The 71,338-nt window shown below is 50.6% G+C and overlaps 1 protein-coding gene across 1 annotated transcript; it reads right to left on the bottom strand.

Moving 5' to 3' along the window:
- Positions 1-16,524: 16,524 nt before the first annotated feature.
- Positions 16,525-58,403, bottom strand: CBLC (Cbl proto-oncogene C). Its single transcript, XM_060257740.1, is given in 11 exon segments — positions 16,525-16,671; positions 20,320-20,436; positions 21,630-21,812; positions 31,847-31,918; positions 31,920-31,979; positions 35,108-35,195; positions 36,394-36,531; positions 40,598-40,719; positions 44,103-44,259; positions 49,300-49,446; positions 58,057-58,403. Coding segments are annotated over 11 exon segments (1,578 nt in total).
- Positions 58,404-71,338: the final 12,935 nt, after the last annotated feature.

Below are 71,338 nucleotides of genomic sequence, written 5' to 3'. Positions count from 1 at the left end.
CAAAAGGTACTTTTCATTCCTTTCTTGTATCTCCCCAATCTAGGTATGGCCTTGCATTAAAGCCACGAAAATATTTCTGGTAACATTGGATCTTTGTATTTATTTGTAGCTACTTTCATGGTGGAGAACATAAGGAAGCCATGTTGGTCAGTGGCCCATCCAATCCAACACTCTGTGTCACACAGTGGCCAAAAATCCAGGTGCCATCAGGAGGTCCGCCAGTGGGGCCAGGACACTAGAAGCCCTCCCACTGTTGCCCCACCCCCGCAAGCACCAAGAATACAGAGCATCACTGTCCCAGACAGAAAGTTCCATCTATACCCTGTGACTAATAGCCACTGGTGGACTTCTGCTCCATATGTTTATCCAATCCTCCCTTGAAGCTGTTTATGCTTGCAGCTGCCACCACCCTCCTGTGGCAGCGAATTCCACGTGGTAATCGGACTTCCTCGTATCTGTTCTAACGTGACTGCTCAGCAATTTCATGGAATGCCCACGAGTTCTCGTATTGTGAGAAAGGGAGAAAAGTACTTCTTTCTCTACTTTCTCCATCCCATGCATAATCTTGTAAACCTCTATCGTGTCACCCCTCAGTCGACCGTTTCTCCAAGCTAAAGAGCCCCAAGCGTTTTAACCTTTCTTTGTTCTCTAGGAGCGTTTTCGCACTCACCTTCAGCCGGCGCGACGCCCCTCTTCACCGCGCAGTATCTGCGGGGATTTTGCACTTAAAGCCTCGGAGCAGCTGAAAGAGCCGGAAACTCCTGGCGCAAAAGCCGCGCAAACGGAAACTGCTTTTTGGCGGTTTACGTTTGCGCCGCAAAAGCGCCGGGAGTTTCCGGCTCTTCCGGCTGCTCCGCGGCTTTACGTGCGAAATCCGTGCAGATCCTGCACGGTGAAGAGGGGGGTCGCGCCGGCTGAAGGTGAGTGCGAAAACACCCTAGGCTCCTCCTGGAGGTTGGCAAGTAGGGTTACTAGGTCCTCCCTGCCCCCCCCCCCAGTGGGGGATGGGGGCTAGGGTTGTCAGAGGACAGATCTGGAGGATTCTAGGGATGGAGCCTGGGGAGGACAGGGCCTTCACTGCGATGCGGTGACACAGAGTCCGCCCTCCAAAACATCCATTTTTCTCCAGTAGGGTTGCCAAGTCCAATTCAAGAAATCTCTGGGGACTTTGGGGGCGGAGCCAGGAGACTTTGGGGGTGGAGCCAGAAGCAAGGTCATGACAAACATAATTGAATTCCAAAGGGAGTTCTGGCCATCACATTTAGAGGGACTGCGTACTTTTAAAATGCCTTCTTTCCATCTGAAATAATGAAGGATAGGGGCACCTTCTTTTGGGGCTAACAGAATTGGACCCCCCTGGTTCAATCCTTTTGAAACTTGGAGGGTATTTTGGGAAGAGGCACTGGAAGCTATGCAGCAAATTTGGTGCCTCTACTTCAAAAAACAGCCACCCCAGAGCCCCAGATACTCGCAGATCAAATCTCCATTATATCCTATGGCAGGGTTTCCCAAACTTCCCCCCCCCCCACAGCCCAGTTATTTTTACACCTCCTTTGTAACCCACTAAAATTTGGGGGTGGAGCCAGGAGACTTTGGGGCTGGAGCCGGGAGACAGGAAAGCCTGTCTCTTTTTTCTACAGAGGTCTCCAAGGAAAATGGGGCCCAGGCTTTGCAGCCTGTGTCAGTCTTCAAGCCTAGCTTTTATCTGCACAACACAGAGACATTCGGGGATGGGTGGAAGGAAAACGGAGCCCAGGCTTTGCAGCCTGTGTCAGTCTTCAAGCCCAGCTTTTATCTATATAACACAGAGATTGGGGAAGGAAGGAAAACGGAGCTCAGGCTTTGCAGTCTGTGTCAGTCTTCAAGCCTAGCTTTTATCTGCACAACACAGAGACATTCGGGGATGGAAGGAAGGAAAACGGAGCTCAGGCTTTGCAGCCTGTGTCAGTCTTCAAGCCCAGCTTTTATCTGCATAACATAGAGATTGGGGAGGGAAGGAAGGAAAACGGAGCTCAGGCTTTGCAGCCTGTGTCAGTCTTCAAGTCTAGCTTTTCTCTGCACAACAGAGAGATGGGGAAAGGGAAGGAAGCAGAGCAGAGCTTTGCTGGGGGCGGGGCTAGCTTTGGCTTTTCTTGTGACCCGGTATTGAGGCTTCCATGACCCGGTACCGGGTCCGACCCTGCAAATGGGAAACGCTGCCCTATGGGAATCAGTTTCCATAGGGAACAATGGAGTGCCCAGCAGACATTTCCCTCCCCGCCTCCCACTCTGTGTGTTGTGAGAAAGGGAGAAAGCGGGGGGGGGGGAAGGGCCTCCAAACCGGGGGATCCCCTGCCCCCACCTGGGGATTGGCAACCCTATTCTCCAGGGAAACTGATCTCTGTAGTCTGCAGAAGAGGTGTGATTCTGGGCGATCCCCAGGTTCTGCCTGGAGGCTGGCATCCATGGAACGGAGCACTCCAGCTGGGCAGAACGAGTAAGCCAAGTGGCATTCTGCAGCCGAAGGCCCACTTGCTTGCTGGGCACATCTCTCCAGCCTAGAACTGGGAAGAGGAAAACAGGGGAGAGACTGGACACACAACACACACACACACACAGCCAGGGGAAGGGGGGAGCGGGTGGATCTGCTCGGGCTGCTGGAACGGCAAGTGGAAAAGCCAGGAGTGAGAGGCGGCTAATGAGCCGCTTCAGTTTAATGGGCTCTGAAAGAAAATGAGCCTTCGCTCAGCAGAGCCAAAACCCTGATTAAGACCTCATAAACCACAGCGAGCATCCGGCCACCCCAAATCACATGCGGGGCTGCTGGTGTGTGACTGCAAGGGAGGGGGGGGGACACTGGCAGGGAGCTGGTGTCACAAGGGGCTGAGTTGTCCCCTCCACTAGACACACACACAAAATCTAGGCACAAAATCTTCCGGAAGGTCATAAAGGCATTGAGAGGCACCCGCGGAGAACGTGTACTGGACCAAATATCTATTGCACTAGGGAGAGGCAGCGTTTCGCAGTGGCTAGAGCTGCTGGATTGGAAATTCTGCTTTTTTTGCTTCCTTTGCCCTCTTTTGAAGCCCCCGTGGCGCAGAGTGGTAAAGCTGCAGTACTGCAGTCCAAGGTCTCTGCTCAGAACCTGAGTTTGATCCTGGCAGAAGCTGGGTTTGGGTAGTCAGCTCACGGTTGACTCAGCCTTCCATCCTTCTGAGATCGGTAAAACGAGTCCCCAGCTTGCTGGCGGGGAAGCGTAGACGACTGGGAAAGGCAATGGCAAACTACCCCGTAAAAAGTCTGCTGTTTAAAAAGTCGTGATGCGACGTCACCCCAGAATCGGAAATGACTGGTGCTTGCACAGGGGACTACCTTTACCTTTTTATGTCCTCTTTGGCAGGATTGCTGTCTCCAGGGCTTCTTTTGTAGCAAGGACTCCTTTGCATATTAGGCCGCACCCCCATGATGTAGCCAATCCTCCAAGAGCTTACAAGGCTCTTCTTACCTGGGCCTACTGTAAAATCGTGGAGGACTGGCTACACCAGAGGGGGTGTGGCCTAATATGCAAAGGAGTTCCTGCTACAAAAAAACCCCTGGCTGTGTCTCTGAGTGTGGTTGCCACCTCCAGGCTGGGAAGATCCTGGGAATTTGGGGACTGGAGCTTGGGAAAGGTGGAATTTAGCCACGTGTGTGTGTGTGGCTTCAGCTATAGAGTCCACCTTCCAAAGCGGCTGTTTTCTCCAGGAGATCTGATCTCTGTCACCTGGAGATCCGTTGTAATCCCTGGAGATCTCCAGCCATCACCTGGAGGTTATACAGAAAGATGGCTATACAAAAAAGTGGTATTGTAACAACAGGGGAAAAAACGGTATAAAAGTAACAACTGTTGATACAAGTCTTGGCTCGCGGCTCTATACTTTGAAACAAACAATTTATTATCAATATTATTGACAAAAAAACACGCCACACTAGATGCCAGATTTGAACAATATTGGCAAAATTACAATAGAGGGTTGATGTTACAGCAACAGCAGCAGTAATGGACTGCCTCGGGAGCTATCCATTTCGTTCGCCTTCTTCAGGCTGCAGTACACTAGGAAAAGCCTTGAATTCAGCAACGGAATACCCAGCATGTCCTTCGAATTTATATTTAGACCCTCTCCAGCTTTTACAATTGTTGCACGGACAATTGCAGTTGGCGCCTCAGAGATCAACAGGCTCCCCTTTGTCAGATTCAAAATGTCTCTGTGCTAAGGGGTTTTTTTTAGCAGACTAATAGAATCAGAAGTTGGGGGTCTGGCGTTTTTAGTTTATGTTAACTGGGCTGAAACAACAATGAAAATAGATTGATGTCCATGTACTAAACCCATTAAGAGTGTGAAGTGCAATAAATGAGAGTCTGTTGCAATGAGCCCCATGGCACAGAGCTGCAGTCCTAAGCTCTGCTCACGACCTGAGTTCGATCCCCGGCGGAATCTGGGTTTTCAGGTAGCCGGCTCGAGGTTGACTCAGCCTTCCATCCTTCCGAGGTCGGTAAAATGAGTACCCAGCTTGCTGGGGGGGAAGTGTAGATGATTGGGGAAGGCAATGGCAAACCACCCCATAAAAAGTCTGCCGCAACGTCACCCCAGAGTTGGAAATGACTGGTGCTTGCACAGGGGACCTTTCCTTTTTCCGTTGTAATGTTAGCTCTGGGTGAAAATGAGCATAGGTTTCTCAAAGGTTTGATTTAAACATGTAACACACATATAAACATAATTCTAATTTGCCTTTAGAAAAAAGAATACATTAAAATATAGTGGAAGATGGGTTAGTATATGTAACATCAGGGGGTGTGGCCTAGCATGCAAATGAGTTCCTGCTGGGCTTTTTCTACAAAAAAGCCCTGCTGTTATGTATATTTTGCTGCAAATTGCATCCTGCTAATGTAATTTTGCATCGTTTTACATGTCACATTAACGCTTAGCTCTTGGCTTCAGTTCTGTTTTTTTTTAGACTTCTGGGTGGTTCTACGACCCGAACCGTGTTTTGCTATTTATTGAACGTCCCATCCTGTCATTTGTACTGACTCACTCTGTGTCATCTTCCGTGATTCCCAGCGAGAAAGGCAGACTATAAATAACACAAACTCTATGGTATACCATAGAGTCTAGGAGAAACTGAAGTCCCTCCCCCCGCCCGGGCCAGAGCTGCTAAGCCTGATACTTGTTGATATGAACATGGAACATTTGCAGAGGACACTTAAGGCGGATATCTGGGTTTCCAGATCAGAAGCATCCGTTGGGGGCACCCCATAGCAGGAATAAACAGCTGTTAAAACTAAGAGCCTTCCCCCCAGCACTTCCCATGGGAGAGTAACCAGGGGGTCTTGTGAGAAGTACAGTCAAGGGTCATCTGGAAACTAGGGCCCATTTGGCAGAGAGCCCCCAGGGCTGTGCCCTATATCTGAAGGGCGCTCCCATCCTCCTGCCCCGTTCTGTCAATCTCCATCTCTTCCCCTCACTGACTCTCCTCTGTGCTACTTTCCCCCTGGCAAAGTTACCCCCCCCCTCTCTCTCACCCCCCTCCTCAACTTCGAAATCAGCTGGCTGAGCAAAGCACTTCATCTGTCGCCCGGGAAACCACATCCTCCTCTCTGTCTGCCAGCTGGACCGAATCCTATGGATGTGGGGAAAGTGTGTGTGTGTGGGGCGGAATATAGGGAGAGCGGGATGCTCGCAGGTGGGGAGACGCTGCTTTCAGCAGGGGGTGGGGAGTGGCTCCCCCCCCCAAAAAAAACGAGCGCTTCTGCAATTCTCCACGCTTGATTTTTGCAAGCTGTTACCTCAAATTATCTAAGATCCACTTCAAATCATAGAGTTGGAAGGGACCTCCAGGGTCATCTAGTCTAAGCCCCTGCACAATGCAAAAAAAATTAACACTCGCTCTCCCCTCCTCTCAGCCCCACACACCTCACAGGGTGTCTGTTGTGGGGGGAGAAGATAAAGGAGACTGTGAGCCGCTCTGAGACTCTGATTCAGAGAGAAGGGCGGGGTATAAATCTGCAGTCTTCTTCTTCAAATTCTCTAAGATCCACTTCAAATCAGAGTTAGAAGGGACCTCCAGGGTCTTCTAGTCTAACCCCCTGCACAATGCAAAGAAAAAAAAAATCATAAATAGCTCTCCCCACACACCTCCCAGTACCCCAGCTCCATGCCCTGAAGATTGCAAAAACCTCCAGGATCCCTGGCCAAACTGGCCTGGAAGAAAATTGCTTCCTGACTCCAATTTGGCAATTGGCATTTCCCTGGGCGTGTAAAGAAGGGCCAAGAGAACTAAGCACTGATGCAGCCCTTCCTGCCCTCCTTCTCAAGATCCGCCAAAGTTCACAGACCCAGCGTTGCTGTCAGATGGCCATCTAGCCTCCGCTTAAAAACCTCCAAAGGAGAGGGAGGACAGTAGCAACACATTTCTGCTAGGCATGGGGTGTTTCTGTAGCAGGAACTCATTTGCATATTAGGCCACACCCCTCTCATGTAGCCAATCCTCCAAGAGCATACAGGGTTCTTCTGACAGGTCCTACTTTAAGCTTCAGGAGGACTGGCTACATCAGTGTGTGTGTGTGGGGGTGGCTTAATATGCAAAGGAGTTCCTGCTACAAGAAAAAAGCCTGCTTCTGAGGATGTCAGCCTCCAAGTGGAACCAGGGGATCCCCCAGAATTCCAGCTCATCTCCAATCTACAGAGATGAAGAAGAAGACTGCTGATTTATACCCCTCCCTTCTCTCTGAATCAGAGACTCAGAGCAGCTCACAATCTCCTTTACCTTCCTCCCCCACAACAGACACCCTGTGAGGTGGGTGGGGCTGAGAGAGCTCTCACAGAACCTTTCTAGGACAACTCCTACAAGAGCTATGGCTGACCCAAGGCCATTCCAGCAGCTGCAAGTGGAGGAGTGGGGAATCAAACCCAGTTCTCCCAGTTAAGAGTCTGCACCCTTAACCACTACTAACTTAAACTAGCTTAACCACCACACCAAACTGGCTCTCTGGTGATCAGTTCCCCTGGATCAAAATGGCTGCTGTGGAGCGTGGGCTCTGTGGCATCACACCCCACTGAAGTAGCTGTCCTCTCCAGGTTCCACCCCCAAATCTCCAGGAATTTCCCAGCCAGGTTCTGGCAACCCTACATCTTACTCCATCATTTCAGAGTGTGTCTGTGCTGCTCTGTAGTAGAAGAGCTGGATTTGAGTCCAGTAACCCCATGGGGACCAACACGATTTTGGGAGGATAAGCTTTCATAAAGTCAAATCTCCCTTTGTTCCTTCAATCTGGCAAAGGCAGCGTTGACTCTCAAAAGAAGGAGAAGAAAAAGAAGAGGAAGAGGAAGAAGAAGAAGAAGAAAAAGCAGAGGAAAACTGTAGATTTATACCCCGCCCTTCTCTCTGAATCAGAGTCTCTGAGCAGCTAACAATCTCCTATATCTTCTCCCCCCACAACAGACACCCTGTGAGGTGGGTGGGGCTGAGAGAGCTCTGACAGAAGCTGCCCTTTCAAGGACAACTCCTGCGAGAGCTATGGCTGACCCAAGGCCATTCCAGCAACTGCCAGGGGAGGAGTGGGGAATCAAACCCGGTTCTCCCAGATAAGAGTCCGCACACTTAACCACTACACCAAACTGGCTCTCTCCCCCCCCCTCCAATTTTTTTTCTCAGTTTCTAAGCAGCTCCCGGACTTGAATTCTAGCTATCTCACCCCCACAGTGTGGGGGACTGCTGTGAGGGCAATTTCTAATCCAGTTTCCCAAGAGTGCATTGACAGGTTTCGCTTCACACCCCTTCGAAAACCCTTCAGATATGAAAAGGAAGCCCATTTGGTTGTCTCCTCCCTTGACTGAGCCCCTCCCCCACCTTCAGCTCTCCCTATGGGGAGAAATCGGCTGGGAAATGGAGCGTGCCCGCAGCTGGCACCGGGTGATCTTGCGGGGGAGACGGCTGCCCTGGGGACAAATACAAGACGCCGGCACAGGGAAGAGATTGGAGCCTCGTACCCACCCTCCAAATCGCTCACACATGCCGCTTGGGCTACAGATGGGAGGCTGAGATGAGCTAATGGGGGACGAAGCCAGCCTGGCGTGGCCCGAGGGAATGCGTGCCCACGCAAAGAACTGTATCACTGGAGTATGCAGAAACACAACATCTGCTTTGGGACAGGGGCGAGAAACAGGCAAAGCCTGCGCTGTAGTGAACAGTTACTAAATGCAAAAATCCAGATCACTCGGAGGCCTAGTGTGGGCAGCAGGCCGGAAAGAGTAGCAGCCTTGCGGCTCCTCATTGGCTGCATATGGCAGCCTATCATTAGGAAAATGACAGTGCGGAATTGTTTTCTGTGGTCCCAGAAGGTAGGACCAGAACCAACGTGTTGAAATTAAATCCGAAGGGTTTCCTGCTCAACGTTAGGAAGAACTTCCTGACAGAGTGATTCCTGGGAGCCAGGTTGGTGTAGCGGTTAAGTGCACGGACTCTTATCTGGGAGAACCGGGTTTGATTGCCCACTCCTCCACTTACAGCTGCTGGGATGGCCTTGGGTCAGCCGTAGCTCTGGCAGAGGTTGTCCTTGAAAGGGCAGACTCTTATCTGGGAGAACTGGGTTTGATTCCCCACTCCTCCACTTGCAGCTGCTGGGATGGCCTTGGGTCAGCCGTAGCTCTGGCAGAGGTTGTCCTTGAAAGGGCAGACTCTTATCTGGGAGAACTGGGTTTCATTCCCCACTCCTCCACTTGCACCTGCTGGATTGGCCTTGGGTCAGCCGTAGCTCTGGCAGAGGTTGTCCTTGAAAGGGCAGACTCTTATCTGGGAGAACCGGGTTTGATTCCCCACTCCTCCACTTGCAGCTGCTGGGATGGTCTTGGGTCAGCCGTAGCTCTGGCAGAGGTTGTCCTTGAAAGGGCAGACTCTTATCTGGGAGAACCGGGTTTCATTCCCCACTCCTCCACTTGCAGCTGCTGGGATGGCCTTGGGTCAGCCGTAGCTCTGGCAGAGGTTGTCCTTGAAAGGGCAGACTCTTATCTGGGAGAACTGGGTTTCATTCCCCACTCCTCCACTTGCACCTGCTGGATTGGCCTTGGGTCAGCCGTAGCTCTGGCAGAGGTTGTCCTTGAAAGGGCAGACTCTTATCTGGGAGAACCGGGTTTGATTCCCCACTCCTCCACTTGCAGCTGCTGGGATGGTCTTGGGTCAGCCGTAGCTCTGGCAGAGGTTGTCCTTGAAAGGGCAGACTCTTATCTGGGAGAACCGGGTTTCATTCCCCACTCCTCCACTTGCAGCTGCTGGGATGGCCTTGGGTCAGCCATAGCTCTGGCAGAGGTTGTCCTCGAAAGGGCAGACTCTTATCTGGGAGAACCGGGTTTGATTGCCCACTCCTCCACTTGCAGCTGCTGGGATGGCCTTGGGTCAGCCGTAGCTCTGGCAGAGGTTGTCCTTGAAAGGGCAGACTCTTATCTGGGAGAACCGGGTTTCATTCCCCACTCCTCCACTTGCAGCTGCTGGGATGGCCTTGGGTCAGCCGTAGCTCTGGCAGAGGTTGTCCTTGAAAGGGCAGACTCTTATCTGGGAGAACCGGGTTTCATTCCCCACTCCTCCACTTCCAGCTGCTGGAATGGCCTTGGGTCAGCCGTAGCTCTCGCAGAGGTTATTCTTGAAAGAGCAGACTCTTATCTGGGAGAACCGGGTTTGATTCCCCACTCCTCCACTTGCACCTGCTGGAATGGCCTTGGGTCAGCCAGAGCTCTGGCAGAGGTTGTCCTTGAAAGGGCAGACTCTTATCTGGGAGAACCGGGTTTCATTCCCCACTCCTCCACTTCCAGCTGCTGGAATGGCCTTGGGTCAGCCGTAGCTCTGGCAGAGGTTATTCTTGAAAGAGCAGACTCTTATCTGGGAGAACCGGGTTTGATTCCCCACTCCTCCACTTGCAGCTGCTGGAATGGCCTTGGGTCAGCCATAGCTCTGGCAGAGGTTGTCCTTGAAAGGACAGCTGCTGTGATAGCCCTCTCAGCCCCACCCACCTCACAGGGTGTCTGTTGTGGGGGAGGAAGGGAAAGGAGATTGTGAGCCACTCTGAGATTCGGAGTGGAGGGCAGGATATAAATCCAATATCTTCTTCTTCAGTGGAACAGGCTTCCTGGGGAGGTGGTGGGCTCTCCTTCCTTGGAGGTTTTTAAACAGAGGCTAGATGCCCATCTGAGAGCAATGCTGTTCCTCTGATTTTAGGGGGAGGAATTTGTGAGTTTCCTGCCTTGTGCAGGGGGTTGGCCTAGATGACCCTGGAGGTCCCTTCCAACTCTATGATTCTATATTTGACTGCTGAACAGAGCTGGAGGGAGCAGGGGAGGAACTCAGAGGCCATAAGAGACTGGGAGGCAATCTTCCATTTTCTTCGGAGGTGTTTTCTGAACAGGAGCAAACTGATGCAAACACTGAGGCTGGATGGCCCATAACCATGCTTGATGTGCCTTGTCTTGGAGAGGCGGCTATTGCACAGGGCAGGAGAGGAATTCTAGCAGGAGCTCCTTTGCATATTAGGCCACACACCCCGATGTAGCCAATCCTCCAAGAGCTTGCAAAAAAGAGCCTTGTAAGCTCTTGGAGGACTGGCTACATCAGGGGTTGTGTGGCCTAATATGCAAAGGAGCTCCTGCTAGAATTCCACTCCTGCCCAGGGCTTTTGTGGTAGCAGGAACTCCTTTGCATATTAGGCCACAGACCCTTGATGTAGCCAACCCTCCAAGAGCCCCATATCTCTGGAACCAACTCCCAGAGGAGGTGCGGGCCCTGCGGAACCTTGATCAGTTCCGCAGGGCCTGCAAGACCACCGTTTTTAAATTAGCTTTTATGAACAGCTGAATTATAATTTTACAATGAAGAAAATCCGCCATCAGCACTAACTAGAATAGCGTCAATGATAGTGTTATAGTTTGTTTTAGTTAATTGTTCTAACTGGTTTTTAAGGTTAATTAATGCTTAACTTTAATGTTCTTAATGTAATTGTTTTATTAATGTACCATTGGTCACTATGTGGTTTATTACTGTTTTAATTAATGTACCATTGGTCATCATATTGTTAGCCGCCCTGAGCCTGCTTCGGCGGGGGAGGGCGGGGTACAAATAAAATTTATTATCATCATCATCATCATCATCATCATCATCATCATCATCATCATCATCATCATCATCATCATCATCATCATCATCATCATCAGGGGGTGTGGCCTAATAGGCAAAGCAGCTCCTGCTAGAATTCCACGCCTGGCACAGGGCATTCTATTGCACAGGGCCTATTCGTATCCCTGAGAACAAAGCAGAACTTCCTCGCGGATTGCACCCCCCACGCGTCAGGCCTGCCTGTCTCCCCACATCCGCCACCTGACCTTGCTTGGACCTCTGGCAACTGCGGGGGGGGGGGGGAGGACTGCTGGACCCCCTTTGTTTCCCCTCAACCCAGCGAGAGTTCTCATCCCCAGGACCCCTGATGCTCATCGCGGTGGCTCGTGCCTCATTCCACCAAGGCGCATCGATCCGAGAGCTCTCGCCGGTTCCCGGAATAGGAGCTGAGCTCAACGGCCTCCGGAGCCAGCAGCTACCTCCGCCCTGGGGAGACAGATCAATACTCGCTCAGGGGAGGAGGGGAGGCCAATCTGGTAAAGCAAGGGAGGGCGGAGATGCGGTGCCACAAGACTGACAGGGCGTCCTGCTGCACAGTTTCGACAGGGTGGGCTGCCATAGTCTAGGCAGGCCTCGCACCTGGAGTTTAGGCCTTTCTACTGCAGTCCTAAGCTCTGCTCACGACCTGAGTTCGATCCCCGGTGGAAGCTGGGTTTTCAGATAGCCGGGTCGAGGTTGACTCAGCCTTCCATCCTTCTGAGGTCCGTCAAACAAGTCCCCAGCTTGCTGGGGGGAAAGTGTAGAGGACTGGGGAAGGCCAGGGCAAACCACCCTGTAAAAACGTCTGCTGTGAAAACATTGTGAAAGCAACGTCACCCCAGAGTCGGAAATGACTGGTGCTTGCACAGGGGACCTTGCCTTTCCTTGGCAGGGAGTAGAAGGAAAAGCTTTCCCACCAGTTTATTTATCTAGGTCATCGGTCAGCCACCTTTCAGCCCTACCTGGGGGCCCCTGAGCTGGCTCCGAGAGATGGGTTTTTTTTTTAAAAAAAAGATTCAAACAACATGCAAACATAGGGTTGCCAATCCCCAGGTGGGGGCAGGGGATCCCCCAGTTTGGAGGCCCTCCCCCCAACTTCAGGGTCATCAGAAAGCGGGGGCAGGGGAGGGAAATGTCTGCTGGGTGACCCCCATTATTCCCTATGGAGACTGATTCCCAAAGGGCAGGGGTGGCCAAACTGTGGCTCGGGAGCCACATATGGCCTTTCACATATATTGTGTGGCTCTCAAAGACCCCACCGCCCCAAAGGCCAGCTTGGAGAAGGCATTTCTATCTTTACATCCCTTCTCCAAGCCAAGCCAGCTAGCAGTTCGGAGAATGCATTTAAAGTTAAAGTTGCTTTCTTTCCATATCTTTCTTCCTTCCTTCCTGCAACTCTCAAGCATCTGAAATTCAGGTCTTGTGGCTCTCAAACATCTGGCATTTATTCTATGTGGCTCTTATTTAAGCAAATTTGGCCACCCCTGCCGTAGGGCATAATAGAGAATTGATCTGCAAATATCTGGGGCTCTGTGGAGAGGGCTGGTTTTTTAGGTAGAAGCACCAGATTTTCAGAATAGCACCCAGTTCCTCTCCCCAAAATACCCTCCAAGTTTCAAAAGGATTGGACTAGCGAGTCCAATTCTATGAGCCCCAAAAGAAGGTGTCCCTATCCTTCATTATTTCCAAGGGAGGGAAGGCATTTAAAAGGTGTGTGGTCCCTTTAGATGTGATGGCTAGAACTCCCTTTGGAGTTCAATTATGCTTGTCACACCCTTGTTCCTGGCTCCACCCCCAATGTCTCCTGGCCCCACCCCAATGTCTTCTGGCTCCACCCCCAAAGTCTCCAGATATTTCTTGAATTGGACTTGGCAACCCTATGCAAACATAATGTCCCACACAGGCAATAGATTTGCAACGTATGGAACGATTCACAAAGTTACTCGGATACGTTATTAGGGAGTGTAGTCTGTGTGCTGTGTTCAGTTTGTTGAAACTGGGATCCTACTTGGAATTTTGCCTCATTTAATGTGTCAAGTCAAGGCTTATGGCACTTTCCCATCTCACCTGTGGAACTGAAGAACACATCAAAAAGGCTGAAAATGTTCTCGCAACTTTGTACGGCAAGAAGAAAAAGAAGAACTGCAGATTTATACCTTGCCCTTCTCTCGAAATCAGAGACTCAGAGCGGTTTGCAATCTCCTATATCTTCTCCCCCCACAACAGACACCCTGTGAGGTGGGTGGGGCTGAGAGAGCTCTCACAGAAGCTGCCCTTTCAAGGACAACTCCTACAAGAGCTATGGCGGACCCAAGGCCATTCCAGCAGCTGCAAGTGGAGGAGTGGGGAATCAAGCCCAGTTCTCCCATATAAGAGTCTGCCCTTTCAAGGACAACCTCTGCCAGAGCTATGGCTGACTCAAGGCCATTTCAGCAGCTGGAAGTGGAGGAGTGGGGAATCAAACCCGGTTCTCCCAGATAAGAGTCCGTGCACTTAACCACGACACCAAACCAGTTGTCCTAGCAAACTAGCAAGAGGGAAAGCACTGCTGTGCTTCGGTTAATACTTCTTACATACCTTGCATTTTCTCTGCCTACAATTTTTACACTGGTCAGCATCCATAATATATGAGACTGTTGGGGGGTGTTTCTGTTTTTAAAATCCAGAAGGTCCTAAATGCATTTTACAAGCAAAGAAACTAGAAATCTCAGCGTTCGGTCTTGGTCACTAGAGCACTGGTGCCTCCTGCTGGCCAGAATGAGCACAACACCACTTCCATTGATAACACCATGCTTTGAAGGAGGAGGAGGAGGAGGAGGAGATGATGATATTGGATTTATATCCCGCCCTATACTCTGAATCTCAGAGTCTCAGAGCGGTCACAATCTCCTCTACCTTCTGCCCCCACAGCAGACACCCTGTGAGGTGGGTGGGGCTGAGAGAGCTCACTCAGCAGCTGCCCTTTCAAGGACAACTCCCACAGGAGCTAGGGCTGACCCAAGGCCCTTCCAGCAGCTGCAAGTGGAGGAGCGGGGAATCAAACCTGGTTCTCCCAAATAAGAGTCCACGCACTTAACTACTACACCAAAGTGAGATTGTGGCGCTGGAGGAAAGAACTGTCAAGTTGTGGCTGGCTTATGGTGACCCACCCCCATGAAGTTTTCCAGGCAGGGGATGGACAGAGGTGGCTAGCCATTGTTTGCTAACTTTGCTTCTTTGTATCACCCTTGGAATGCTTGAGTGGCCCCCCCCCTCCAAATACAAATCAGGACTGACGCTGCTGGTTTCTGTTATCTGATGTGACTGGACTAGCCTGGGCCATTTAGGGCAGGGAAAAGACAAACAGAGGTGGTTTGCTGTTGTCTGCCTCTGTGTAGCAACCCTGGACTTCCTTGGTGGTCTCCCACCCAAGCCCTAACATAAGAACATAAGAGAAGCCATGTTGGGTCAGGCCAATGGCCCATCCAGTCCAACACTCTGTGCCACACAATGGCCAAAAAAGCCAGGTGCCATCAGGAGGTCCATCAGTGGGGCCAGGACACCAGAAGCCCTCCCACTGTGTCCCCCCAAGCACCAAGAATACAGAGGATCACTGCCCCAGACAGAGTTCCAACAATACGCTGTGGCTAAGAGCCACTGATGGACCTCTGCTCCAAATGTCGATCCAATCCCCTCTTGAATCTGTCTATGCTTGTAGCCACCACCACCTCCTGTGTCAGTGAATTCCATGTGTTAATCACCCTTTGGGTGAAGAAGGACTTCCTTTTATTCGTTCTAACCCAACTGCTCAGCAATTTCATTGAATGTCCACGAATTCTCGTATTATGAGAAAGGGAGAAAAGGACTTCTTTCTCTACTTTCTCCATCCCATGCATAATCTTGTAAAACTCTATAGTGTCACCCTGCAGTCGACCGTTTCTCCAAGTTAAAGAGCCCCAAGTGTTTTAACCTTTCTTCATAGGGAAAGTGTTCCAACCCTTGAATCATTCCAGCTGCCCTTTTCTCCACTTTTTCCAATGCTATAATATCCTTTTCGAGGTGCGGTGACCAGAATTGTACACAGTACTCCAAAGGAGGCTGCACCATCGATTTATGCAGGGGCATTATGATACTGTCAGATTTGTTTTCAAATTCCCTTCCTATTAACTCCCAGCATGGCATTGGCCTTTTTTATTACCATGCCAGAGTCCACCCTCCACAGCAGTGGCTTTCTCCAAGGGAAACTGATCTCTGCAGTCTGAAGATGAGCTGTAATTCCAGGCGATCCCCTGGCCCCACCTGGAGTCTGGCATCCCTACTTTGACACAATCTCCCCACTGTGCACTTTGGGAGCAAACCCAGGCAGGTCTACTCAGATGTTGTCCCATTTTAGTCCCTGGAGCCTACTCCTGGGAAAAGCGCCTTTTAGGCCTTCAGCCCCAAAAGCTCCAGCTAATGGATCTGCTAACTCAGGGGTGGCCAAACTGTGGCTTGGGAGCCGCATGTGGCTCTTTCTTTCATATTCTGTGGCTCTCAAAGCCCCCACCACCCCAAAGGCCAGTTTGGAGAAAGCATTTCTATCTTTACATCCCTTCTCCAAGCCAAGCCCGCTAGCGGTTTGGAGAATGCATTTAAAGTTGAAGTTGCTTCCTTTCCACCTTTCCTTCCTTCCTCTCTCAGACATCTGAAATTCAGGTGTTGTGGCTCTCAGACATCTGACGTTTATTCAATGTGGCTCTTATTGAAGCAAATTTGGCCACCCCTGCCATAGGGCATAATGGAGAATCGATCTGCAGGTATCTGGGGCTCAGGGTGTGTGTGTGTGTGCTGGTTTTTGAGGTTGAGGCACCAGATTTTTCAGAATAACAACCAGTGCCTCTCCCCAAAAATACTCTCCAAGCTTCACAAGGATTGGACCAGCGGGTCCAATTCTACGAGCCCCAAAAGAAGGTGTCCCTATCCTTCATTATAACCAAGGGAGGGAAGGCATTTAAAAGGCGTGCGGTCCCTTTCAATGTGATGGCCAGAACTCCCTTTGGAGTTCAATTGTGCTTGTCACAACTTTGCTCCAGGCTCCACCCGCAATGTCTTCTGGCTCCACCCCCAAAGTCCCCAAATATTTCTTGAATTGGACTTGGCAACCCTATGCGAACATAATGTCCCACACAGGCAATAGAGTTGCACCGTACGGAACAATTCACAAAGTTACTTGGATTCCTTCCTTCCTCCCTCCCTCCGCCCTGCAATTCTCAAACATCTGACGTTCATGGCTTGTGGCTCTCAAACACCTGACAGTGACTCTATGTGGCTCTTACGTTAAGCACCCCTGAGCTCTCAATAACAGGCCGACTTCCTTTTGACTCACCCGTCTATTTGCCGACTTGGTCCTCATCAGTTTGGCTGCTCGGGCCCTGGTGGCCCTTCAGGGAGCCGAGAGGCAGTGGTAGCGGCATCCCAGGCGACTGAAGTATGGGAGCTGTCCCAGGGGATATTTGGCAGGGCGCGCTGCAGCAGCCGGGGGTGGGCGGAGGAGGGGGCCTGCAGAGGAGAGAGAATAAACGTCGCAGGTCTGTAGCTTTACGCACATCATCTCTTATTGGGGTCTTTACGACATTCTTGCAAGCAGGGCCTTTTTTTGTAGAAAAAGCCCAGTAGGAACTCTTTTTTCATATTAGGCCACACACACCCCTGACATCACCATTGTTTAGCCTTAGGCTTTTTTGTAGGAAAAGCCCAGCAGAAGCTCATTTGCATATTAGGCCACACCCCCAGGACTGTGTCCCTGCACCTTCCTGCTCAAAAAAAGCCCTGCTTGCGAGGCAATTTGGTGCATTGACAAAGAGGGAGAGGGTGGAATGAGGGGCTTTCCTGATCGAAGAAGATCTCCACCATTGTGGATCCTTCTCACTCAGCTTTTGGAAAAATCTATGATACATCTCTTTCTACTTAGCTCAGGAAAGATGGCCCCAGAGCCAGGAGTGGCCCAAGGGCGTATAGCGCCCTAGGCAAACTCACGGTCTGCCCCCCCCCCCACACCGTCTCTCTCTGCCTTCTCCCTGGCCCCGTGCTGCCTCCATAAGAACATAAGAGAAGCCACATTGGATCAGGCCAATGGCCCATCCAGTCCAACACTCTGTGTCACATAAGAACATAAGAGAAGCCATGTTGGATCAGGCCAATGGCCCATCCAGTCCAACACTCTGTGTCTCATAAGAACATAAGAGAAGCCATGTTGGATCAGGCCAATGGCCCCTGCAGTCCAACACTCTGTGTCACATAAGAACATAAGAGAAGCCATGTTGGATCAGGCCAATGGCCCCTGCAGTCCAACACTCTGTGTCACATAAGAACATAAGAGAAGCCATGTTGGATCAGGCCATTGGCCCCTGCAGTCCAACACTCTGTGTCACATAAGAACATAAGAGAAGCCATGTTGGATCAGGCCAATGGCCCATCCAGTCCAACACTCCGTGTCACACAGTGGCCCAAAAATTATATACACACACACTGTGGCTAATAGCCACTGATGGACCTCTGCTCCATATTTTTATCCAATCCCCTCTTGAAGCTGGCTGTGCTTGTAGCCGCCACCACCTCCTGTGGCAGTGAATTCTACATGTTAATCATCCTTTGGGTGAAGAAATACTTCCTTCTATCCGTTTTAACCTGTCTGCTCAGCAATTTCATTGAATGCCCATGAGTTCCTGTATTGTGAGAAAGGGAGAAAAGTACTTCTTTCTCTACTTTCTCCATCCCATGCATAATCTTGTAAACCTCTATCATGTCACCCCGCAGTCGATGTTTCTCCCTCCCTCCCATGTTAATTTAAACGTAGGGGAACCCACGGTCAAACGCTGCTCTCTTCGGCTATCTAAAGCAGGGGTGTCAAACCCATTTGTTGTGAGGGCCAGATTTGACATAAATGAGACTTTGTTGGGCCTGGTCATGTCGGGTTGGGCCGAGCCATGTGTGTACCTATTTAAGATTAGGTAGCAGAGATATAAATTTTATAAAGAAAACAGACAAACACATGTATATATATTTAAAAACTTAAAACGTTAGCCCTCGTTGGTCTTAAAGATGCTTTCTTTGTATCCCTCCCATGGGATCCAGGGAACCGGGCAAAGGAAGTTCTGGCTCTTTCCTTCCTTCCCCAGGGGACTGGGAAGGGGAGCCTCAGCCAATAGAAGGAAGAGAGGGTCGGCTCAGTAGCTTTGCCGCGCGATCAAGAGCCTGGCAAAGCAAGCTCTCCCTCCTCGCCTTCCCCCCGAGGGAGGAGCCTCAGCCAATGGAGAAAATAGAGGTTTTGCTCTGTAGCTCTTGTGTGATTGAGCAAGCCTTGCAAAGCAAGCTGTGATGCAGAAGGAAACAAGCGATAGGGAGAAGGAAGCAGGTGACAGCCAGTTGCTGGGGGGCCCTCCGGGGGCCTGATTCGGACCCTGAACTGCAAGTTTGGCACCCCTGATGTAAAGGCTCCAGTGGGAAGGAGGCAGCGGCGGTGGCGCGCTTTCAGACTTCGCCCTTCCTGCTCCTGCTGGCCTGCTTTGGGCATGGGCAGTGAACATGCTGCAGTTTTACCCACCAATCAGCTGGGGGGGTGCGCCTTTAGATCGCTGGGGAGAGCAGCGTTCGGCCGTGGGTTCCCCGACGTTGAAATTGACATGGTGGGGGAGGGAGGAGGAGGCTGAGGAGCAGGCAAACTAGGCGTTTGCCTGGGAGGGTAGGGGAGACGTCTGAATTCTGCGCCCCTGCCGGCGCCCTAGGCAACCACCTAATTTGCCTAGTGGGCGAGCCGGCTCTGCCCAGAGCAAACTAATTTATGAGGACGTCATAAACTTTAATGTCAGCAGACCCCAGTAGGCAGCTGTGTTGGTCTGAAGCAACAGAGCAAAGCAGTAGAAGACAAGTGTCACCTTTAAGACCAACTGAGTTTTATTCGGAATGTAAGCTTTCGTATGCTCTTAAGCAGACTTCATCAGACCAAATGGGAACGGAAGCAGCAATTCTTAATATAAGTGGGCGGGGTGTGGAATCATGGGAATGTTTTTAGCAGATTAAAAGAATCACAAATAGGGATCTGCGTCAGGACAAACTAGGGCTGAAAAAAACACTGTTGCAGGTGTGAAGTGCCATAAATCTAGGTAACCTTTTGGCTTTGTTAGTTTAAACAGAGGGCATGGTTTCTCAAGAGATTATAACAACCATTACAGTTTGCCATTAGAAAAAAAGGAAGACATTAAAATAAAGTGGAGGATGGGTTGGTATATGCCAGGGGTGGCTAACAGTAGCTCTCCAGATTTTTTTTTTGCCTACAACTCCCATCAGCCCCAGCCAGCATGGCCAATGACTGGGGCTGATGGGAGTTGTAGGCAAAAACCATCTGGAGAGCTACCACTGGCCACCCCTGGTATATGCAATAAGACAAACAGCCAACATCCCCTATCTGAGTATGTCAATACAAAAAAACAAAAACAAAACCCCCAAATATTCTGATGCGCTGTTCCAAAAGCGAAATAATATAAGTTAGCCATTAGAAAAACAGGGTGCATTAAAGTATAGTGGCAAGCGGGATAGTATACGTCAGGGGCGGCCAACGGTCGCTCTCCAGATGTTTTTTGCCTACAACTCCCATCAGCCCCAGCCAGCATGGGCAATGGCTGGGGCTGATGGGAGTTGTAGGCAAAAAACATCTGGAGATCCAACGTTCCCTACCCCTGCTCTAGAACAATGGGCAGCAGGATCCAAATCCCTGCTGCCCTGGTCCAATCACAGGCCTCCAGCTGCTTCAGACATTTCAATGGCGTTCTTGCACATATAGTTGCCCCCGTTGAGCAGTCTTCTTTCGCTACCAGTTACCAGGCTGTAACTCAATAAAGAGCAACGATCGCTGCAACCGCGTCTCCTCTATGCGTTGAACCCACCATATCAGGAGTGGCCAAGGGTAGCTCTCCAGATGTTTTTTTTTTGCCTACAACTCCCATCAGCCCCAGCCAGCATGGCCAATGGCCGGGGATGATGGGAGTTGTAGGCAAAGGACATCTGGAGAGCTACCGTTGGCCACCCCTGGGATATGTCACGAGACAAACAGCCCACATCCCTCAGCAGACTCACAAGGCTCCACAGCTCAGAGGGAGCGCTGCTTGCAAGGCCCGCTTGCAAGGTCCTCAGGCTGCACGTGGAACTCACCTGATAGTCGGGGTCGGCCAGGGTGGCTTTGTTTGGCTGAGGACGGTTCCCCCGAGGAGGCAGAGGAGGAATCTGGAGCTCAGGGTCCGGGCAGGGGGAGGAAATGGGATTCTGGAGCTGGGAGGCAAGGACAGGGTCAGCCCACACACGGGTCAGTTTGTGAAGGAAACGAATCAAAGGGAGAGCGAAAGGTTCGTTTACTGCCTGAATCCAAACCGCCACCCCGAAAAAGGGAATGTTTCGTATTACAAACTTGAATTGCCCTGGGAATATAATGCCCCCACGAACCACGATATGTCTGCTCTGTCCACTCATGGCCACTACCCCTCTCCCTGTTCATCATTCAGGTTGCCAGCTCTAGGCTGGGAAATCCCAGGAGATTTTGGGGGTGGAGCCTGTGGAGGGCGGGGTTTGGGGAGGGGCCTCAACACGGTGCAGTGCCACAGAGTCCACCCTCCAAAGCAGCCATTTTCTCCAAGGGAACTGATCTCGGTTGTCTGGAGATCAACTGTAATAGATTTCCAGGTGCCACCTGGAGGATGACAACCCTAGCGGGGGGGGAACATTTTAGGGTGGACGACTCTAGGTTTGGAAATATCTGGAGACTTTGGGGGTGGATCCGGGAGAGGGCAGCGTTTACGGAGGGTAAGGGCCTCACCATGGTACAATGCCAGAGTCCACCCTTCAAAGCATCCTAGGGTTGCCAAGTCCTTCCATATCATAGGATTCATGGTAAAACTCTATGGTATCATAGAATTTTATTGTGAATCCCAGAGTGTCCCTGCTGCAAGATACACAGTAAAAACTCTATGGTACCATGGAGTTTTACCACAAATCCTGAAGATTCCCCGGCACGACATGCCAATACGATGATGTCACTTCCGGATTCACGGTAAAACTCTATGCTATCATAGAGTTTTATTGTGAATCCTAGAGTGTCCCTGCCACAGCACTCTAGGATTCACAGTAAAAACTCTATGGTACCATAGAATTTTACCACAAATCCTAAGAGCTTCCCTGGCATGACATGCTTGATAAAATGATGTCACTTCTGAGGATGTCATCGCACAAGGCATGTTGCGCAACGATAGGGCTCTTTGGAGTGGGGATCACCCCGGCGACCTGCTCCGTGTTGGTGGGTTGGGACCCATCCAAACCCTGGGATCCCCTTCCCCCGGCAGGAGCTTGGCAGCCCTAAAGCAGCCATTTTCTCCGGGGATGCTGATCTCTGCCGACTGGAGATCCATTGTCATCGCGAGAGATCTCCTGGAAGCTGCCAACCCCGTGACCCCGCCACACCAGCTACTGACCCCGATCCCCTTGCGCATGAGCGCCAGCTGCTGCAGCACGTCCTCCACGTCCTCCATATCTCCCTCGTCGTCGTCTTCTTCTAGGCTGGGCTTCTCCTCCTTGTAGGTGAAGGGGTCGATGCGGATGTCTTCGTGGCTCCAGATCTCGCCCCGGCAAAACGGGCAGGTGTGAGCTTCGGAAAGCTGGGGGGGGGGGCAGAATGCAGACGGCACTGTTAGGATTCGGCCTGGGGGCAAGGGGAAGATGACGCAGGCCCTTCCCAAGCTTCTGAGCTCAGATTCCTTTCTAGACTCTCTCTCCCTTCGGAGCCCCGCGACCCTCATTTCACGCACAGAAACGTTGGGCGCGGTTGCAAAGGCACCGTTTCGTGTGGACCACGCGAGGGTCTTCAGCAGGAATATTATAAGGAAACAGTCGAGGTGCTGCGCTTGCCGATATCCCGTTTTTGTTTCATTAGATCCAGAAGAGGAAAATGGCACAAACGTTAAGGGAACATCTGGAATCAGCTGATATTTAAAAAGGAACCCTGACCTGGGTAGCCCAGGCTGGCCCAATCTCATCAGCTCTCAGAAGCTAAAGCAGAGTCAGCCCCGGTTAGGACTTGGATGGGAGACCACCAAGGAAGTCCAGAGGCAGGCAATGGCAAGCCACCTTGTAATGTATTGGCTGAAATACGCGCCCACGCGCAGAGGCGGCTGGGTTATCCCAGGCATCTCTAGCGCGGGGCGCGGAATCCCCGCCTACCACATCCGCGGCGGGAAGTTTAACAGGCCAGGATTGGCCTGACCTGTACAGGAGGCTGAACCGGGTAAATGTACATAAGCGGGGCCCGGCCTGCGTGTTCCCTCTCTTGCAACGTGCTCCCATTAAAGAATGTTGCCCTACTCTCATCTCCGCGTCGAGTACGTTACAGTGGCGACGAGGATGGGATTCTAGCCTCATCGGCTACAACGGAGATCTAGGGCAACCACCGGCCACTACCGCGGACGCCGCCATGGCAAGCCAGAGCGGAACCACCGGGTCCATCGAGACCTTCGACCCAGCGAATCCAGAGGGCTGGGAGTCCTACTCGGAAAGGGTCGAGTTCTACCTCAGGGCCAACAAGATCACCGACGCCGGCACAAAGAGGGACGTTCTCCTGAGCGTTTGCGGGGCAGCCACGTTCGAGATCGCCAAGGGTCTCTCGGCGCCCGCCCGCCTCACGGAGAAGTCCTACGAGGAGATCATCAGGCTCCTCACCGGCCACTTCTCGCCTCAGCCGTCACGGGTGGCCCGCCGGTTCCTGTTCCACAGGAGGGACCAGGCTGTAGGAGAATCGGCCGCCGACTATCTGGCAGCCCTCCGCAAAATCGCCAGGAGCTGCAACTTTCCCCAACTGGAAGAAACCCTGGCCGACCGATTCACGTGGGGCCTCCGCGACGAGAGGCTCCAACAGAAGCTCTTCGCCAAGGAAGAGCTCACCCTCCAGAGCGCCTTCAGCGAAGCGGTGGCGTTCGAGCGGATGGCCCGGACCTTCCCCAAAAGCCGGACGGACGCCGTCCACCACGAGGAGCTGGACTACGACCGCCAGGAGGAGGGGGAGGCCCACCAGCTGCGCCGCCCAGCGGGGCCACCTAGCAGAGCGGCACCACGGCAGCGAGAGCCCGAGCGACCCCCAGCGGCAGAGAGAGCCCCGGCAACCAAGTGCGCCAGCTGTGGCGACCCCCACGACAGAAGAAACTGCCAGTATTGGACCTGGGACTGCCGGAGCTGCGGGAAGACCGGCCACATTGCTCGGGCTTGCCGAGCTAAGGACAACCGCCGGAGGCCGACCACGCACCAAGAGTCGGCGGACTTCCACACGGCGGACTCAACAACCCCCCAGGTACTGAACTTGCCCCTCAACAGCCCCGGCAAAATCAAACTGGCGGTCCTCATAATAATAATAATAATAATAAATTTTATTTGTACCCCGCCCTCCCCCGCCGAAGCAGGCTCAGGGCGGCTAACAATACGGTGACCAATGGTGCACCAACAATAAAACAGTTACACTAGAAACATTAAATTAACATTAAACTAACCTTAAAAGCCTGAATTAAAACAATTAGCTAAAACATTTTATGACGCTATCCTTGACACTCTTCTAGTTGATGCTGATGGCGGATTTTCAGTTATTCATAAGCTAATTTAAAAAGGGTGGTCTTGCAGGCCCTGCGGAACTGATCAAGGTTCCGCAGGGCCCGCACCTCCTCTGGGAGTTGGTTCCAGAGATGTGGGGCTGCGGCCGAAAAGGCCCGAGAGCGAGTATTCTGTAGTTTAATTTGTCTTGGCCCAGGGGTAGTCAGTCTGTTCTTTCCTACTGACCTCAGTGCTCTCTGGGGTTCATACGGGGAGAGACGGTCCTTCAGGTAGGCTGGTCCTCGGCCATATAGGGCTTTAAAGGTGATAACCAGCACTTTGTACTGGACCCGGTATACAATCGGTAACCAGTGCAGTTCGCGTAGCCCCGGCCGTACATGTTCCCATCTTGGGAGACCAAGTAACAGCCTGGCCGCCGCGTTCTGCACTAGCTGTAACTTCCGGGTCCGGCACAGAGGCAGCCCCATGTAGAGGGCGTTACAGTAGTCCAATCGTGAGGTGACCGTCGCATGGATCACCGTTGCTAGGTCCCGACGCTCCAGGAAAGGGGCCAACTGCTTTGCCCGCCTCAGATGGAAGAAAGCTGACTTGGCAGTGGCTGTTATCTGGGCCTCCATTGATAATGAAGGCTCCAGTAAAACACCCAGACTCTTCACCTGCTGCGCCGCCTTTAGCTGCACACCATCGAAGGTCGGGAGGGATATTTCCCTCCCTGGAGCGCCGCGACCCACACAGAGAACCTCTGTCTTTGCCGGATTCAGCTTCAGCCCACTCAGTCTAAGCCACGTTGCGATAGCCTGTAACGCCCGATCCAGGTCTTCCGGGGGGGGAGGCGGGCCGGCCGTCCATTAGCAGATAGAGCTGGGTGTCATCCGCATATTGGTGGCAGCCCAGCCCAAACCTCCTGGCAATCTGGGCAAGGGGGCGCATATAGATGTTAAATAACATCGGGGAGAGGACTGCTCCCTGAGGCACCCCACAATCTAGTGTGCGCCTCTGGGATCGTTCACCCCCGATCGCCACCCTTTGTCCCCGACCCATGAGGAAAGAGGAGAGCCATTGTAAAGCAGACCCCTTAACCCCAATGTCGGCGAGGCGGTGGATCAGTAGCCGATGGTCGACCGTATCAAATGCAGCCGACAGATCTAATAACATCAGCACTGCTACACCGCCTCGATCCAGTTGCCGTTGGAGGTCATCTGCCAAGGCGACCAAGACCGTCTCGGTCCCGTGGCCCGGTCGGAAGCCAGACTGGCACGGGTCTAGGACAGAAGCGTCATCTAGAAATCTCTGTAGCTGCAACGCCACTGCCCTCTCGATGATTTTACCTAAAAATGGTAAGTTAGACACCGGTCGATAGTTCGCCAATTCGGCCGGGTCTGCTGTTGATTTTTTCAAGAGGGGGCGGACCAAGGCCTCTTTCAGAGGCGTTGGAAAACGCCCCTCTAAGAGGGATCTATTTATGATGTCCCGTAGAGGACATCTAAGCTCCCTCTGGCAAGATTTAATCAGCCAGGAGGGGCAAGGGTCCAGATCACATGTTGTTGGGCGAGCAGCGGAGAGAATTCCATCAACTTCTTCCAGGCTGAGTGGGTCGAAGTGGTCCAGCAGTAAATCCGAAGACAGGCGCGGAGCCTCAGTCTGACTTACTGTATCTAATGTGATAGGTAGGTCTTGGCGGAGTGATGAGATTTTATCTGCAAAATATTTCGCAAATGCCTCACAGCCTATCTCCAATTCTCTAACGTTTGGTTTGCCTTGTGGCAGTGTTATAAGATCGCCAATTACCCTAAACAATTGTGCTGGGCGCGAATTTGCGGATGCAATCTTGGCTGCAAAGTATTGTTTCTTTGCAGCCTTGACTGCCATCTCATATGACTTCATAAACGTTCTATAGGATGTTCTCGTCACTTCGTCCCGAGTATGCCTCCACCGCCTCTCTAGTCGTCTGAGCCCTTGCTTCAGCTGGCGTAGCTCCAAGGTATACCATGGAGCCAGCTTCATACGAGGGCGCAGAGGGCGCCGGGGTGCGATTTCGTCGATGACCCTGGATAGCTGATCTTGCCAGACTTCCACCAGGTCATCGAGGGAATCGCCAGTGGGCCAAGGGTCCCTCAGGGCCGTTTGGAACCGTTCCGGGTCCATCAGGCCCCGAGGGCGAGCCAAAATAGGCTCTCCGCCCATACAGGGTTGGGGCGGCATCTCCATACGGGCCTTAAGGGCTAGGTGATCCGACCATGGGACCGCTTCATCTGCGATATCGTTCACCAAAATCCCAGACGCAAAGATCAAGTCTAGTGTGTGTCCGGCCTGATGCGTGGGTGTTGTAACAAATTGAGAGAGTCCTAGTGTCGCCATGGAAGACACTAGGTCCATCGCCTGAGTGGAGGCCGTGTCGTCGACATGGACATTGAAGTCACCCAGGACCATAAGTCCCGGGCTCTCCAATGCCCAGCCCGCCACTGCCTCCAATAGTGATGGTAAGGCGCTGGCTGGTGCGTTAGGCGGATGGTACACCAGCCAGATCGCCAACCCCTCCCCAACATCCCACCACAGACCGACACACTCGATGCCATCGATCTTTGGGGCCGGGAGAGCCCTAAAGGAGTAAGCCTCCCGTATGAGCAATGCCACCCCTCCCCCCGCCCGTTACTCCGTGACTGGTGAAAGACCGAGTAACCTGGGGGGGTCATCTGGGAGAGAGCTACTGTCTCTCCTTCCCGCACCCAGGTCTCGGTCACGCAAGCCAGGTCCACGTCCTGCCTAAGCAGGAACTCCTTAAGGGTTGAGGTCTTGTTATTGATGGACCTGGCGTTGCATAACACCAGTGACGGAGACGAGCATTTCCTCTTAGGCCCACTACCTGCCACCGTTGGGATGGGCAATAGACTGGAAGGTGGCCGAGCACTGGTTTGTCTCTGTCTCCTTCCCTTATATAATTGTCTATTCCCACCGTCATATCTTCCCCTCCCCAGGAGCACTGGAATCCCCTGGGCCAACATCTACACTCACTTGGAGTGGGCTCGCAGTATACTCCTCACAGTTGTTCCCAATTATCCTCACCTGGCTTTCACTCTATCCTCCCCTGTCTGTTCTTCCAATACTTGCTGCCAGTTAACCAATTATCATAAGTAATTAATTTAGTAGTCCACTCAATTTCCCTTCCAATTAACTAGTATAATATTAAATTGATCAATTTCAGCACCATTAATAAACAGACCATCCCTCCCCCTTACCAATTGATGTGCTGAAATTATAAATATAATTACATATAAATTGATATATATAAATATATTGTAGGAATCAATCACTAATTATTTGGCTAAAAAATCCAATAAATTAATTAATAAATATCTTTAGTAAATTCCATTAGCAGCTAGCAGTCATTTAACTCAAGTTCTAGTCCTTAGGGGTGGCAGTATATATTGTCTCTGGGTTGTAGGATTTAGAATCGTATTCAGTCTTAGATGTTGATAAAGTGCAGAAGTCAGTGCAGTTAATACGTGCAGCTGGTAAAGTGCGGTTGATAGAATGTTGGCAGAATGCAGAGGGAAGCCCCTGCCAAATGGAAGTGGACTCAGGATCCTCCCTTTCCATAATAGCCGAGGACACCCTGAGGGGGCTGTGCCCCGGCCGGCGGCTGCAACTCAGGCCGGCGGACTTAATACTCAGGGACTTCCAGAGAAACCCAGTACAAATCGCGGGGTGGGCCCGGGTGCAAGTCGAGCGGGGGCCCTTCCGCGGCCCGCTGGACATCTTGGTGGTGAAGCGACAGCTGACTACCCTGTTGGGACTAGCATGGTTCAAGCCCCTGGGAATCCGCGTGGAGGGGGTGGAGCAAACCCTAGCGCCCAAGGGGTTCGGGGAGGTTTGCCGAGAGTTCCCGGACGTGTTCGATGGGTCCCTGGGGTGCTACAAAGGGCCGGCAATTCCCTACCACTAGACCCCACGGTCAGGCCGATTCGGCTCAAGGCGAGGAGGGTCCCTTTTGCCTTGAAACCGAAGATAGAGGCGGAACTAGACCGCCTCACGGCCCAGGGCGTCCTGGAGCCGGTGGACTACGCCCCCTGGGAGACCCCCATAGTAACCCCCATCAAGCCAAACGGGGACGTGCGAATCTGTGCCGACTATAAGTGCACGATAAACAAGGCACTACAGGACAACCCCTACCCAGTGCCGGTGGTGAGCCACGTCCTGGCTGCTCTAGCGGGGTCTAAGGTCTTTGGGAAGCTGGACCTGGCCCAGGCCTACCAACAGCTCCCAGTAGACGCCAAGACGGCGGAAGCCCAAACCATAGTGACACACAGGGGGGCCTTCCGGGTGAAGAGGCTACAGTTCGGGGTAAGCGTCGCTCCGGGGATTTTTCAGAGTATAATGGACGCTCTCCTTAAAGGGATCCCCGGAGTGCAGCCGTTTTTCGACGACGTTTTAATCGCCGCCCCCGGCCCCGAAGAGTTCGGAAATCGCTTGAGAGAGGTGCTCCGCCGGTTCCAGACAGCGGGGCTCAAGGTCAAACGGGAAAAATGCTTGCTGGGGGTCCCACGGGTGGAGTTCCTGGGTTTCGCCGTAGACTCCGCGGGAATCCACCCAACAGAAGAAAAAACTCGAGCCATCCTGCAGGCCCCGGCTCCCACCTGCAAGGCAGAGCTCCAAAGCTTCTTGGGGGTGCTGAACTTTTATCATTCGTTCCTCCCCCACAAGGCAGCCCTCGCTGAGCCCCTCCACAGGTTACTGGACAAAAAGGCCCCGTGGGTGTGGGGAAAAAGGCAAGCCGCCGCATTCCAGGCGGTCAAGGACATCCTAGTATCTAATGCGGTGCTCCACCATTTTGACGAGGGTCTCCCCGTCATCTTGGCGTGCGATGCGTCGCCCTACGGAGTGGGGGCAGTCCTGGGGCACCAACTCCCGGACGGGAGGGAGGTCCCGGTGGCATACTACTCCCGCACGCTTACTCCAGCCGAGCGCAATTACGCGCAGATAGACAAAGAGGCACTGGCAATCGTGGCGGGGGTCCGCAAGTTCCACGAATATCTGTACAGGCGGAGGTTCACTATTGCCACCGACCACAAGCCTCTCCTAGGCCTGTTGGCCCCTGACCGGCAAACCCCCCAAATTCTCTCACAGCGCGTGTTGAGGTGGAACCAATTCCTCAACTCCTACACGTACACACTGGTGCACAGGGCAGGCAAGGCCATGGGCCACGCGGACGCGCTCAGCCGCTTGCCGCTCCCAGAAGTAGGCCCAGACCCCGCCCCCGCACACCAGGTCATGATGATAGAGAGCCTCCCGGAGCAGCCCCTCCACGCGGCGGAGGTCACCAAGACAACACAGAAACACAAAACACTGGCGAGGGTGCTCGACTGGGTGATGAGGGGCTGGCCGGAGGGGAACATGGGGGAAGAATTCAAACCATACACGACCAGGAGGGAGGAACTAGCCGCGCACAAGGGGTGCCTATTATGGGGAAGCAGGGTGGTGGTCCCGCCTCCGCTGCAAAAGCGAGTCCTGGAATCCCTACACGAGACCCATCCCGGCATAGTCCGAATGAAGGCGTTAGCCAGGAGCTACGTCTGGTGGCCGGGAATGGACGGGGAGATTGAGACGTGGGTGCGCAGGTGTCAAACGTGTCAGGAGTCAAGGCCTGAGCCCCCCAGCGCCCCCGCCACACGGTGGGAGTCCACCCGGAAGCCCTGGTCGAGGCTCCACATCGATTTTGCGGGGCCATTCCAGGGTCAAATCTTCATGATCATTGTGGACGCCTACTCCAAATGGCTGGAGGTCATTCCCGTAGGGTCCACCTCAGCGGCCGCCGCCATCAGAGCGCTGCGCAGGGTCTTGTGCACACACGGTATCCCGGATACCATAGTCTCAGATAACGGGTCAGCATTCACATCGGCGGACTTCCAAGGGTTCCTCAATAGATACCTGATTAAACACATTCGCTCCGCCCCCTTTCACCCGGCCACCAACGGCCAGGCGGAGCGGATGGTCCGCACAACCAAGGAAGCCTTAAGCCGCATCGTTCAGGGAGACTGGGACCACAGACTAGCTGCGTTCCTTTTCGATAACCGGGTCACCCCCAACCCGGCCACCGGGGTTAGTCCGGCCGAGCTCCTCATGGGGTGCAAACTCATAACGCGGCTGGACCGACTACACCCCGACAGGACCGCTGACCCCAGCGGAAGTCCCGAGGTCCGGGACGCGGCAAGGGGGTTCTTCGCAGGCGACCCAGTTTATGCCCGGAACTACGCTAGGGGACCCGAATGGGTGGCGGGCAGAGTGTTACGAGTAACGGGGTCCCGCCACTACGACATATCGACCGAGGGGGGCCAGGTCCTACGGCGGCACATCGACCAGCTACGCCGCCGGACGCTGCCCGAGGACCCGGCGGACATAGAGGAGGCGGAGCCAACCAGAGGCCGACCAGACGACGCGCCCCCAACGACGGCAGGGCCGACGCCTGACGTGCAGGGGCCCACCGAGCCCGACCGACCCGAGGAACCACAACCCCGCCGCCTCTGGCGGCACCACAACCCCCAGACGTGCCCGCCAGGGAAGCAGCGGCCCCCCCACAGGACCTTCCCAGACGGTCCACCAGGGAGAGCCGACCGCCCGCGCATCTTAAAGACTATATTCGTTAACTAGGGGGGGAGGAGTGTAATGTATTGGCTGAAATACGCGCCCACGCGCAGAGGCGGCTGGGTTATCCCAGGCATCTCTAGTGCGGGGCGCGGAATCCCCGCCTACCACATCCGCGGCGGGAAGTTTAACAGGCCAGGATTGGCCTGACCTGTACAGGAGGCTGAACCGGGTAAATGTACATAAGCGGGGCCCGGCCCGCGTGTTCCCTCTCTTGCAACGTGCTCCCATTAAAGAATGTTGCCCTACTCTCGTCTCCGCGTCGAGTACGTTACAGTGGCGACGAGGCCACGCACAGAGGCGGCTGGGTTATCCCAGGCATCTCTAGCGCGTGGGCGCGTATTTCAGCCAATACATTACACACCTCTGTCTTAACCTGGATGGCCCAGGCTAGCCTGATCTTATCAGATATCAGAAGCTAATTGGGGTCAACAACCCTGGAGAGTATTTGGATGGGAGACCACCAAAAAAGACCAGGGCTGCTACACGGAGGCAGGCAATGGCAAGCCACCTCTGTTTGTCTCTGCCCTGACTGAGCGGGATTGAGTACCGACACGCGGGGCTTTTTTTGTAGCAGGAACTCCTTTGCCTGTTAGGCCACACACCCCTGATGCAGCCAATCCTCCAAGAGCTTACAGGGCTCTTCTTACAGGGCCTACTGCAAGACCCAGGAGGATGGGTTGCATCAGGGGGGTGTAGCCTAATATGCAAAGGAGTCCCTGCTAGAATTCCGTCCCTGGGTCACACACCCCTGATGTAGCCCATCCTCCTGGGCTCCTGCTCCAAAACAAAGCCCTGTTTTTGGACCAGTTTTGTGGGGCCAGGAACAGCCTGGTCAGGGCTGAATTGGGAGACACCCCAGTCAAGGACACCGCCCCATCTCAGCAGGTGCAAGTGGAGGAGTGGGGAATCAAACCCGGTTCTCCCAGATAAGAGTCTGCCCTTTCAAGGACAACCTCTGCCAGAGCTCTGGCTGACCCAAGGCCATTCCAGCAGCTGCAAGTGGAGGAGTGGGGAATCAAACCCGGTTCTCCCAGATAAGAGTCTGCCCTTTCAAGGACAACCTCTGCCAGAGCTACGGCTGACCCAAGGCCACTCCAGCAGGTGCAACTGGAGGAGTGGGGAATCAAACCCGGTTCTCCCAAAGTCCACGCACTTAACCACTACACCAAACTTGCTCTCATTTGGGGTGTCTTTATAAATTTTTTGGCCACTTTGTTCTATCATTGTTGATTCATTTTGTGGCTGTGCGTGCAGGCTGGGAGGGCTGCAAGCAGGGGGGAAACCGCGGGGAGGGGAGCCAACCTGGGGCCCATCATGGCATAGGGCCCCATAGGCCAGTGCCTACTTGGCCTAATTGTTAATCCAGCCCTGATGCTCCTCGAGGGCAGCAGCCGCCCACCAGGAACTTCCTTGGGAACTTCAACCACCGGTTCCACCCCCGGGGTCAGGAGCTCACCTGCCAGGTGTCGAGGCAGCCACGGCACAGCAGATGCCCGCAAGGCTGGATCCGGACGTCCTTATCGTTCTCAGGCGCAGATCTTGCAGAGCTGGAAGGTGGAGCCCACCTGGCAGTAGAGCTCGAACTGCTCCTGGGAGAGGGGCGGCAAGAGGAGGAAGAATCAAAAGAAGGCTTCTGCACATCTCTGAGCGTGTGACCCGACGTGGACCCAGCAGGGGTGTGGCCAGAGCCAGCCCTGCCACGAGGCAAACTAGGGATTGCCTAGGGCACCAGCCTTCTGAGGATACAGAATTGGGCATTCCCCCCCCCCCCATGACTTCTGGCAGCCGAGGATAGGACCCCAAAGCAATGGGCTGAAATTACAAGCAGAAAGGTACCAGCTGGATATTAGGATTTTTTTTAGGATATCAGGAGAGCCAGTTTGGTGTACTGGTTAAGTGTACGGACTCTTATCTGGGAGAACCGGGTTTGATTCCCCACTCCACTTCCAGCTGCTGGCATGGCCTTGGGACAGCCATAGCTCTGGCAGAGGTTGTCCTTGAAAGGGCAGCTGCTGTGAGAGCCCTCTCCAGCCCCACCCACCTCACAGGGTGTCTGTTGTGGGGAGGAAGGGAAAGGAGATTGTGAGCCGCTCTGAGACTCTTCAGGGTGGAGGGCGGGATATAAATCCAATATCTTCATCTACCTCACAGGGTGTCTGTTGTGGGGGGGGGGGAAGGGAAAGGAGATTGTGAGCCGCTCTGAGACTCTTCAGGTGGAGGGCGGGATATAAATCCAATATCTTCATCTACCTCGCAGGGTGTCTGTTGTGGGGGGGGGGGGCAGAGAAAGGAGATTGTGAGCCGCTCTGAGACTCTTCGGAGTGGAGGGCGGGATATAAATCCAATATCGTCATCTACCTCACAGGGTGTCTGTTGTGGGGGGGGGGAAGGGAAAGGAGATTGTGAGCCGCTCTGAGACTCTTCAGGGTGGAGGGCGGGATATAAATCCAATATCTTCATCTACCTCACAGGGTGTCTGTTGTGGGGGAGGAAGGTTAAGGAGATTGTGAGCCGCTCTGAGACTCTTCAGGGTGGAGGGCGGGATATAAATCCAATATCTTCATCTACCTCACAGGGTGTCTGTTGTGGGGGGGGGGGAGGGAAAGGAGATTGTGAGCCGCTCTGAGACTCTTCGGAGTGGAGGGCGGGATATAAATCCAATATCGTCATCTACCTCACAGGGTGTCTGTTGTGGGGGGGGGGGGGAAGGGAAAGGAGATTGTGAGCCGCTCTGAGACTCTTCAGGGTGGAGTGCGGGATATAAATCCATTATCTTCTATCTTCTTCTTCTTTTGAATTTTATTTTTACAGTCAGAGTAGTTCAGAGGTGGAACCAGCTGCCTAGGGAGGTGGGGAGCTCCCCTTCATTAGGAGTCTTCAGAACACCGCTGGATGCTTATTTGTCGGAGATGCTTTAGGCTGATCCTGCCTAAAGCAGGATCAGCCTAAAGCAGAGGGTTGGACTAGATGGCCTCTATGGGCCCTTCCAGCTCTGTGGTTCTATGACTCTGTGACATTATCAGAGCAGGGAGGCGCCAGAAGATAGCCTTGTCTAGGGTTGCCAGACAGTCTAGGGCCAGCCCTGGGTGTGGCCAGAAAATTTTGGGTGGTGGGGCATTGGAGAATTTCTTTAGAGCAGGAGTAGCCAAGGGTAGCTCTCAGATGTTCTTTTGCCTACAACTCCCATCAGCCCCAGCCATTGGCCATGCTGGCTGGGCTGATGGGAGTTGTAGGCAAAAGAACATCTGGAGAGCTACCATTGCCCCCCCCCTGCTTTAGAGGTAAGAGAGTTGGAAGCTGCCAACAGTGACTCTTCCCCACCCACAGCCCTCGTGACTCTACTCGCTTCCTCGCCTACATAAGTTGGAGGGGAGGGGGGGATTGCCGACCCTCTCTCTTTTGCACGTTGCAATTTTATTTCGGTTTCTTTTTTTTTGCAATTTGATTTTATTTCATTTTGCGTTTTTTAAAAAACTATTTATTTCCTGCCTGGAAAAAAAAAAGAAAAGGAAATCAAACTGAAGCTTCTCTGACTGTGCCTGGGATCGTTATGGATACTCCACATGCAATAAAAATAAAAATATATATATATTTCTTTTGCAGGGGTGGTGCTCATTCGATGGGGGCATTGCCTCCAAACGCCACCATGGCTACAGGCAGGGGTGAAATTCTAGCAGGAGCTCCTTTGCATATTAGGCCACGCACCCCTGATGCAGCCAATCCTCCAAGAGCTTACAAGGCTCTTTTTTGTGGAATTCTAGCAGGAGCTCCTTTGCATATTACCTGATTAACAAACGAACAGATACTTAGCCATCTTATATACATCAGGACTATATCATTTTAGCACCTATTTTATATGTTTTATGTATTTTAAATAACTTATTTGTAATTAATGCTTAAATTGCTATGTTTTATGCGAATCATGGGACTCCCATGTCTGTTATATTGTTTAATGTGAATCATGGGACTCCCATGTCTGTTAGCCGCCCTGAGCCCGCCTAGCGGGGAGGGCGGGATATAAAAATAAAATATTATTATTATTATTATTATTATTATTATTATTATTATTATTATTATTATTATTATTATTATTATTATTATTATATTAGGCCACACCTCCCTGATGTAGCCAATCCTCCAAGAGCTTACAAGGCTCTTTTTTGTGGAATTCTAGCAGGAGTTCCTTTGCATATTAGGCCGCTCACCCCTGATGTAGCCAATCCTCCAAGAGCTTAAAAGGCTCTTTTTTGTAAGCTCTGGAGGATTGGCTACATCGGGGGGGGGGTGTGGTCTAATATGCAAAGGAACTCCTGCTAGAATTCCACCCCTGGCTACAAGCCCTAAATGTGCATCGTAAAGGCCACCTAGTGCCCTAAATAACTCCGGCGAACCTAATCTTGTCGGCATTCAGAAGCTAAACAGGGCTGGCCATCGTTAGGACTTGGATGGGAGACTGCGGAGAAAGTCCACGGTTGCTACGCAGAGGCAGGCAATGGCAAACCACCTCTGAGCGTCTCTTGCCTTTGGAGACACATTCAGGTGGATGACCTTTGGTCCATCGAAGTTAATACTATCTACTCAGGCTGGCAATGGCTCCCTTGTAGCAGCCACCACTCCCTGTGGCGGTGAATTCCACGTGTTGAATTACTGTTTGGGTGAACCACATCCATCGGGGCAGGTGCGGCTGGGAAGGTTTAGAAAAAGCGGAAGGCCTTACTTGCGAGACCTGGATTCTGCTCTGAGAGGAGGCCTTCATTAACGCAGTCAGGTTGGGATTGAAATTCTTCCCGTCGGGAAAGAGGTAGCTGCAGGGAGAGAGGAGAAGGACATCAGAACGACCGTCTGGATCAGTCAGTGTTTGGTGGAGCGAGACGTTTCATGATGGAAAGAGATGCGCATTCAAGTTCATCTAAATATAATGTATATTTCCTGGATAGCATGGGCATGCATTTGTTGAATGCATAAAATGAGTTAGATTAAGGACTTTTCTGCATTCTCATTACTGTTGTTTGTGTGTCCCTGTTGCTTTGGTTTTTTCCCCCCTGTTCCACACATGCTTTACTCCCTCTAGTGGTCGATTTGATATTACATTGCATTATATCCGGCACATATCCCTGCAGATTTAATATCCTGTCTCGCACAGTGATCAACCAGTTCCTCTGGCCAGCCAACAACAGGGCATTACACTCCTCAAATAACAACTTGCTGAGGATCCCAGAGTCAAGGAATATTTGTCTGGCCTCCACCAGAGCCAGAGCCTTCTTGGTGATAGCTGCTGGAGGACTTGGCTCAATTCCACAGGGCCTGCAAAATGGACTGTGTTGCCAAGCTTAGGGGTAAGACAAGAGAGTTCCTCTCTAGCCTTCGGCTCCTTCCTCTCTTTTGTCTCCTCGGGAATAGCGTTATAGCTCATATGCCATAATGTTTGCATTTTACTGATTCTGCCTAATAGGCAAAGGAGTTCCTGCTACACAAAAAAGCCCTGCTTATAACCAATATTTTTCAGTAGAACTTTAAAAACTGCTGGAAATTCAAAATTGTCCATTCCAAAAAATGAGCCCCATGACAAATGGGTGCTAACTCCCCCCATCTCAGTCAGATTTTGCAAGAAGGAACCCCAGGCCTCCAGCCATGCCTCCCGTTCAGGGCTATTTTTGTAGCAGGATCTCATTTGCATATTAGCCACATACCCTGATGTAGCCAATCCTCCAAGAGCTCACAGGGCTCTTAGTACAGGGCCTACTGTAAGCTTCAAGTGGATTGGATACATCAGGGGTGTGTGCAGGGATGGAATTCTAGCAGAAGCTCATTTGGATATTAGGCCACGCCCTCCTGATGTAGCCAATCCTCCAAGAGCTTACAGGGCTCTTCGTACGGGGCCTACTGTAAGCTCCAGGAGGATTGGCTGCATCAGGGGGTGTGTGGCCTAATATGCAAAGGAGTTCCTGCTACAAAAAAGAGGCCTGCATCCTGTTTTCCATCTCTCTGAGCCCCGTCACTCACAAGCCTTCTTTGTGTCCATCGATCAGCGCCTGGAAGAGGGGCTTGTTTTGGGGAATGGTCTGTAGGATGTTCCCATTCTCCGTCACGTAGCCGATGGCCCACTGGCCCAGGCGGGTGCAGCTAAGTCGAAAAATGTAGCTGGGGTGGGGGGAGGAGAGAAGAAAAGAAAGCAGGCAGTCAGTCTTGTGGGGATTAGCAGGGGTTGTTATACCAAAGGAGGTAGCGGGATTATTCAGGAAGGCATTTTTGACACAGGTAACGCACCTGATCCTGGATAGCCCAGGCTGATCAGATCTCATGAGAGCTCAGAAGCTAAGCAGGCACAACCCTGGTCAGTTCTTGGATGGGAGACCAGCAAGGAAGTCCAGGGTTGCTATGCAGAGGCAAGCAATGGCCAATCACCTCTGTTAAGAACAGAACAGAAGAGAAGCCCTGTTGGATCAGGCCAATGGCCCATCCAGTCCAACACTCTGGGTCACAGAAGAACATAAGAGAAGCCATGTTGGATCAGGCCAATGGCCCATCCAGTCCAACACTCTTTGTCACAGAAGAACATAAGAGAAGCCATGTTGGATCAGGCCAATGGCCCACCCAGTCCAACACTCTTTGTCACAGAAGAACATAAGAGAAGCCATATTGGATCACGCCAATGGCCCATCCAGTCCAACACTCTGTGTCACATAAGAGAAGCCATGTTGGATCAGGCCAATCGCCCATCCAGTCCAACACTCTGTGTCACATAAGAACATAAGAGAAGCCATGTTGGATCAGGCCAATGGCCCATCCAGTCCAACACTCTGGGTCACACAGTGGCCAAAAAACCCAGATGCCATCAGGAGGTCCATCAGTGGGACAAGGACACTAGAAGCCCTCCCACTGTTGCCCGTCCCAAGCACCAAAGAATACAGAGCATCACTGCCCCAGACAGAGAGTTCCATCTGTACCTTGTGGCTAATAGCCACTCATGGACCTCTGCTCTATAGAAGAACATAAGAGAAGCCATGCTGGATCAGGCCAATGGCCCATCCAATCCAACACTCTGTGTCACACAGTGGCCTAAAAAACAAACAAACCCAAGTGCCATCAGGAGGTTCACAAGTGGGGCTAGAAGCCCTTCTATTTTGCCTTCCCTCCTCCCCCAAGCACCAAGAATACAGAGCATCACTGCCCCAGACAGTTCCAACAATACGCTGTGGCGAATAGCCACTGATGGACCTCTGCTCCATATGCTATGCGGAGGCAGGAATGGCCAACCACCTCTCTTGATGACTTGCCTTAACGTGGGTGGCCCAGCTTAGCCTGATCTCACTGTCTCTCGGAAGCTAAGCAGGGCTGACCTTGGCTAAGGAAGCCCAGGGTTGCTACGCGGAGGGAGGCAATGGCGAGTAGGGTTGCCAATCCCCAGGTGGGGGCAGGGGGTCCCCCGGTTTGGAGGCCCTTCCCCCGCTTCAGGTAATCAGAAAGCGGGGGGAAGGGAGGGAAATGTCTGCTGGGAGCTCATGATTCCCTAAGGAGGCGTATTCCCATAGAAAATAATGGAGAATTGATCTGCGGGTATCTGGGGCTCTGGGGGCCCTGTTTTTTGAGGTAGAGGCACCAGATTTTCAGTAGAGCATCCAGTGGCTCTCCTCAATATACCCCCTAAGTTTCAAAAAGATTGGACCAGGGAGTTCAATTCTATGAGCTCCCAAAGAAGGTGCCCCTATCCATTATTTCCTATGGAAGCTACAGACCACCAAAGAAGTCCAGGGTTGCTACACAGAGGCAGGCAATGGCAAACCCACCTCTGTTTCTCATGAAAAGTCTAAGGCAGGGGTGTCAATCATGTAGCCCAAGGGCCGAATCAGGCCCCTGGAGGGCTCCTATCAGGTCCCCGAGCAACTGACTGTCATCTGGTTCCTTCTCCCTCTCTTGCTTCCTTCTGCATCTCAACTTGCTTTGCCAGGCTTGCTCAACACCACAGGAGCTACAGAGCAAAACCTCTGTTTTCTCCATTGGCTGAGGCTCCTCCCTTAGGGAGGAAGGGGGCAGAGAGATAATAGCTTGCTTTGCCAGGCTCTCTCAATTGCACAGCAGAGCTACTGAGCCAAGCCTCTCTTCCTTCTATTGGCTGAGGCTCCTCCCCTTCCCAGTCGCCTGAAGAAGGAAGAAAAGAGCCAGAGGTTCCTTTGCCCAGTTCCCTGGATCCCATGGGAGAGATACAAAGCAAGCACTTTTAAGACCAACAAGTGCTAATGTTTTAAGCTGTAACAAAAAATCTTTATGTGTGTTTGTCTGTGTCCTTTATAAAGTTATATCTCTGCTACCTAATCTTAAATAGGTACACACGTGGCCCGGCCCAACAAGGTCTCATTTCTGACAGATCTGGCCCTCACAACACATGAGTTTGAAGCCCCTTTCTAAGGAGTCACCGTAAGTCGTCTGTGGCTTGTTACACACACTTCTCTCTCTCTCCCCCACACCACAAACGGCTGTCGGAAGCTTATATAGGCCTCCAGGCTTGTGACAAAGTCCAGCAGGCTCGTCGTTTTTATTTTTATTTTCATAGCTGCTTTGAAAGCTTCCTGCTAAGCTGGACTTTGACCCAACCCAGTACGATTTACTCTGCACCCAACGGTGAATGCCAAGATTTGCGGTCAGGTTCGTTCAGGAGACCGGGCAGCGTTTCAAGAAGCTGGAACAGGCAGCTGGTGTGCCGTGTTGCAGAGAGCTGGGAGGATGCTTCCTTGGGCGTTTGCAGGCGTTGGAACGGCACCACGGAAGGCAGAGTTGATGCAGAGCGGGGGGGGGGGGCCAAGAGCCTAGGAGTTGCCAATCCCCAGGTGGGATAAAATAACAGCAGAAAATGTGGGGAAATAACGAAAGAATCCTGAAAATACTTAACAGTGCAACAATATACATCAATGGAAATTCAGCACTGTTGCAATACAATTCATTACACTTCTACAAAAGTTCATTCTATTCTACAAAAATTCATGTAACACTCATGCAAAATGCAAAGACAGAATTAAGGTTCCTAAAAAGACTCTCCGCTTGTGCGTGTCAATTTCTTGACTTTAAAGCTCTCATAGACATTCACCCGACTCCGCGGGTGAAGTGCTAGCGCGGTCCGAATTTCGAATGCAGACGATTTAAGTTCTGGAAATTCTGTCATCAGTCTTGCAGATGTTAAACTGAAACTTTCATCAATTGTGAAATTGCTGAAAATAGTGGGTCAAAATAAGCCTCAACAGTAAAGCTGCCTGTAATACTGTTTCAGATTCCTTTGTCTTAGAGACTCTTCCCACATTCCAACATCCAACGAAACGCTTCTTACAGCACTAGCTCTGGAGAAAACTCTCCCGTTTCGTTGGATGATGGAATGTGGGAAGAGTCTCTAAGACAAAGGAATCTGAAACAGTATTACAGGCAGCTTTACTGTTGAGGCTTATTTGTTATGAGGGCCAAATCTGACATAAATCAGACCTCATGGGCTGGGCCATGTCAGGTTGGGCCGGGCCATATGCGCACCTATATAAGATTAGGTAGCAGAGATATAAATTTTATAAAGAACACAGACAAACACAAATGTTTATATTTTAAAAAATGCAAAACATACTTAAAACGTTAGCACTCATTGGTCTTAAAGATGCTTTCTTTGTATTTCTCCCATGGGATCCAGGGAACTGAGCAAAGGAAGTTCTGGCTCTTTCCTTCCTTCCCCAGGGGACTGGGGGGGAGCCTCAGCCAATAGAAGGAAGACAGGCTTAGTTCAGTAGCTTTGCTGTGCAATTGAGAGAAAGCAAGCTATTCTTCCCCCCTTCCTCCCCAAGGGAGGAGTCTCAGCCAATGGAGAAAACAGAGGTTTTGCTTTGTAGCTCCTGTGCAATTGAGCAAGCCTTGCAAAGCAAGCTGTTATGCAGAAGGAAGCAAGATATAAGGAGAAGGAAGCAGATGATAGCCAGTTGCTCGGAGGTCTGATAGGAGACCCGTGAACTGCATGTTTGATACCCCTGACCTAGAGGCTGGCATCCTTAGAAGGAACTCTGGGTGCACCCACACTACATTCAATGATGTGTTTTGCAGCTAGATTTTTGCTCTTCTTACACAGTAAAAACCTAGTAGCAAAACACATTGTTCAGTGCAGCCTGAGCACACCCTCTGAATGTTGAAAGCGCTGCACAAATGCGAAGAGAAGCAAGCAGAGCCAGAGGCCTTGTTTCACCTGCCAGGTTTGCTGGTGTATGCCTGCAGTCGCTGCTTCACTTCATCATACGTGAGAAAGGCCATGTATCCAGGGTGTGTCACCGCGAGGTACGTCCAGTTCTTCAGTAGTGTCGGCCACGGCTGCAGGAAGGAGACCAGCAAGTGTTTGAGAGTTGTTTTTACATGTTGGCAGTCATGAAACGATGCCACACACACAAAAAAAAACAGCTGAAGAGAAGAAGGTTCAGAGATCTGTCTTGGAAAATGCTTCAGGTTGTATCTCAGTTTTTGGGTTGCCAATTCCAGGTTGTGAAATTCCTGGAGATTGGGGGGTGGAGATCAGGAAGGGTGAGGTTGGGGAAACTCAAAAATGTATAATATCATAAAGTCCACCCTGCAAAGCAGCCATTTTTTAAAAAGGGAAAACTGATGCCTATAGCCTGGAGATTGGAATTCTGGGAGACCTCCAGGCTCCACCTGGAAGTTGGCAACCTTAGAGATGGCACAAATGCTTTCCCACGACATCTCTCCAATTGCGCCAGAAGAAGAAGAAGAAGAAGAAGAAGAAATTGGATTTAAATCCCGCCCTCCACTCCGAAGAGTCTCAAGAGCGGCTCACAATCTCCTTTACCTTCCTCCCCCACAACAGACACCCTATGAGGTAGGTGGGGCTGAGAGAGTTCTTACAGCAGCTGCCCTTTCAAGGACAACTCCTACAAGAGTTATGACTGACCCAAGGCCGTTCCAGCAGCTGCTAGTGGGGAATCAAACCCGGTTCTCCCAGATAAGAGTCCGCACACTTAACAACTACACCAAACTGGCTCTCAGTTGCCTGTTACTGGGGTGAACGTTGCTGTCTTTTTCAGCACAGTTCCTGCACCCTTAGCTGCTGCATGATGGACAGCAATCCAACTGGTGCAGTTTTCCCCTTCATGCAGGCACAAGGGTGGGGAGAACTCTACCAAAAAGCAAAGGACCAAGATCGGGAATTCACAGAGGTTTTAGCCAATTTCAGTGGTTGAGTATGGGAGATCCGGTGTCCAAGCACAAGATCCGGAGACTAATACAGATTCATTCCTAACTCTTTACCTTCCCCTATTGACCACCTCAGTCTTATATATATTATGTTGTATAGGCAATTAACTTGTTTTTGCACGGTTTCAGAGAGTAGCTATTCGTTTGCAGTAGAGGAGCCAGGATCAAGACCGGTAGCTCCTTGGAGACCAAGATTTGGGGGGTGGGGAGTAGAAGCTTCTGAGAGTCAAAGCTCCAGATTCAAATCCAGAAACACCTTAGAGCAGGGGAGTCAAACTCATTTGTTATGAGGGCCGGATCTGACCTAAATAAGGCCTTGTCGGGCTGGGCAGGGCCATGTGTGTACCTATTTAAGATTAGGTGACAGAGATATAAACTTTGTAAAGGACACAGGTTGCTAACAGGCCATGGACCGGTGGTAGGGTTGCCAAGTCCAATTCAAGAAATATCTGGGGACTTTGGGGGTGGAGCCAGGAGACTTTGGGAGTGGAGCCAGGAGACTTTGGGGTGGGGCCAGGAGACATTAGGGGTGGCACCAAGATCAAGGCTGTGACACGCATAATTGAACTCCAAAGGGAGTTCTGGTCCTCACATTTAAAGGGACGGCACACCTTTTCAATGCCTTCCTTCCATAGGAAATAATGAAGGATAGGGGCACCTTCTTTTGGGGCTCATAGAATTGGACCCCCTGGTCCAATCTTTTTGAAACTTGGGGGGTATTTTGGGGAGAGGCACTAGATGCTATACTGAAAATTTGGTGCCCATACCCCAAAAAACAGCCCCCCACAGAGCCCCAGATACCCGCAGATCAATTCTCCATGATTTTCTATGGGAATAAATCTCCATAGGGAATAATAGAGTTCCCAGCAGACATTTCCCTCCCCTCCCCCCGCTTTCTGACGACCCTGAAGCGGGGGGAAGGCCTCCAAACCGGGGGATCCCCTGCCCCCACCTGGGGATTGGCAACCCTAACCGGTAGCGGTCCATGGCCCGGGGGTTGGAGGCCCCTGATTTTAAGAGAGAAATGCCTTGTCCAAGCCAGCCAATGGGGCAGTGGGGGCTTTGAGAGCTGTACAATATGTGTGAAAGAGCCACACGTGGCTCACGAGCCACACGTGGCCACCCCTAACTTATACCCTAAATGAGCTTGGACTCAGATCTAGCTCTTACTTTTGCACATAACTTTCTGTTAAAAAGGGATCCATTGCAATGGACACGGCAAGGGACTCACGAGTCCTCCCTGCCTGTTTGTCATCGTCAACGGAAACTTTGCTCCTCTGCCTTGACAGGCTGACCGCCCTCCCTCTGTCCTGCCGCCCACGTTTGGCCGCCTGGAGCTACTGACCTAGATTAGCCACATCCTGCTCTGTGGTCAGCAGCACTCTGCAGCAACAGAGGCTAGATCATCACTGCATAAAAGCCATCTACGAAGCGGGGCTGACAGACTCTTTGGTTGCCGAGAGCCTGCCCACGATGCCTGTCCCACCTGTGAAACCCGCAGGTCCCAAGCCTTCAGAAATGAGTAGACAAGCCTGCCTTAAAAATCAAAAGTCCACCCCTGTTCCTTTTGCTTGACGTGCTGCACATTTTACCAGGCAAAGGGTTGGATCTCAACAGCTTTTCTGAAAGAGAGGGAGAGAGAAAGAAAAGAAGAAAGAAAGAAAAGAGAGAAAGGAAACGAGAGAGAGAGAGAGAGAAAGAAAGAGAGAGAGAGAGAGAGAGAGAGAGAAAGAAAGAAAGAAAGAAAGAAAGGAAACGAGAGAGAGAGAGAAAGAAAGAGAGAGAGAGAGAGAGAGAGAGAGAGAAAGAGAGAAAGAGAGAAAGAGAGAAAGAGAGAAAGAGAGAAAGAAAGAAAGAAAGAAAGAAAGAAAGAAAGAAAGAAAGAAAGAAAGAAAGAAAGAAAGAAAGAAAGAAAGAAAGAAAGAAAAGGGTTGCTCACTTAGTAGTGGATCTCCCAGTTGGGTGAGAGTGGTCCCCCCCCCTCTCTCTAGAATGTTGTTTTCTTTTTCTTCTTCCTTCTGCCAAATATGTTGGGAACAGAATAGAAATAATTGGATATGTAAATGTAAATAATAGTATGTGGATCTATTTAATATTTATTCAGTGCATAATAAGTTAATATGTTGAGATAAATGAGGTTACAAATAATGGTGAAAATGATATAGGGTTGTGCACTATTGAATGTATGGAGGCTGCATTCTCCATCCTGATTTACGTTATGTTGTTTGATTAGTTTTGTTGTTGTGATGGTTGTTGGCTTTGTTTGTATCTCGTTTGTGCTTTTTCGGGTTTTGGAGAGAAAATAAAATAATAATTCAAAACAAAACTTGGCTTCCAAGTCTACACACAAACGGGATAAACCCGAAATGTCAAAACTGCTTCAAACGTCCTTATTTGGGCTATTTTTAAACTTGAAAGCTCAGAAGTCCAGCAAATCCTTCACCCTTGGCAACAATTCATGCACGCAAGTTTCCAGGCTTCGCGCGTACCTGAAAGAGGCGAGTGAAGATGTCAAATTCAAAGACAGAGATGTGCCCGTTGCATGTGAGGTCGATGGTGGACTTTAAGGCGATGGCCATGGGGCCTGAGTCCACGGGGTGCACTCGATGGAGTCCTTCTCGGAATTCGGACCAGGGTACCAAGTTCCTACGGAGAACAGAACCGGGACAGCTTGATAGGTCGTAAGAACATAACTAGGGTTGCCAAGTCCAATTCAAGAAATATCTGGGGACTTTGGGGGTGGAGCCAGGAGACATCGGGGCAGAGCCAGGAACAAGGGTGTGACAAGCATCATTGAACTCCAAGGGAGTTCTGGCCATCACATTTAAAGGGACAGCACACCTTTTTAAATGTCTTCCTTCCACAGGAAATAATGAAGGATAGGGGCACCGTCTTTTGGGGCTCATAGAATTGGACTCCCTGGTCCAATAGTTTTGAAACGTGGGCGGTACGTTGAGGAGAGGCACTAAATACTATACTGAAAATTTGGTGCCTCTACCTCAAAAAACAGCTCCCCCAGAGCCCCCGAAACCTCCAGATCAATTTTTCATTATACCCTATGAGAATCAACCTCCACATAGGAAATAATAAAGTGCTCAACAGACTCCCCCTCTCCCTTTCTGGCGACTCTGAAGTGAGGGATTGGCCTCTCTACTCACGAGTTGCTGCCATCTTCTTTAAAGTAACACAGACACACCATCCCAAGAGGAAGCCTTTCAATCAGAGACTGAAGCCTCCGGAGGTGGAAAGGCACATGGTCCTCTGGGGGTGGGGCTTCCCCCCGCTGGCCAGCTGACTGGGGGTGGGAAGGAGCCTGGGAAAGCGGAAGAACCTCCGCTGGGACCTGGGGATTGGCAAGCCTAAACATAACATAGGAGAAGCCATGTTGGATCAGGCCAATGGCCCATCCAGTCCAACTCTCTGTGTCACACAGTGGCCAAAAAACCCAAGTGCCATCAAGAGGTCCACCAGTGGGGCTAGAAGCCCTTCCACTGTGCATCCCCTAAGCACAAGAGCTGTCTTTCACACCTGAACCCAGGGATATCGGCTTTGATAAGGGTTACCAGATGACATCTTTCTCTAAAGGACATGTCCTCTTTTTTTCTTTTGGTGTCTGTCCTCTTTTGGTCTCTTTTTTTAAAACCCCCCGATGAAAATGTCCTCTTTTGAGTTGGAAGGTTAGGAATATTCCTAGTAAGTAGCAATCAGTACAGCTTAAATAGCAAGGCTTTTTAATATATTATAGCAGGAACACACAGGAACGCAGTTGTGACTGGCTTGGCATCAGTGGGTGTGGCCTAAGATGCAAATGAGTCCTGGTGGGCTGCTTCTACAAAAAAGCCCTATGTGAAACAATGGTGATGTCAGGGGGGTGTGCATAATATGCAAATGAGCTCTTCATCCAAAGGGTGATAACACATGGAATTCACTGCCACAAGAAGTGGCAGCGGCTGCAAGCATAGACAGATTCAAGAGGGGATCAGATAAACATCTGGAGCAGAGGTCCATCAGTGGCTATCAGCTGCAGGGTATGGATGGAACTCTCTGTCTGGGGTGAGTGATGCTCTGTATTCTTGGTGCTTGGGGGGGGCAACAGTGGGAGGGCTTCTAGTGTCCTAGCCTCACTGGTGGACCTTCTGATGGCACCTGGGGTTTTTGGTCACTGTGTGGACACAGAGTGTTGTATTGAACGGGCCACTGCCTGATCCTACATGGCTTCTCTTATGTTCGTATGAGTTCCTGCTGAGCTTTATCTAAAAAAAAAAAAAAAGTCCTGGTGATAACTTGTTTGAAGTAGTCAGTCCAGAAAAATGTCTTTTCTTTGCTTTTCAAAATACGGTAACCCTAGCTTTGATATAAGGCATACTTCCCAAGCAAACCTAGAGGGTTTGTGTCAGTGGGACTAAGGGGGTGTCTTCAAAGTATCCTCGGAACCGTAGTCTGGTGACGCCTCCTAGACTGCTTTCGCAGAACTACAATTCCCAGGGTTCCTTGGAAACACAGAATGACTATAAAACCGGTTTGGTTTGTGCTGCAGATGCACCCTTGGAGGCATGTGATGATTTGGAAGGGCCCCAATTAAATAGAATACAGTTAAACTGAGGGATTTCATCACTGGAAGATGTGATGGCCTGCAGCAAAGATCGCTTTTTAAAAGGGAATTAGACGAACCCGTGAAGAACAGGTCTGTCAACAGATCCGCGATATAGGACTAAGCTGGACTGAAGAGGTATCTTTAAGACCAACCAGGGTTTTCTTTGTAGAAAAAGCCCAGCATGAACTCATTTGCATATCAGACCACCCCCCCCCCCCCGGACATCACCAGTGTTTCAGCAGGAACTTATTTGCCTATTAAGCCGCACCTCCTGAAGCCAAGCCAGCCGGAACTGCATTCTTGTGCATCCCTGCTCAAAAAAAAAAGCCCCGAGACCAACAAAGTTTCATTCAAAGTGTGAGCTTTCATGTGCCAAGCACACTTCATCCAACGAGTGTGCTTTCGACGCACAAAAGTTCACACATCGAATAAAACTTGGTCGGTTTTCAAGGTGCCACTGGACTCCGACTTCGTTCTGTTGCTTCAGACCAACGCTGCTGCCCGCCTGGATCAGATCTGAGATACAACAGCTCAGGGGTCACAAGCATAAGAGAACATAAAATAAGCCATGCTGGATCAGGCCAATGGCCCATTCAGTCCAAGTGTGTGTGTGTGTGTGTGTGTGTGTGTGTGAGAGAGAAAGGAAGCAGCAAGCTAATGGGAAATGAGGAAATAACTGCATTCAGGAGAACTATGCTGCTGTATTTTTATTTCTTTATATTAGGGAATGGGAAAGTCTCCTGGCCACACCCCCCAAAGTCCCCAGGTATTTTCTTAGTTAGACTTGGCAACCCTGTGTCCCACAGTGGCCAAACCCCAGGGCAATCGGGAGGGCCAGAACTCCAGAAGGCCTCCCGATATTGCTCCCCAAGCACCAAGAATACAGAGCATCACTGTCCCAGACATAGTATTCCATCTGTACCTTACAGCTAACTGCCATTGATGGACCTCTGCTCCCTGTGTTTATCTAATCCCCGCTTGTAGCTGCCACCACCTCCTGCGGCAGTGAATTCCATGTGATCTTTGGGTGAAGCGGGACTCCCTTTTATCTGTTCTGACTTGACTGCTCCTTAATTTTATTGAGTGCCTAGGGGTTCTGGCATTGTGAGAAAGGGGGAAAGGACTTCTTTCTCCACCTTCTCTATCCCACGCATAATCTTGTAAACCTCTATCATGTCACACACCTCACCCAAACCATCGTTTCTCCAGACTAAAGAGCCCCAATCTCTTTAATCTTCCTTCATCGAGAAAGTGTTCCATCCCCCTAATCATTTTAGTTGCCCTTTTCTGTACTTTTCCCAATACTGTAATATAATATAGGATGGGGTGGCCAACGGTAGCTCTCTAGATTTTTTTTTGCCTACAACTCCCATCAGCCCCAGCCAGCATGGCCAATGGCTGGGGCTGATGGGAGTTGTAGGCAACAAAAAAAACATCTGGAGGGCTACCGGTGGCCACCCCTGATATAGGAGGTTTTTAAACAGAGGTTGGATGGCCATCTGACAGCAATGAGGATCCTGTGAATTTAGGGGGAGGGATCTGTGAGTTTCCTGCATTGCACAGGGAGGTGGACTAGATGACCCTGGAGGCCCCTTATGATTCTATAACATAGCGTCCATGGCGAGGGTGGCCAAACTATGGCTTTCACACGTATTGTGCGGCTCTGAAAGCCACCACTGCTTTTTTTGGCAAGCTTGGAGAAGGCAGTTGTCACTTTAAATCACTTCTTCAAGCCAGCCAGAGGCTTGGAAAATGCATGTAAAGTTAACGTTGCTTTCTTTCCACCTCTCCCTCCCTCCCAACTATTTGCTTTCTTCCCTCCTTCCTTCCTGTCTTGTGGCTCTCAAACACCTGACATTTATTTTATGTGGCTCTTATGTTAAGCAGGTTTGCCCTCCCCGCCCCCCCCCCCCCCCCGATCCTTGGGCTTCCTGCTATTTAGGGTTTCCAAGTCCAATTCAAGAAATATCTGGGGACTTTGGGGGTGGAGCCAAGAGACATCGGGAGTGGAGCCAGGAGCAAGGGAGTGAGAAGCATAATTGTATTCCAAAGGGAGTTCTGACCATCAGATTTAAAGAGACTGCACACCTTTTAAATGCCTTCCCTCCATTGGAAATAATGAAGGATCGGGGCACCTTCTTTTGGGGGCTCATACAATTGGACCCCCTGGTCCAATCTTTTTGAAACTTGGAGGGTATTTTGGGGAGAGGCACCAAATGATATGCTGAAAATTTGGTGCCTCTATCTCAAAAACCAGCCCCCCCCCAAGCCCCAGATACCCGCATTTCAATTCTACATACCCTATGGGAATCAGTCTCTGTAGGGAATAATGGAGTGCCCAGCAGACATTTCCCTCCCCACCCCCACTTTCTGATGACCCTGAAGTGGGGGGAGGGCCTCCAAACCGAGGGATCCTCTGGGGATTGGCAAACCTGGGGATTGGCAACCTGTAATGTACTCGGAGACGAGATGTGTTGAAGGCAATGTACTTTATTGGATGGTACATCACAGGAACTGGGGAACACGCGGCCGGGCCCTGCTTTATATACATGCATCCCAGAACAACCCTCCTGCTGGCCAGCTCAATCCTGGACAGTTGAACTTCCCGCCACAGATCTTGATTGGCGGAGACTTTCCCACGCTGTACAGGGCGACCCGGGAACGTCCCCCGGTCGCCGCCATTGCCTAATCACGCGGTGCTTACCAAAAACCTCAAGACACTACACAACCCTAAGAGGGAAACTGCAGCCTAGAGATCAGCTGTAGTTTCAGGAGATGTCTAGTCTCTGCCTGGAGGCTGGCAACCAGTGTTCCCTCTAAACTGAGTTTGTGTGAGCTAGCTCACAGATTTTTAGTTTCCAGCTCACACATTTTTTGTCTTAGCTCAGGAAGGGTGACCCCAGAGCACAAGAATTTCTGCAGCAGCTCACGACTTGAATGCCAGTCGCTCACGAAGTAGAATTTTTGCTCACAAGACTCTGCAGCTTAGAGGGAACTTTGGTGGCAACCCTGCTGTTGGGGTGAGGGGAAAGAGGAAAAGGCAGATGTAAGGGAGCCCAGGGCCCGGGAAGGAGGGTTGGCTTATGTCTCACCTGCTGCCCCACGTTTCTCTCCAGAAGATCTGCGCTTCTGGCTTGCTGAGCTTGTAGGTGCTTCCCTGGTCTCTCCCTTCGGGAAGCAGCGCCTGCAGTTCGGCTAACATGTGGCTGAAGATCAGGGAAAGTTTCGTCAGGTTCCTCCTGAGGGAGAGAAGGAGGAAGAGAAGGGCTCAGTCCGTCAGTCAAACATCCTGGGCCATCACATGTCAGTCTGAAAGGATTTGCAGATCTTGGCAAGAATTCTCCCAGCGGGAGAGAATCGCAGAGAGAAAGAGTTGCAAGCATTGAACATTGCACTACCTCTTGCGTAGCACCAGCTGTCATTAATTGTTTTTGAACAGAAATGTTTTTCTTAAAAACAAACAAACACAAAACCCTAAAACAGGGGTGGCCAAACGGTGGCTCGGGAGCCACATGTGGCTCTTTCACACATATTGTGTGACTCTTCAAGCCCCCAGTGAGAAGGCATTTGTTTCTCTTTGTCACTTCTCTGAGCCAAGCCAGCCAGTGGCTTGGAGAATGCATTTGAAGTTAAAATTGCTTTCTTTCCACCTCTCGCTCCCTCCTCCCCCATCTGTTTTCCTTCCTTCCTTCCTTCCTTCCTTCCTTCCTTCCTTCCTTCCTTCCTTCCTTCCTTCCTTCCTTCCTTCCTTCCTTCCTTCCTTCCTTCCTTCCTTCCTTCCTTCCTCCCTCCCTCCCTCCCTCCCTCCCACCTTTGGGTGTTCAGTTAGAAAACATTTGGGCTATGCTTGCCTTTGCTGTAAGAATTTGCTAAGAGGTGTATTGCAGCTTGAAGAAGCTCTCTGCTAAGATGTCTATTACAGCTTGAATAAGCTCTCTACTAGAGGTTTATTGCAGCTTGATGAAGTTCTCTGCCAAGAGGTTTTTTTGTAGATTGAAAAAGCTTTTGCAAAACAAGGGTATTAGTACAACCTTGTCCCTTTCCTCTTTGAAAACTGAATTCTTTGGCTGCATCCATTGAGAGACATTCATCATTTGGAATATCACACCAGGATTACATGGAAGAGCTGGACAATTTTACCATAGAAAGGAAAAGAACTCTTGGTGTTAATGCTTCCTTTTGTTCTAAGGACTGAGTATTATGGTTGTTTTGATGAAAGTAAATACAATTTTTTATATGTGAATGGTTTTTCTTGTTGTGTAATTTGATATAGAAGCTGGTTTTCACGTGGGGTTTATTGCTTTTTGTTTCCTTAATCCCCAGGTGGGGGCAGGTGATCTCCCAGTTTGGAGGCCCTCCCCCCACTTCAGGGTCATCAGAAAGAAGGGGAGGGGAGGGAAATGTCTGCTGGGCACTCCATTATTCCCCACGGAGACCAATTCCCATGGGGTGTAATGGAGAATTGATCCATGAGTATCTGGGGCTTTGTGAGGGGGGGTGTCTGTGTTTTGAGGTAGAGACCCCAAATTTGTGGCATAGCATCCAGTTCCTCTCCTCAAAAGACTCTCCAGGTTTCAAAAAGATTGGACCAGGGGGTCCAATTCTGTGAGCCCCTAAAGAAGGTGCCCCTATCCTTCATTGTTTCCTATGGAAGGAAAGCATTTTAAAAAGTTTGCAGTCCTTTCAAATGTGATGGCCAGAACTCCTTTTGGAGTTCAAGTATGCTTGCCACATCCTTGCTCCTGGCTCCACTCTAGTGTCTCCTGGCTCCACCCCCAAAGTCTCCAGGCTTCACCCCCAAAGTCCCCAGATATTTCTTGAATTGAATCTGGCGTAGGGGGCAGGATTGCCAGATCCAGGTTGGGAAACTCCTGGAGATTTGGGGGTAGAGCCTAGGGAAGACTGGCACCTCAGTGGGGTGCAATGCCAAAGAGTCCACCCGTCAAAGCAGCCATTTTCTCTGAAGGAAGTGATCGTAGTTTGCTGTAATTCCGGGGGATCCCCAGGTCCCACCTGGAGGCTGGCATTTCAGCTTGGTCGTCTGGAGATCAGAAGTAGTTCTAGGAGACCTCCACCCCCCACCTGGAGATTGGCAACCCTAGCCCTAACACACAGTCTCTTCTCTTGTCACCTGGAAGAGTGTGCTCCCCCCGCCCCACGCTCCATTGCTGCCCAGACATTGATGTTGGTCAAATGATCAAGCTGGCCTTTTGTCCTTTTCATACACGAAAACAGGAACTCCATATTGTTCCTATCATATCTCACACCTGAGGCCACACAGGCCACAAGCAAAGACACCGCCTCTTCCTCTGTTTATTTTTCTTTGCTTGTTCTTTCGGCTAAAACTTTATTAGGAAAAAAAATGGCGGTCAGCTAAAACTGTCCTAACTAGGCCTCACTGTGGCAGTGCAGAAAACAGCCAGCTATTTGAATGGGTCCCACCATTCTCTAACAAGTTCAGGACGGCATTATACGGTTCTACTGCCTCCATTTTATAACCTCCCAGCAAAGCGGCGAGCTGAACCGAGAGAGTAACTCTGCTTGGCTGAGACTGGGGCTCCTCAATTTCATGGCAGAGTGGGGATTCAAACCCAGGTCTCTGAATCCTAAACTGTCAACTTCCAGGAGGGGCCTGGTTCTCCCAGAATTCCAGCTGATATCCAGAATATAGAGATTGGTTCCCTCTGGAGAAAATGGCCACTTTGGAAGGCAGACTCTATGGTATACCATAGATTCTTGGTGAAATCCCTCTCCCAAAGCCCCCCCTTCACTGCCCCCATATCTCCAGGAATTCTCCAGGCTGGGACTGGCAACCGTAAATCCCTTTATCAGGGTGGCCAAACTTGCTTAACATAAGAGTCGTTGTATATACCTGAAAGATATTTTAGCAGATATGTTGGGCTGTGCTGATTCAGGCAAAGTCCACAAACTTAAATGACACTTGCTCTGAGGTAACTTTAACGGTAGCTAGATTTCTTCAACAGGCCATGGAAATACGACAGAGACTGGTTCTGGAATGACCACATTTTATTTGTTTCAATTATTTAAACTCGACTCATATATATTTTACTTATTTTATGTATATTAGCTCCCTATGTACTCTATTATCTAGGATTTTATATTATTTATATTGCTATTTTACTGCTAAATCTGTTTTATGCCAATAAAGGCTTGCTGCTGCTGTTAATAAGAGTCACATAGAATAAATGTCAGGTGTTTGAAAGCTGCAAGACATTAACGTCAGATGTTTGAGGGGAGGAAGGAAAACTGATGAGGGAGGGAGAGGTAAAAAGAAAGCAACTTTAACTTCAGATGCTTTAACTCCAAGCTGCTGTCTGGCTTGGCTTGGAGAAGTGATTTAAAGAGACAAATGCCTTCTCCAAGCTGGCCAATGGGGCGGTGGGGGCTTCAAGAGCCACATAATATGTAGGAAAGAGCCACATGTGGCTACAGTTTGGCCACCCCTGCCCTACATCGTAGTAGCTTTCACAAACTAGGTGCTGTGTGGAGTTTCTAGGATTATGCACCTGCATTCATATACAAGCGCAGTCGAGATGAGATATACCGGCTTCCTATTTAAAGATTTCACAGTTAGAGTTGATTGTGGACCATGTGTATGCAAAGAAATGAAACGGTATCCCCCAAATCTCTCTGGGGGGGGGGAAAATAGGGCTTCTGAGGCCCAGCATACTCTTATTGGCAGAAGTAAGGTGGGTAAATGCTGCCTGAAACCCCCTTTTCGGCTGCGGTACACTAACTGCAAGATTATTTCTCTACACAGGTTTGCCTGGAGAGCTTTAATACTTTCACTTGCGAGGGGGCTTCTGCTGATCTCCCTGATTTCTGCCTTCCAAACCGGTGGGCACTGAAGAATTCCCACCCCCCTCCTCCTTACAATTAAGTTGCGTTCTCTCTCTTTCTCCCAGCTGCATCGGGGACGGTGTGGTTTTCAACCGTTATTTTGCATTTTGACTGATGCCGAAGGAGTGGACATTGCAAAGGCAGGATAAAAACATGTTGTTAGTAATAATTATTATGAAAAAGAGGGACCATAGATTCTTGGTGAAATCCCTCTCCCAAAGCCGTCTTTCCCCATATGAACCCCAGAGAAACTACAGAAGGCACACGGGCCTTCTCTATTGCAGCTCCACACCTATGGAGCCAGCTCCCAGAAGAGGTGCGGGCCCTGCGGAGCCTCGACCAATTCTGCAGGGCCTGCAAGACCACCCTGTTCAGGATGGCCTTTGCCGACTGCTGATTGAAGGATTGATGGGCTGATGGGTTCATCTCAGTGACTCTCGCCTAAGTGACGCTCGCCGTCATGCCAGCCGACAGAATAGCACCAGAAATGCCTATTGCTATTACCAATTTATGTTAATTGTAAATTGGAATGGTTTTAAGACTAATGTTGATTTTAAAGTTTTGTATAAATTACTGTATGGACATGTTGTTAGCCGCCCTGAGCCTGCCTCGGCGGGGAGGGCGGGATATAAATAAATTATTATTATTATTATTATTAGAGAGCGCTGAGGTCAGCTGGAAAGAACCAGCTGAATATCCCTGGGCCAAGGGAGGCCAGATTAGTGTTGCAAAATCCAACCCCAGAAATATCTGGGGACTTTGGGGGTGGAGCCAGGAGACACTGGGGTGGAGCTAGGGGGGAGGGGGAAACGGCGCCGGGGAGCGTGGTGAGCCGCCCCGCAGCTGCCGCCTCTTCTCCGCTCGCCGTGGCTGCTGAAATGGGCTCAGCCTGAGCCCATCTTGGAGGAGCAGCCACGGCGAGCGGAGAAGAGGCGGCAGCAGCGGGGCGGCTCACCACGCTCCTAAGTTTCAAAAAGATTGGACCAGGGGGTCCAATTCTGTGAGCCCCAAAAGAAGGTGCCCCTATCCTTCATCATTTCCTATGGAAGGAATTGAAAAGGTGTGCCGTCCCTTTAAATGTGATGTTCAGAACTCCCTTTGGAGTTCAATTATGCTTGTCACAGCCTTGATCTTGGCTCCACCCCTAATGTCTCCTGGCTCCACCCCCAAAGTCCCCAGATATTTCTTGAATTGGACTTGGCAACCCTAACTTGCGGAGAGGGCAGGATAAAAGTGGAAAGTAATAAAACAATAAATAAACTCCGTGGAATTATAACTGGTGACAGGGGTCAGTTCCTCCGGAGAAAAAAGCTGCATTTGGAGGGTAGACTCTATGGCAGGGGTGTCAAACATGCAGTTGGGGGGCCGAAAGAGGCCCCCAGAGGGCTCCTATCAGGCCCCCCAAAACGGGCTGTCATCTGCTTCCTTCTCCCTCTTTCTTGCTTCCTTCTGCATTACAACTTGCTCGATCGCACAGGAGCTACAGAGCAAAGTCTCTATTTTCTTCATTGGCTGAGGCTCCTCCCTTGGGGAGGAAGGGAGGGGGAGGGAGAGCTTGCTTTGCCAGGCTCTCTGAATCGCACTGCAGAGCCGGGGCTGGATTAACAATTAGACCAATCAGGTACTGGCCTATGGCCCCCCACGCCTTTAGGCCCGGGGCTGGCTTTCCCCCCCAATTTCCGCCCTGCTTGCAGCCCTCCCAGCTTGCACGTGCAGCCAGCAACTGAGCTGCTCTTTGCCTGACTTGCCTGGTGTGGCTGCTGCTGCGTTGTTGCCAAGTCTGCCTCTCCCCCACAGCTTTGTCAAAGGGGCTTTTGAGAAGGGGCCTGCAGGCTGCAGCGGGGGCTGTGGGCGGTGGGGCGGGCAATCAGACTCTGAGATAATTTGCAAGGGGCCCCCCAAGATATTGACTGCCTTGGCGACTGCACAGGATTTAATCCGGCCCTGCGCAGAGCTACTGAGCCAAGCCTCTCTTCCTTCTATTGGCTGAGGCTCCTCCCCCTCCTGGCCCCCTGGGGAAGGACGGAAAGAGCCAGAGCTTCCTTTGCCTAGTTCCCTGGATCCCACGGGAGAGATACAAAGAAAGCACCTTTAAGACCAACGACTGTGTTGTCTGTGCCCTTTATAAAGTTTATATTTCTGCTACCTAACATAGGTACACACACGGCCTGGCCCAACAAGGTCTCATTTATGTCATGTTTGGCCCTCAAAACGAATGATTTTGACACCCCCGCTCTATGGCATTCTGTGCGACTTCAGCTGCCTCCCCAAACTTTGACCTCTGTAAGTTCTGCTCCCAAATCTCCAGGAATTTCCCAGCTAGGAGTTGGCAACCCTACTGCGTTACTAAATGTTGGATATATGCATTAGAAATGGACTGCTATTGAATTTGTGGTTGATCTTAAGGGGAAAAAACATGTTTTCTTTCTCAACTTTCTGACCTATTTTATCCTTAGGTCCCTTTTTTTTTTAATTTAAATTTTATTGAAAAAATTTATATAAATAACTCCCACCATGGGGAACCACAACAAAAACATTGTATGTACAGTCACATCAGGTATTTCTAGTTAGCGTTTGGATACAAATACATCATATGTTGCATACACATCAATGAGTCTTAAGTCAGTGATTTACATCCAATCAAAGGTTAATAAATCATAAAGTTCATATATTTAGCCGGTAGTTTCCCAAATATGGTGTCAGTACTATTCACGTATTCAAGAAAGTCAAGCCATTTTTGTAGGAACCAGTCTCCCGCCTTTACATTGTCTAGCAATGTAATAGTTGTTATCAACTTGTCATGAATTAGTACATCCCACACCTTGTTACACCAGTTCTGAAGTGGAGGGCTATTAGCTTGTTTCCAATAAGTGGCAATAGTGATTTCACCAGCAAGTAAAAGTAGTGCGACTAGTTCTTTTTTTAAGGTTGAAAGCTCTTGGTCAGGCCATAGATTTAGCAGAACCACTGCGGGTGTAAATGGGATACCAACCCCTACTATTTTTGATATTATTTCCAGGATAGATTTCCAGAATTTATTTACCATCGGACATTCCCACCAGCAGTGGATAAATGTTCCCAGTTGACCGCAACCTTTCCAATATAATGGGTCCGCCTTTACCTTCCCCTTGAAAAGTCTATGGGGAGTCACATACCACCTGGCAAATATTTTATAATTTTGGAGTCGAAAGTAAAATGATTTGGATCCCTTTTGTTTTAAACACCGTTGTCTCTGTTTTCAAGGATCAGGGTAAAGAAATATCCTTAGTTTTAAAGGATTCCTCTTCGATCTGTTTATTTGTTGATATCCTTTATAACTTCCCCTTCTTCTGCAAAGGGGTACTACCGAGCAGCATAGGAGAAAAACGCAAATGGAAATCGGAGTCAGCTTAAATTAAAACACACCGAGGCCAAAAGCAATGGAAATACAGTAAAAAAACTGCAGACTGAAGCAGCACTGTTTAAAAACAGCAAAGTTTTTTTTTTTTTAAGATCTAAAAAGCCGTTTAAAACAGCTTGTTAAAAAAAAAAACACTGGAAAGAATTTCTTAAAGACTTCTGTGGCATGAACCAGTTTTAAAAGCCTCTGGAAAGGACAGTTTTTTTACATAGAAGGCCAAAAGACGAGGGGTAAACAGCACTTCTATTGGGAGAGCCTCCTATGGTTTGGGGGCCACTGCCGACAAAGCCCTGCCGCTTGGGCCTCACCCTGCCACCCAGTGCATGCGCTGGCAATAGACCACTACTAGTCAATCTCAAATCCTGCATAGGTATCTATGGGTGTTTGCAGACAGCAATGCAGGCGGTGCAGCTTTTTGTGAGCGACCAGTGCCCCGAAACAAGGCTTTTCAAGGCTTTGGTTAGGGGACCAAAATCACGTAAGGGCAATATCAGGGCTCTGGTTTGTAAACCAGATTGCATTATTTTAGAACACCAACAAACCTGTTCCTTTTTAATTTTTTGTTTCCAGGCAAGTTTCTCCGGCCAAGCTGAAATCCAACAGGTGCAGCTTTCCCTGGGGTGCAGGCTAGAACACACCCCTTAGACCAGGGGTGGCCAAACTGCAGTTCGGGAGCCACATGAGATTCTTTCAGACATATTGTGTGGCTCTCAAAGCCCTTACTGCCTTGTCGGCTGGCTTGGAGAAGGCATTTCTCTCTTTAAATCACTTCTCCAAGCCAAGCCAGCCAGCAGCTTGAAGAATGCATTTGAAGTTAAAGTTACTTTCTTTCCACCTCCCCCCCTGTCTTGTGGCTCTCAAACATCTGATGTTTGTGTCTTCATAGAATCATAGAGTTGGAAGGGACCTCCAGGGTCATCTAGTCCAACCCACAATGCAGGAAACCCCCAAATACCTACCCCAAATTCACAGGATCTTCATCGCTGTCGGATGGCCATCTAGCCTGTTTAAAAAACTCCAAGGAAGGAGAGCCCACCACCTCCTGAGGAGGAAGCCTGTTCCACTGAGGAACTGCTCTAACGGTCAGGAAGTTCTTCCTAATGTTGAGGCGGAAACTCTTTTGATTTAATTTCAACCCATTGGTTCTGGTCCTACCTTCTGGGGCCACAGAAAACAATTCCACACCCTCCTCTAGATGACAGCCCTTCAAGTACTTGAAGATGGGGATCCTATCACCTCTCAGCCACCTCCTCTCCAGGCTAAACATCCCCAGCTCCGTCAACCTTTCCTCATAGGACTCGGTCTCCAGACCCTTCACCATCTTCGTCGTCCTCCTCTGGACCCCTTCCAGCTTGTCTACATCCTTCTTAAAATGTGGTGCCCAGAACTGAACTCAATACTCCAGGTGAGGTCTTCTTACCAGAGCAGAGTAAAGCGAGAGTCTTGTGGCTCTCAAACATCTGACGTCTATTCTCTGTGGCTCCTCTGTTAAGCAAGTTTGGTCACCCCTGCCTTAGACAATGTGGCAACATCCCTGCAGCAGGAAAAAACCCTCAAATCCTCGTTTATTTGTTTTTATTTTTTTTACCTGGAAGCCGAACCTTCTTGGAAGATCTCTTCTTTGTCTCTCTTGAAAAGCCGGACAGCTTGCTTAATCTTCTCCAGCAGGTTGCTGAGGTAAACGCGAAAGTATCCTCCTTCCTCCCAGAGCTGGGCCTCGCAAGTCCACGACTGCTCCCTCACCAGCCTGAGGTGCTGGTGCACCTGAGGCAGAATGTGGGGCAGGTAGGGCGGGCTGTTGCGGAGCCCCAGCCGGGGCTGGCTCACCAACTGCTGGAGCTTCGTCAGCCCTTGCAGGGCCTTCTCCAGGGAGCGGTGGGCCGAGATCCACCGGGGGATCCGGGCAGGCCCCGACGGCGGCAGGATAGCAGCCATCGCGAGCGAGGGCGAGGCTCAGGTGTGAGGCCTAGCCCAGGCAGTGAGAGTTGCTGGGTGCCAGCCAGGGCGAGCGAGGGCACTGCTTGCGTCAGGGAGCAGCGAAGCAGGGAGGGGACTGGAGGAAAAGAAAGGTAGCACCAAGCGAGAGGCAAAGAGCAGAAAGAAAAGAGTGCGTGTGTGCGTGGGGGGGGGGGGGACACCCTGCAAAGGAAGCAACCAGTAAACAAGCCGAAGTCCTGCACCCGGCGGCAGCCCACTCGCCCACACCTTCCCCTGCAAGGAGGCCCAACCACACAATCGCCACAGCAGCCAGAGAGACAGTGCAAAGGCAGCGTCCGTGGACAGGCGTGCAGAGTGCAGAAGCCAAGCTTGTTTACTTCCCTCAAGACAATTTCACCTCCCCGTGCCTTGATTCTCCAGCCGCCGCCACCCTTTTGCACACTTCTCTGCTGCCACACTGTGCCAGGTGGAGGACGGGCAAACCAGCCACTCCCCTCTCCTGCACCTCTGGCTGGATGCCTCGGCCTTCAGCAGGCGGAAGTCAAACAGGCTGGCTCGGCTTCTTCTTTGGATCAAGGGTCTCTCAGCTTCAGGCTACAGTTGCCAGCCCAGGCTGGAGATTCCTGGAGATTAGCAGTGGGGAGGCTGGGGAAAGCGGAGAAAGTTCTGCAGGGATATCTTGCCATAGGGCCCACCTTCCTAGTTTGGTCTGTGGTTAAGTGTGCCGACTCTTATCCGGGAGAACCAGGTTTGATTCCCCCATTCCTCCACTTGCAGCTGCTGGAATGGCCTTGGGTCAGCCATAACTCTTGCAGAGGTGTCCTTGAAAGGGCAGACTCTTATCTGGAAGAACCAGGTTTGATTCTCCCACTCTTCCACTTGCAGCTGCTGGAATGGCCTTGGGTCAGCCATAGCTCTCATAGGAGTTGTCCTTGAAAGGGCAGTTGCTGTGAGAGTCCACTCAGCCCCACCCACCTCACAGGGTGTCTGTTGTGGGGGGAGAAGATATAGGAGATTGTGAGCCACTCTGAGTCTCTGATTCAGAGAGAAGGGCGGGGTATAAATCTGCCAACAGAAGCTGATTGGATGCTGCTGTAACCATTGCACACCCTGTAGTGGTTAAGTGTTGCAAGGCCTGTGTTGGAAAATACCTGGAGACTTTGGGGGTGGAGCCAGGAGAGGACAGCGTTTGGGGAGAGGAGGGGCCAGTTTGGTGCAGTGATTAAGTGTGTGGATTCTTATCTGGGAGAACCGGGTTTGATTCCCCACTCCTCCACTTGCAGCTGCTGGAATGGCCTTGCGTCAGCCATAGCTCTCGCAGGAGTTGTCCATGAAAGGGCAGCTGCTGTGAGAGCTCTCTCAGCCTCACCTACCTCACAGGGTGTCTGTTGTGTGTGTGTGTATATGGAAAGGTAAAGGAGATTGTGACCGCTCTGATCTACCTTGATCTTGGCAGTCTAGAGATCTGTCGTAATTCCAGGAAACCTCTGGGTCTCAATAGGAAATTGGCAAACCCCGATAACATGCACAAAGGGCAAGTTCCTGCTCAAAAGAACTCACAGCCAGGGAGAAGTAGAAAAGAGCAAGAGACCAGTATAGGTTTGCTAGGTCTGACTCAAGAAATATCTGGGGACTTTGGGGGGTGGAGCCAGGAGACTTTGGGGGTGGAGCCAGGAACAAGGGTGTGACAAGCATGATTGAACTCTGAAGGGAATTCTGGCCATCACATTAAAGGAATGGCACACCTTTTAAATGCCTTCCCACCACTGGAAATAATAGAGGATGGGGTCACCTTCTTTGGGGGCTCGTAGAATTGGACTCCCTCATCCAATGTTTTTGAAACTTTGTGTGGGGGGGGTGTTGAAGGAGGGCTCCAGATACTGTGCTGAAAAATTGGTGCCTCTACCTCAAAAAATAACCCCCTGAGCCGCAGACATCCCCCCCACCCCCCAAATCTCCAGGTATTTCCCAATCCATAGTTGGCAACCCTGGTGAGAGAAAAGCCAGAGAGGAAAATGGGGCCAAACAAGTGTGCCAAATTTTATGAGCTTCATTCGAGCCACGGCTGGTAAGTATAACGTAGCGGGTTCAGTGCAAGGAGACGATGTTGCAGTGTTCATAGCTCTCTTTATTAGCTACAGCATGGTAACGGCTGAACTAGAAGACTGCTCTGCTGGGCCAACGGATGGGCCAAAATCTTTTAAAGATCCCTGGGCCAAAGGATGATCGCTTGTCCGCCGCAAGGCCAAGAGCTTTCTCATTGGCTGCTCCTGCTCTCTGGAATGCCCTCCCTGGAGAGGTCAGGGCCCCACGGGACTTGCCGCAATTCCGCAGCGCCTGTAAGACGTACCTGTTTAGACAGGCTTTGAATGACTAGCCAGAGGCATTTTAACATCTGACAACGCGCTTAGTACTCATCATCCCATAGCAAAAACTTTTCTTCCGAACCAGACAGATAGAGAAAGCGCTAAAAACATCAAGAATTTTAACGACTAGCGCTATGAACCCTTTCTTGGAACCACAAATTATATCTTAATTTATATTCTTTCACATATATATATATATATATATATATATATATATATATATATATATATATATATATATATATATATATATATATATATTTATTTATTTATTTATTAACAATGCCTTATTGTAATGATTTTGTTGTAATAATTCAACATTGTTGTTTTACTGTTTTACTTGTTGTTTTACTTGTTGTTAGCCACCCTGAGCCCAACTGGGGAGGGCAGGGTATAAATGCAATTAATTAATTAATTAATTAATTAATGGGGCCAACCAGGGCTCTTTTTTTTAGCAGGAAGGCACAGAAACGCAGTTCCGGCTGGCTTGGTGTCAGGAGGTGTGGCCTGATATGCAAATGAGTCCCAGGTGAGCTTTTTCTACAAAAAAGCCCTGTGTGAAGGAATGGTGACGTCAGGGGGTGTGGCCTAATATGCAAATGACTCCCTGTGGCCAACTACGTACACTTCAAGGTTCCCGCGCTAGGATGCCATCGGATCATTCCAAGCAGCAGGGGGCCCGTGATTGGAGCAGAGCAGCAGGGATTTGGATCCTACTGCCCGTTGTTCCCGAGTCCCCAAGCTCAGTTCTACAGGCTCCAATGAGCCAGGCAGGAATACAACCAATAGCGTATACATTAGTCCACATACTCAACAGCGAGACGCATTCCTGGAACATCGGAAGCCGTTGCATTCTGAAGACCCTGCTCCCGGTCACATACAGAAATGGTCCCCTTTCCACAGAACAACTACAGCCAGCCTCGCCCAATGAAAACATCTGAGATTAGACCCAGGAAGGGTAGCAGGAACAGAGGGAGTCAGGCCAGCCTGAACTCCTTTACCTCTCCTGCTAAAAAATGAGCCTGGGGCTATTGCCTGCCTGGCAAGAAGTCATCTTTCCTTCTCCCTGAAAGCAAACATGGCGTAGTAGGTTGATAGGAGGGAGGCTGGGAAGACCCAGCTTCAATTTCCGCCATGGAACAAATCAGGTGACCTTAGGCTGCACTTGGCTTGTCCTACCTCACATGGTTGTTGTGAGGATAACCAGGGCTTTTTTTGAGCAGGAACGCAGTTCCAGCTGACTTGGCATCAGCGGGAGTGGCCTAATATGCAAATAGGTTCCTGCTGGGCTTTTTCTACAAAGAAAGCCCTGTGTGAAACCATGGTGACATCAGGGGGTGTGGTCTAATATGCAAATGAATTCCTGCTGAGCTTTCCCTACAAAGAAAGCCCTGTGTGAAACAATGGTGACATCAGGGGGTGTGGCCTAATATGCAAATAGGTTCCTGCTGGGCTTTTCCTACCAAAAAAACCTCCTGAGGATAACTGTTGGAAGCTGCCGTGAGCCCTGCTTGGTGGGGAAAGGAGCAGGATATTTGTTGAAAAAATAAACACATAAATGTGTCTGCTTTGGGGTTGCCAACTCCAGGCTGGGAAATTCCTGGAGGTTCGGGAGTGGTAGCTGTGGAGGGGAGACTTTGGGAAAGGGTTTTACCTAGAATCTATGGTATATCCAGGGCTTTTTTTTGTAGCAGGAATTCCTTTGCATATTAGGCCACACCCCTCTGATGTAGCCAATCGTCCTGGAGCTTGCAGTAGGCCCTGTAAGAAGACCCCTGTAAGCCTTTGGAGAATTGGCTACATCAGGGGGCGTGGCCTAAAAGCAGGGCTTTTTTGTAGCAGGAGCTCCTTTGCATATTAGGCCACACCTCCCTGATGTAGCCAATCCTCCTGGAGCTTACAGGAGGTCCTGGCTTACAGGAGGGACTGGCTACATCAGGGGGGAGTGGCCTAATATGCAAAGGAGTTCCTGCTACCAAAAAAGGCCCTGGGTATACCACAGAGTGGGGCTGACAGTGCTGCCCCCCTCCCATCTTGAGACTGAAGAGAGCTTGGGGCGACAAGGGAAAGAGCAATTTCTTCGGGGCTTTCCCGGATTTTGACTGCCGTTTCTGAGAGGATTTCAGCAGTTAGAAAAGGGGGGGGGGGCAGGTGCCAGCAGGCCAAGAGTCGCTGGGCAGGGTAGTACGTGACTGGCTGTACCTGTCTATCCGGCTGCCACTGGCTCACCTGGGAGCCCCACCCGGCTCTGCTCCCCTTGGAGGCCAGCCCAAGAAGGAGGGAAAAGAGAGAGCCCTTGAAAACTCTTCCTGCACCTCAGTGGCCACCAGAGGGCGATATTGATCTATGGATCCTTGCCTGCCGGCATGGCCTGTATTTTCCACCAAATGGCAAAGGCAAGGTGTTTTTCTCATGTCACATCCTGTTAGAATTCCAAGTCCAATTCAAGAAATATCTGGGGGCTTTGGAGGTGGAGCCAGGAGACTTTGGGGGTGGAGCCAGGAGACATTGGGTGGAGCCAGGAACAAGGGTGTGACAAGCATAATTGAACTCCAAAGGGAGTTCTGGCCATCACATTTAAAGGGACCGCACACCTTTTAACATCAACATCAAAAAACTAAGATCATGGCATCCGGCCCCATCACACCTTGGCAAATAGAAGGGGAAGATATGGAAGCAGTGACAGACTTCACGTTTCTGGGATTCAAGATCACTGCAGATGGTGACTGTAGCCATGAAATTAAAAGACGTTTGCTCCTTGGGAGGACAGCTATGGCGAACCTGGGCAGTATAATAAAAAGTAGAAACATCACCCTGCCAACAAAAGTCTGTATAGTCAAAGCTATGGTATCCCCAGTAGTAATGCATGGCTGTGAGAGTTGGACCATAAGGAAGGCCGAGCACAGAAGAATAGATGCTTTTGAGCTGTGGTGCTGGAGAAGACTCTTGAGAGTCCCTTGGACTGCAAGAAGATCCAATCAGTCCTAAGGGAAATCAACCCAGACTGTTCCCTGGAAGGTCAGATGCTGAAGCTGAAGCTCAAATACTTTGGCCACCCAATGAGAAGGGAGCACTCCCTGGAGAAGAGCCTGATGCTGGGAAAGACAGAAGGCAAAAGAAGAAGGGGACGGCAAAAGATGAGATGGCTGGGCAGCGTTATTGAGGTAACAAACACGAATTTGAGCAGACTTCGGAGGATGGTGGAAGACAGGTGGGCCTGGCGTGACTTTGTCCATGGCGTCGCAAAGAGTTGGACTCGACTGTGCGACTGAACAACAATGGCACCAACACCTTTTGAATGCCTTCCTTCCTTAGGAAATATTGAAGGATAGGGGCACCTTCTTTTGGGGCTCAAAGAATTGGACCCCCTGGTCCAATCCTTTTGAAGCTTGGGGGTAATTTGTGGAGAAGCTATGCTACAAATCTGGTGCCTCTACCCCAAAAAAACAGCCTTCCCAGAGCCCCAGATACCCGCGGATCAATTCTCCATTTTCCTATGGGAATAAGTCTCCTTAGGGAATAATGGAGTGTCCAGCAAACATTTCCCCCCCCCCCCAGTTCTGATGACCCTGAAGCGGGGGGAGGGCCTCCAAACCTGGGGATCCCCTGCCCTCACCTGGGGATTGGCAACTCTACGTCCTGTCCAAAATGTGTGTGATGATGATCGAGACCACAAAAACACGGGTTTTGTGTCTGTTAAATCAGCAGTTGCCAACCTTTTGGGCACTAAGGACCAGTTTTCTGGAAGGCAGTTTTTCCACGGACTGGGGTGGGGTGCAATGGTTTCAGGATGACTCAATTGCGCATTTTATTTCTCTTAGTTTGGTGAAGCGGTGAAGTGTGTGGACTCTTATCTGGGAGAACCAGGTTTGATTCCCCACTCCTCCGCTTGCAGCTGCTGGAATGGCCTCGGGTCAGCCATAGCTACCGAAGGAGTTGTCCTTGAAAAGGCAGCTTCTGGAGAGTTCTCTCAGCCCCACCTACCTCACAGGGTGTCTGTTGTGTGGGAAGGAAGGTAAAGGAGATTGTAAGCCACTCTGGGATTCGGAGTGGAGGGTGGGATATAAATCCAGTGCTGTCATCTTTACATTGTAATCTATAATGAAATAATTCTACAACTCACGGCCTGGTTGCCACGGACTGGTACTGGTCCAAGGACTGGGGACCTCTGTGTTAAATTAGGAGAGGCACTAGATGCTACGCTGAAAATTTGGTGCCTCTACTTAAAAAAAACCCCAAACCCACACACACCAGGACCCCGGATGCCCACAGACTGATTCTCCATTATACCCTACGGAGACTGGTCTCCATAGGGCAAGGGTGGCCAGCGGTAGCGCTCCAGATTTTTTTTTGCCTACAACTCCCATCAGCCCCAGCCAGCATGGCCAATGGCTGGGGCTGATGGGAGTTGTAGGCAAAAAAAAAAAAAATCTGGAGAGCTACCATTGGCCACCCCTGCCATAGGGTATAATGCCCCCCAGTCATTTCCTCCCCACCCCCGTTTTCTGATGACCCCAAAGTGGGGGGAGGGCCTCCAAACCAGGGGATCCCCTGCCCCCAACTGGGGACTGGCAACCGTAGGAAGTGCTTTAAACACTGGAAGTCTGATACAACCACTTACTTGCCGAGCGACTTTGGGGAAGGAAGGCAACTTGGTCTAGCTAGCCCAATCTTGTCAGATCTCAGGAGCTAAGCAAGGCTGTTACTCGGAAGGGACATCTGGGGTTGCCAGCCCCCTGGTCCCTGCAGGGGCTCCCCCTCTTTGAGCTTTAATCTGCTGCTGGCCAGTGGGGGAAAACCCACCCCCGGACAAGGATGTCGTTTCACAACACCCCTGATGCGATGACATCACTTCCTGGCGATGTCATTGCACCGGAGATGTCACACGGTGACGGGGCAAGCCTGATCGTTTCGAAGGCAAAACCCCATAGAGTTTCCCCCCCCCAAAAAAACAGAGCGAGGGAAACCCTACCCACAGCGGTCTGATGGGGGAAATCTCACCCCCAAACGGGGACGTGGCTGTGCCATGTGTCCCTCCCAGCGGGATGATATCTTGTCTGAATGATGTCACCATGCCAGGGGTGTTGCGCAGGGGCACTCTGGTATTTGGGCAAACTGGTTTTGAGGGCGAAAAAAAAACACCCAAAAGAGTTTTGCCAAATGGTCGAGCATCCCGCCCCGAAATACCCCCCCAGATACCCCCACCAGTTGAACAAGGGGACCTGGCAACCCTAGAGATCACCGAGGAACCACTTCTGCTTCTCACTCGCCTTGAAAACCCCTTGCCGAGGTCACGCTAAGTCGGTTGCATCTTGAAGATGCTGTCCACAACCGACTTTGGACACATCAGGAGAAGACAAGACTCACTGGAACAGACAATAATGCTAGGGAAAATTGAAGGGAGCAGGAATAAAGGGAGACCCAACATGAATCTCAAAAGCTCAAGCCCTAAAAATCTTGTTCTCTAAGGTGCTACTGGAATCTAGTCCTTAGAGTGTCAGCCTCACAGCCCCAAGTTCTAGAATCCATCTTTTTTTCTGGAAGCTGACTGTAATAGATTCAGGCAGTTAGCCTGGTAGCTGGGAACATCTTGCAATTACTATTATTTCTCCCTCCCTTGCCTTTGTAAATCAATAAATATACTTTTTGGTTTTACAATTTGTAAACGTTTGGTGCCTTGTTTAATTTCTGACAGGATTACAGTGTGTGTGCCTGACGTACTGGGGGAAGGTGACAGGAAAAATTCATAGCGGTCACCCTCCCAACCTGACCCTGATTGGTTCTTCACAGTGACATAAACCAGTCCTGGGTGCCATGAGAGTCTGAAATAGTTCTGCACATCCCACTACCACAAACAAGTTGCAGGAGTCATTCCATTCTTCTAAACAGCCACATCTGCAATGCATTTCTAGGTATTACTTCATTGGTCGGTTTTCCTCTCCCAGCTATTTCCTCGTTTCTCTTTCGCTGGAGAAACGTCACTCTTTGGGCAAACTGCAGTTGAATTTTCTTGTTTGACGTTTCAGCATCCTGTAACTCTTCATCTCTGGAATCCGGCCAGCGGCTTCCGCGGAAGCCTGACTCTCTCTCTTGTTTACACTGAACGTTTAAAAATGTGCCAACGGTTTCCCAAAGTAACTCCAACCAGACGTTGTGAACGCAAAAATAAAAACCAGTTAACTTGATCTCGGTTTTCACCCGATGTTCAACAGCAATGTTAATAATAATAATAATAATTTTATTCTTATACCCCGCCCTCCCCCGCCAAAGTGTATGATCTACACACCGTTGACAAGATCAAAGACTTTTCTTCAGGATTAACGTCATCATTTCCCCCCCACCCACCCCCGCTTTTGGGAACTCTGCTGTAGTGTACAGGAAATGGTTATTCTAAAAATTACATTTCTGCAACATCCCCTTCGCTGGAACTCCTTTTGTAATCTTTCCAACAGTCCTGTGAGGTAGGCCAGTGGTATTATTTCTCCCCCTATATTATCAGTTCAGGAGATTAGGGGTAGAAAAGAGCAGGCCTTGAATTCAACAGGAGCTGGCAGGAGTGCAGTTCCTGAACCTTTCTTTCCCCTCCTCCTTCCCACCTACCTTCTCCATTGAATAGGAGGTGCAGCTGCATAACAATCCATGGATTAAGAGAGCGGGCAGCCAGCCACCAGGAGCCTTGCCACGCCCCCAGCAGCCCTCATTAACCCCTGGAGAAACCCACAGCACCCTTTCTCCACTTCTTATGTGATTTTGGGCGGAAGGTGGCTCGCTGGCCTTTTGACTGAGGGGGTGGGATGGCCAAGGAGAGCCCCAGATGAGCGAGACCTGCTTGGGCTGGCTGGATCTCTAGCCAGCCCAAGCAGGCCTCACTCGCCCGGGGCTCTCGTTTCTTGCGTCAGATTGCTTTTGGGTGGGTGGGTGGGGAGTGGCATATGCTAATGAGTTAGGGAGTTCTGGCCATCACATTTAAAGGGACCGCACCCTTTTTAAATGCATTCCCTCCATTGGAAATAATGAAGGATAAGGGCACCTTCTTTGGGGGCTCATGGAATTGGACCCCCTGGCCCGATCTCTTTGAAACTTGGCGAGTTCTTTGGGGAGAGGCACTGGATGCCATGCTGAAATTTCGGTGCCTCTTCCTCAAAAGAGCTCCAGATATCCGTGCATCAATTCCCCATTATTTTCTATGGGAATAAGTCTCCATAGGAAATAATGGAGTGCCCAGCAGACATTTCCCTCCCCTCCCCCCGCTTTCTGATGACCCTGAAGTGGAGGGAGGGCCTCCAAACCGGGGGATCCCCTGCCCCCACCTGGGGATTGGCAACTCTAACTTTGACCCCAGAGTGTTTTCTGCTTTTGATTATCTGGGTCCTGTTTCGGTCTTTTGCGTTTTTATTACACTGCACTCCTATGTTGACCTTTGGTATCAAACATACAATTATAGCCGGCTTTGCCTTAGGTAGAAATGAACCTAACCTTGTCCTAGGTGTTTTTTTTTTTAGCACTGACTCAGAGTCAACACAAGGTTAGATCAACCGGTTCGCGTTTCCGAAGCACTGGGGCCTGTCCTCTCTCCCGCAACAGCACCATGGTGTTCAACAGCCAAAGTTACTTTTATGGAAAAAAAAGATCTGGCAGGGCCTTTTTGGTGGGAGCGCCCCGTTTCTTTGGAATTTTCACCTAGTGGAAGCCTGCTTTGCAGAATTGTCTTGTGGTGGTGGTGATAGAGCCTTTTTATTATTCCCATTTGCATTTAACTGGTATACTTTCTCCAAAGGGGGAGCGGGCGTGGCTCAGTGGAAGGGCCTCTGCTTGGCATGCAGAAAGTCTTGGGTTCAATTCCTGGCATCTACAGAGAAAAAGGCCACGTCGTAGGTGACGTGAAAGACCTCTCGCTGCCTGAGACCCTGGAGCCAATGGCCTGATTCAACATAGGGCAGGTTCATGTTTGTTCAATTCTCTTTGCATCCTCCCTGAAGGCTCCTGGCCTCTTTTCACCCCCCAAAAGAAGTTGCCCCTATCCGTCATTATTTCCAGTGGAGGGAAGGCATTTAAAAGGTGTGTGGTCCCTTTAAAGGTGATGGCCAGAACTCCCTTCGGAGTTCAATGGTGATTAGAACCATAGAATCCTAGAGTTGGAAGGGACCCCCAGGGTCATCTAGTCCAACCCCCTGCACAATGCAGGAAACTCACAAATACCTCCCCCTAAATTCACAGGATCTTCATCACTGTCAGATGGCCATCTAGCCTCTGCTTAAAAACCTCCAAGGAAGGAGAGCCCACCACCTCCCACTGAGGAAGTCCGTTCCACTGAGGAACCACTCTAACGGTCAGGAAGTTCTTCCTGTTGAGCCAGAAACTCTTTTGATTTAATTTCAACCCACTGGTTCTGGTCCTACCTTCTGGGGCCACAGAAAACAATTCCACACCATCCTCAATATGATAGCCCCTCAAGTACTTGAAGATAGTGATCCTATCACCTCTCGGCCTCTTCCTCTCCAGGCTAAACATGCCCAGCTCCTTCAGCCTTTCTTCATAGGACTTGGTCTCGAGACCCCTCACCATCTTCGTCACCATCCTCTGGACCCGTTCCAGCTTGTCTATAACCTTAAAATGCGGTGCCCAAAACTGATCACAGTACTCCAGGTGAGGTCTTACCAGAGCAGAGTAAAGCAATACCATCACTTCACGTGATCTGGACACTATACTTCTGTTGATACAGCCCAAAATTGCATTGGCCTTTTTAGCCACCGCATCACACTGTTGACTCTTGTTCAGTGTATGATCTACACCCTTGCTCCTGGCTCCACCCCCAATGTCTCCTGGCTCCACCCCCAAAGTCCCCAGATATTTCTTGAACAGGACCTGGCAACCCTAACCACTGGTCTGATCCAGCAGGGCTCTCCTTACATTCTTAAGAGCTTTTCGTTTTGTTTTTGCCCTGCCTGTGGAAGCAACACCCACCTGGGAAGAAATAGGGGAAGAGATAAGAAACCCATGCGCTCACTTGTGGGTTTCCCCCAACAGGTCAAACAGCGCCCCTCCCTGAACCGTTTCAGGTTGGGCAAAAGACACAGCCAATGGGAGGGGGGGAAGTCCCCTTTCCTTGCGGGCCACAGATAAAATCTGAATTAAAATATGCACAGTAAGCGGAGAAGTCACCAAATCACGGCTTACTGGTTATGCAGGACAGGCAGTGGGGAACCACAGGTTAACAGGGTTGTACAATTTGGAGTACTGTGTGCAGTTCTGGTCGCCGCACCTCAAAAAGGATATTATAGCATTGGAGAGAGTCCAGAAAAGGGCAACTAGAATGATTAAAGGGCTGGAACACTTTCCCTATGAAGAAAGGTTGAAAAGCTTGAGACTCTTTAGCTTGGAGAAACGTCGACTGCGGGGTGACATGATAGAGGTTTACAAGATAATGCATGGGATGGAGAAAGTAGAGAAAGAAGTCCTTTTCTCCCTTTCTCACAAGAACTCGTGGGCATTCGATGAAATAGCTGAGCAGCCGGGTTAAAACGGATAAAAGGAAGTCCTTCTTCACCCAAAGGGTGATTAACATGTGGAATTCACTGCCACAGGAGATGGTGGCGGCCACAAGCATAGCCACCTTCAAGAGGGGGTTAGATAAAAATATGGAGCAGAGGTCCATCAGTGGCTATTAGCCACAGTGTGTGTGTGTGTATAAAATTTTTCGCCACTGTGTGACAGAGTGTTGGACTGGATGGGCCACTGGCCTGATCCAACATGGCTTCTCTTATGTTCTTATGTTCTCTTATGTTCTTACAATGTATTGTTGCACAGGTTAAAAAGGGTGCCAACCTCCAGGCAGGGCCTGGTGTTCCCCTGGAGTTTTCATTTTATTTTACTTTATCTCCTCGCCTTTCTCCCCAGCAAGGACTCGGTGACTTACATCATTCTCTCCTCCTCCACTTTATCTTCACAACAATCCTATGAGGTAGGTCAGGCTGAGAGTATGTGACTGGCCCAAGGTCACCCAGCGAGCTCCCATGATACACGTGGAGATTCAAACCTGGGTCTCCCTGATACGAGTCTGACACTCTAACCACCACCCCGCGCTAGAACTGAGATTACTTCCCCTGGGGGAAATGGCCGCTTGGGTATCATGTTCCCACTGAATTCCCTAAACTCCACCAACTCTCAGCACTGCTCCCAAATCTCCAGGCATTTCCCAGTCTGGAGTTGGCAACCCATAAATGCATGAAACTGCCTCCTACTGAATCAGACCCTTAGATCATTAAAGTTGGTATTCTGTACTCAGAAAGGCAGCCACTCTCTAGGGTCTCCAGCTGAGATTTTCCCATCACCTCCTGCCGGGTCCTTTTAATTGGAGATGCTGGGGATTGAACCTGGGACCTCCTGCATGCCAAGCAGTTGCTGTTCCACTGAGCTACAGCCCCACTTCCTGGCTCTCCAGCTGAGGTCTTCCCCATCACCTCCTGCCTGGTCCTTTTAACTGGAAATGCCGAGGATTCAACCCGGGACCTTCTGTGTGCCAGGCAGATGCTCTACCACTGATCTACAGCCAACTTCATGGCCCTC

This window comes from Heteronotia binoei, chromosome 17 (assembly GCF_032191835.1).
Source record: "Heteronotia binoei isolate CCM8104 ecotype False Entrance Well chromosome 17, APGP_CSIRO_Hbin_v1, whole genome shotgun sequence".
Taxonomy (NCBI): Eukaryota; Metazoa; Chordata; class Lepidosauria; order Squamata; family Gekkonidae; genus Heteronotia; species Heteronotia binoei.
This window is presented reverse-complemented; position numbering and strand designations above follow the sequence as displayed.